This window comes from Euleptes europaea, chromosome 6, assembly GCF_029931775.1.
Source record: "Euleptes europaea isolate rEulEur1 chromosome 6, rEulEur1.hap1, whole genome shotgun sequence".
Classification (NCBI taxonomy): domain Eukaryota; kingdom Metazoa; phylum Chordata; class Lepidosauria; order Squamata; family Sphaerodactylidae; genus Euleptes; species Euleptes europaea.
This window is the reverse complement of record NC_079317.1, coordinates 98,705,394-98,777,482: the sequence shown is the minus strand read 5'-3', so window position 1 is coordinate 98,777,482 and position 72,089 is coordinate 98,705,394. Positions and strand designations below refer to the sequence as shown.

Here is a 72,089-nt window from a genome sequence, read left to right as displayed (position 1 = left end):
GTGGTAAGGGCTTCTGTCCCTCGCCTTCCTCACCCTTCTGTCCCTGACCCTTCTCTCTAAAGAGTCTGGATTATTAGACTTTCCAAAGTGCAACCCACAACGCTTCTTTTGCTTTTTGACTCTCCCACTGCAGTGCCTCTTGTTAAGCGTCTCTGGAATTGTTATGTTGTTCAGCCCATCTCTCATAAACTAATGGAGGAGATGGGAGAGGAAGAAGTGAGCCAAGGATCTACCTCTTGAACAGGCGGGAAAGAAGAAATGCAGTGGAAGAACACTGCTTAAACCTCCAGGTTGCCCCCTGACAACCCTACCAATCACACAACCATGTGAAAAGGGAAAGCTCTTGAGGTTGATGTTTCCTCTCTGCACCCAGAGAGGGAAAGCCTAGTTAAGGATCCTAGGTGTAGGGAACACATGTTGTCCACAAGATCCTTCTGCATAATTTCTAACATTTCTTGCTAGTAAATGACTGCACTGTCTGAAAAGCATTCAGAATAAATAAAAATACTTAGGGCTGCAGTCTTCACAGCCTAGCTCTAGACACAAGGTGATCAAAAGCCGAGGAGGTGATGAACCCTGTGGTTTTATATTAAAATGGGAAGGCTTTTTTTTTTAGCAGGTACAATATTTCTCCCTGACCTGGATAGCTCAAGGTAGCCCTGTGTCATCATATTTCAGAAGCTATGCCGGGTCAGCCCTAATTAGTCTTTGGGTGGGAGACCATCAAAGAATATCAGGAGGCAGGCAGTGGCAACCAATCTCTAAATGTCTCTTGCCTTGAAAACCATTGACATATGTCGTTTGCAACTTGACAGCAAATAAATAAATATCTCTCATTCTTTCCTGACAACTTCTGCTGGCTAAAAAAATTCTACTGTTATATATAAAACTTAAAATGGTTTCAGAGCACCTTTTGGAATCGCTTGATTTGATACATTGAAAAATGTAGTCAACTGAAACTTGGGGGATGGTCTGCTGTCATGTCTGTATCGGCATCTGTATATTCTTGGCTCACTGGCTTTCAAAGGCCCTTGCAATGGACCAGAATTGCCATCTTCTTTCTGCCCCCAAGCATCTTCTGACTGTCACTGGACTGCTTGGCCCATGATTCCCACTCCCCCCGACATTAAAAGATATTGGAAGTACTTTTTAGTCCTCCTCCAACAACCCTTGAGGGGAAAAGACAGCTCTTGTGCTATGTGAGAAACAGAAAAGATGTGGCTGACCATGCACTTGGTCTGGGTTTACTTCTGAGTAAACTTAGTAGTCAACATATTGTCGAAGGCTTTCACGGTCAGAGTTCATTGGTTCTTGTAGGTTATCCGGGTTGTGTAACCGTGGTCTTGGAATTTTCTTTCCTGACTTTTCGCCAGCAACTGTGGCAGGCATCTTCAGAGTAGTAACACTGAAGGACAGTGTCTCTCAGTGACAGTGTCACTGTCCTTCAGTGTTACTACTCTGAAGATGCCTGCCACAGTTGCTGGCGAAAAGTCAGGAAAGAAAATTCCAAGACCACGGTTACACAACCCGGATAACCTACAAGAACCAATTAGTAGTCAACATTGGTTAAACAACAGGAAGCAGAGTTGGAAATAATGGATGCTATGGTTCAGATGGCAAACCACCTCTGTTAGCCTCCTGCCATGAAAACCCCAAAAGGGGTCGCCATAAGTCAACTGCGACTTGACAGGCACTTTACACACACACACATAATTCAGAGATGCAAGGTGATTTGAAGTGCCTGGGGTGTCCCTGGGATCCTGACGGCCATTTCTTTTCCCAGGGAAGAGAGCCATAAAATTTACAAAAATGTCAAGAAGATGTATTTCTGCAGAGATATAACCATTTGCCTACATGCTAGAGAGGGCAAGATGGACAGCTGTTGTAAACATGATCTGCATAGTGAGATGTGCAGGGTGTGAGCCCATTCAGCTGGTTCATAAATGCTGTGAATTGGAGGAGAGCAGTGCAGTGGCCCAGGCTGTGTATGATACCACATTATTCAGAATGGTAAAAACCAAGGCAGATGGTGAAGACCTCATGAAGCATCTCTCAAAGTTGGGTGAGTTGGCAACAGCAAGGCAAATGAAGTTGAATGGAAGTAAATGTCAACTCAGTATGTGCCTTTCTTGCTGAGACTCAAGCTAAACTAAAAGCGATGCAGTGGAAATGCTATAATGCATACAACCCACAAAATTAGAGAACATTGCACTAAAAACACAGAATAATATAGTATAATACAGACAATAAACTAGAAATTACAAAATTGTAAACTGTGCAGTGAAACATTACATTACATAGAAACAATGCAATAAATAGTAAGTCACCTGGAGCAAGTTCTGGAAAGATGTCATAGATTTGTCTACATAAACAAACAAACAAACAAACAAACAACAGTTGCCAGAGCTGTGCTGTGCCTAGAGGAACATTGTCAATTGGGCCTTGTCCTATCATTGCACCATTCTGGTGAGCGGTAGAGAAAATGATTAAGTTTCTCCTGGACTGAACTTTTCACTTCTCAACTTTCCTCTTGTGTCATAGACAGACAGACATTAAGAAGCTTGTATAAGACAAGTTCCTTAAACCATTTCCTTTTTTTAAAGTTATGGCTCTATCATGTGGCTTTTAGAAGTAGTGCAGGAAGCCTTTGCAAAAGGGTATGTATAGCCTGAGGCCAAATTCACAAACTCTAGTGAAAGCACCTTTTAGCTTTCTTCCTCTAGCAACCCATGAAAATAGAAGAGAAGGCTTAAAATGTATTTGTACTGGGTTTCTAAATCAACTGATTGGTCACACAAGAAGGTTGTTTTCACAAGCGCATTTCAGACCTCCTGCGCTTTGCTAGTCTTACAAATTTCAATTATATCAATTAATCCATCAGCAAATTCGTCTGAGCCAGCATCACTACAAGGGAATATGTGACATTACCCCTAAAATTAATCCTTTCCATTTCATTGCACCCTAGCCTCTCATACATCAGCTCTGCTAAATCTTAAGGTTGCCAGCTTTCTTTACTGGTTTCGTTCCCATGCCTCTGAATTCAGACAACGGCCCCACGCCCAGCAAGGTGAAGGCAGACTGAAAGAGGGATCTCTACTTATGCTGTGTATAATCCTCCTTCTGTTGTCTCTGGTCAAACAGCAAAAAGTGTCTCTCCCAACATGATAGCTATATTCCTTTTCTTATATATATATTCATTTGTGAGACTAGCCTGTATTTTTTGTTTAAGAACATTTATGATTCTAATAATGTCAATTTTATAATATTGTAACGACCCTTCTCCACTCACAAACAGTGCCTACCACCCTCCTTTCTCTGTCAGGTTCCAGGTTACAAGTAGGTCAGGCACCACAAGTCACTACCCTTCTCGTCCCTTTTAAAATATACAAGCGGGGACCCACAAGAAACTTGTGGGAGCAACTATCCCATTCTCCCTCCTTTGCTTCCTTGCCTCTCCTACTTCTCGCAAACTCTCACTCATTCTCCCTCCAGCCACCCCTTTTCTTACTGTTTCCTCCAAGCCTATCACTTTGTCACTCTTTCTGCCCCCACATAGGGTTGCCAACCTCCAGGTACTTACAATAACAACAGCACAGAGGCTCACAGAAAAGAACTCTTTTACTGATGCACAATATCTGCATGCATGCTACCAAGGAATTTCTACAAAGACTTATCCCAAAAATAAATGCAAGCAAATAAATAATATACAAACAATAAACACTGCTTGGTTAGTCCCCACCGGGAGCTGTAATATAGTCCAAGGTAAGTGGAAACCGTATCGAGGAAGTCCAAATTCCTTTCAATTTCCTGTGTTCAAAATGTCGGGTTACATCACCCAGCAAAAATGTCCATAAAGAATGAAAATGAAGAATAGTAGAAAAATTCCAACGACAACAAGACGATACCTCTAGATTGGTAATCGTTTCGCATACAAATTGCTTCTTCAGTTGGTCTTCTTATTCTTTAGGGCAAAAAGCCCCTGAAAGAATATATACATACACTTAAAAATATCATACACCATCCTAAATTGAAAAATGGATAAATGAAAAGATTAATTCTTACCACAATGATATCAAGACCCAAAAAGGTTTTCTGACCCAAAGGTTCTCCTGTCCCTACGAGAGGTTGCGGCGTTACAATTCGCAAATGGGAGAGCTATGGAAATGTAGCCTGGTGGGAGTCAGCTGTGTTGAGTTACAAGGAACAGATTCCGTTTAAAGAAAACAAGCCAAGTCAAACTCGTTATTAAGACCAGCAGGAGCTAGGGTTTTAAAAAGAAAAATTAGTTTAATTTCTTGTCTGTGCAAGATTTTTGTCACATCCTGTTGGCGAAATGATCGCTGTTTATATTTCCAGAGAGCGAAAATTAGCATGTCCTTTCTGGAGTGTCCTTTTTGGAGATAATGTTCAGTGAGGGGGGCGTCCTTTATTTTTGCGCGTACTCGCGCCCTGTGTTCCCCAATCCTTAATTTTTATTGTCTAGATGTGGAGCCTATGTAAAGAAGAGAACATGGACACAAAATTGCGTACACAACATTGCGTGATAAACAATTGCTGAAATGTCTAATTTGAAACTTGAATTTGAACGTGGAAGAACTCACTTCCTTAATGGGTAAGCTGTATGTGCAAACAGAGCATGCGCCACATGGTCAGATTGAAGGTCAGATTGAGCAAGTTAAAACCTTTAGATATTGGGAGTAATGTACTCAGATAATGGCAAGAGTACAGCTCATACCCATTCGGTGACTACGTCAGCGCAGAGGAGTGCCAATGCTGTTTTAAGGTTCGCCAAGACAAGGGGTGGGGGATGTATCCCTGCGGCTATAAAGGTCTTTAATGCCAAATCCTTATCCCAACTCTGTTACGGTGCACAATTGGGATTTTATAATAATTTCACCACTTTGGAAAGAGTCCAATCTGTTTATTTTAGGGCTCTTTTTAATGCACCTAACTGTATACCGAATGCTGCACTTAGATTGGAGGCTGGCCTCCCCAAAGTAGAAACAAAGATATGCCGTATCGCTATCAATTACTGGCTGAAAGTGCATCTTAACCCAATTGGTGTATTAAAATATCTTCTGTCAGCTACACCGTATCCACAGTGGTCAGCTAGGATAATCCATAAACTTTCTTCAATTGGCATCGATCCTGTGCATTTAATGGATCTAGGGTTGGCCAGAGCAAAAGCTATAGTCCACCAACGCTTGAGTGATATGGAGTTCCAATCGGAGATGGCATAACTTTCTGGGGTGTATAGGGATTTATTATTGTGTGGTGGTAAAGCCATGGCCCCATATCTCTTTAACATTATATCACCTCAACTGAGATGGGTATTTTCCAGAGCACGATTCTCCTAGGTAGATTTCTAAATCAACCTAGAGAACTGAGAAAATGTTGATGTACAGCGGGAGAGGAAGAATCCCTGGCACACATTTTATTACACTGTGAATTTTACCTGGAATTTAGAAGAACTATAATCGACCCCTGGTTACAACAATCTGACCTTTTACATCAATCTATAACCAATGAGAGTTCAATCATTCAATTTCTGCTCGAGGATAAAAATCCCGCTATATCTTACGATGTAGCTAAATTTTGTTGGAAGGCCATTACTAAAAGAATGCTGAAAATAAAAAGGGTTATACTTTTTGTGATGCACCAGACGATGACTGATGGGTGAAGCATGGTATTACTCCCAATATCTAAAGGTTTTAACTTGCTCAATCTGGCCTTCATTGATTTGCCATGATGATTTCCTATATCGTGAATTAAAGTGCATTATCTTGGACTTCTCATAATTAATCTCTAATTGATCAAGCTGGCATCGTCATGTTAGTTTCTCCAGTGCACATTTTAACCCCTTCTTTGTTGTTGTTAATGATGATTTGTGATATATTTCCCTATTACTATTCCCTCTGACTCAGACTTCCATCCAACAATGAAAGAGCCAATGAATTTTACTTAGCAAGAAATTAAAATGTTAAGAGATTTCAAAGCAGCAATCAGCAGGAACTGAAGGACACAAAGTAAAAGTAAAAGGACACAAAGTAAAATCTCTCACACTTAATTTCTGAATCAAACCAATCTAGTTTCAGCACTATACACAATCAATTCTTACATCAGTCTTGGTAGGCAAGCAATGGCGACCAGATGTCAGAATTGTTGAGGAGAGATGGGCAGGAGTAGAGGATCTGACGCCAAAGCAAGGCTGGATTAAGTTCTAGAGATATAAATATGAATAGCTCTACGCAGGTCCAAGGTGTGCCAACTCCGCTCTCTGGGAGTAAAAGGATTAGGACAAAAGGAAGGGAGGTGAAGTTCCTGAGACTGATGAAACTGGGAACCCACTTTGAGGGTGAACGAGGGATCAGTACGTAGCACGACTTTATCTTTGTGAAAGATACATAAGTCTTTGCGAATAGAGAGGGCACCCAATTCTGAAACCCTCCTAGCAGAGGTTATGGCAACTAAAAATAAGGTCTTCATCCTTACTAATTCTAAGGAAACTTCTCTCATAGGTTCAAAGGGACTTTTGGTTAGAGCAGAAGGTACAGTGTTCAGTCTCCAGGAAGGGAAGCGGTGAGTCACCGGAGGGGTAGATTGAGCTACTCCTTTAATAAAAACCTTAACCTGAGGGTGCAATGACAGAGGAATCCCATCAATATCCGGACAGACTGAGGCAATAGCAGACACTTGCTTTCGTAAGGTTGCCACTCTAACGCCCTGCTGCGCACCGTTCTGTAAAAAGTCCAGTAACTAAGGTAGCTTAGGAGAGATAGGGTTGATCGTCTTCCGGTGACACCACCTGGAGAAGGCTTTCCAGGTGTATTGATATATCCTTGTAGTAGAAGGACGTCTGGTTTTAAGGATGGTCCCCACCACCTCCACGGAAAGACCAAGGGCTAAGAGCCTTGACCTATCAATAATGTGAACCGAGTGGGTTTGCGTGGAACAGGTGTATCATTTGAGCCAGGTAGAATAGGAAACTGTACTTTTGAGGAGGGCACAAAGACAAAGCAATGCTTGGTAGCAATAAGGGAAGCATTTAAGGTTACCTTTGGTATCCTCAATTTACCTTGTTAAATTTAATTTGGAACATTTGTCCATCAAATAAGGTGGACCTATGTACAAATGTAATTTCTGATGACACCTCGCCTGATTCCTAGATGTTGCCACCAACTTCCAAAGGAATCAAACAGCTAACTATGCCATACAAAACAGAGGATTACTTAAATAAGTATTCTGGTAAGGGGACCTTAATAGTCTAGGCCACACATTGTGGGAAATATTCCTTGGAACCTTTACATCTGGATTTAGGCTTAGATTCCTCAGGAGCTTCAGCTTCATCGGGTAGGTCTAAAGCACTGGTTCCCAACCAGGGGTCCGTGGACCTCCAGGGGTCCGCGAGAACTAAGTTAAGGTCCGCGAAAGAAAGTTATAAACCCATAATAAATTAATATTTTCAATTAAAAGTTCTCTATTATAAAAATATATATTCAAATATTATTCTAAGCTTAATGTTTAACTAACAGTTATGATTAAAGTTTATTTTCAAATTCTTGGAATTTTTATTTTGAACCTTGGGGTCCCTGCACCGAACAAAAAATGTCTTTCCATGGAGCCCTCTATCATATACCTGTTCAAACGTGGGGTTCTTGGGGGATCCCCCTTCCTCAGAAGGGTGGGTTACTTTACCCTCTGTAGGTATCCTGGGCTCCACATCCAAAGGCGCAGGAGAGGATCTGGCGGGGACCTTAGAGGTCGAAGCAGAACTCTGCTTAAGCTGGCGCTTGTGGCTGCCGCCTTTCCCCCCGCCGTTAGACTTGTTTTTCTTCAGCGATTTTCCAGCCGAAGTAGATGGCAGCGGCAACTTTCCGGTCTCCCTCTCCGATATCCGCCAGGGCGGCTAACGGCGGGAGCCGATTTTAAGGACAATTCTTGATCTGCGTCAATAGGAGCTCGATGTCCTCCGATGCAGCTTCTCCGGCATTAGCTGTTTCTCCCGCGGCTCAGCTGATGGTCAGCAGAGCTGGGAGCTTAAATTTAAAAAACCAACGTACCCAAACGAGAGGGAGGGTAGGGAGGGAAAACAATTGGATACAGCAAGGTAAGGGAAAGAATCTATTCTAACCTAATTTCACTAGACCTAGGCAGCAGCTATGGCTGCAACGCTCTCACCCCAGCGAAGGCAGAAGAAGAACTGGAAGGGGAGGTGTTCCTCGCCAGGAGTCAGGAAGTTGTTAGTTTAGTTCTGCCTACCCCTAGCAATGGGAAAGAAACACCCAAAGATCAAGATGCCCTTCCTTCAGAGCGGGAAACATCTATTGGGCTAGATCCCAATAGACATGCAGGCTTACATGGGCAGAAGCAGTCTTTCAGGTGAGTTGGTACCAGGCCTTCAAAGTTCCAGTGTGCTTCTGATGGTTTCATCCCCAGGTACAACTACAGAAAATTTCTGGTCCCGGCACACATTGCTTTCCCCCTCTACTCTTTCCTCTTGGATTTACCTTTTGAAGTAATGGTTTTTCAAGTACATAGGACACTTCTCTGAGAATCTGGACCTCTGCCTGGTACTTGAGTGGATAGATTGCCATAAGCCCCAGCTTCACTCTCTTGTGATGTGCATCTTTCAAGAAGGGAAAGGACAGAGGCTAATCCACACAAAACACTTGGAGAAGTAATTGGGAATAATTGACTCTTAATGCATATTCTGAAATTTATGAAGTTAGTGTAACTGCCTGGGTGTGCTAATCATTCCCTTCAATAAAACTCATTTCACCATGTGCTAGATCTCAGTACTTCTTCCAAACTTATGAAAGCAGTCTCGTGTTGTGTTGACCTGCCACTTTGCCCAGATGGGCAAGTTCCTTTAAACCAGGTACAGAACCTAAGCCAGCAGCTCTTCAAGAAGAAGAGGAGTTGGTTTTTATATGCCGACTTTCTCTGCCACTTAAGAGAGAATCAAACTGGCTTCAGACCAAAAGGAAGTAAGCTCAGGCTGCAGAGGTATGAAGTTGGGAGAAAACTGGGGAGTGGATTTATTCACAGAGACCCACATCTAAAGCACTCATGGGAACCATCTGAAAAACACAGAAATGCACACTGGACCCTATCACACAAAGATCTATATGCAAATAAAGTGATTGAGGGCAGAAACACATGCTGTGTGCAGTTCTGTGGATTCTTCTGGGATTTCTGTTTCAAATAATACAGTTGTCAATGCTACTGACTGAAGTGGAAGTCCTATGAGTGGTAAAAGCTTCTCAATCCTCTTCCCGCATATTTTCTTGTTGTTTGGTGAAAACCAGCCTTTCCCCATATAGGTTTCAGGCCTGAAATAAATTTTAATGGCTTAGCATCATCCAAAAATTATATTGTGAGAAAGCTGAATGGAATAGAGTAGGGAAATCATAAGGCATGAAAGAGCAAAAGCCTTACTACCATTTTAAAGTAGGGTTTAAGTACTGCCTGCCCTACTAGACTAAGGTGGCACTAACTGATGCTGCATTCAAAAGACATACCTGAGAAGAGCACCAGTTCTAACTTCAGACACCCAAAAATGTGTTCAGGAACCTTAAAGCTAACATTTAAGTTCCCATAATATCAGGTATCCAGAAATAAATTGTCTGCTATAGCCATGCTATCCCATTGTCACAATGTGAAGATATATTCATCTCTGTACTGGAGGACACAAACCTAAGGTCGTATCTGAGGTATGCCTGAAAACCACTTGGGAAAAATGTGTTGCAGGGTGTGTGTGTGTGTGTGTGTGTGTCTACGTGCACAAACGTAGCTCAGCGGCATGTGTCAATTCATCGGTGAGCAAGGGATATTCTGCACACGTTGAGACACATGCAGGGCAGCGACGCAAATGTAGGACTGATGAAGCTCACCATATTTTGCCAACTACTCTCACTTGTTGTTGATGCAACAAGGAGGAGAAAACAGGAATTAATGGGTTAAGTGGGAGAAAGTTCAGGAACAGAAGAGAATGAACACTTACAGCATTTGGGGCAGGAGCCAGACCCAGAACCTGCTTACAACTTCTGGTCTCCCATCCCTTGAGGGGCAGTTTGGAAGAATGCTGCTGCTGCATTTCCCCCTTGTATCTTTACGTGTGATTAGGCAAGAGGCTGGAATATTCATTCTTTACAAGAAGAGGGCTGGAAACACAGGGTGGCATATCCCTAAATAGTCAAGATCACACTGCAGTTACAGACATAACTCAAAGTTTTACACCAAGCCAAAAAGATATATTTATTTGCTCAAAACCCACCCCAGGCTTCACATTTCAGTACAAAAAAGCTCTGCGATATATCTTTAGTGATAAACTTGGCAGAATAACAAAGAGGAACAGCAGTGATTCCCATCAGCAACAAGAACTGGAAGGGCACAAAGCCAGATCCCAGGACAAAGGAATCTTCACTCTCATATAATATCGTTCTTTGGCATCAATATTCAGACAGATCAGCCCTATCCCTTCTGATCCTTGGTAGGCAAGCAATGGGCTAAGGACAGGTGCTCTTTAGGGACAAGCACAACCCTCTTGGTTTCGAGAAGCGCAAGCAATTCCAGCTGTATTGTGAAATGCCTCATTCTTTGCAAATGAAAGCGCAAGATAGGTACTATCAGAGTAGAAGGAAGGGCAGCCAACGACTACTGAAGATGTGGACGCTGGGGAAAATATCCTGATTAGGGGATTTATTTGCCATTCTTCTGGAAGTAGTCTTCATAAGTCATGCGGTTGTCCTTGTTCAGCTGGTACATATGTTGCAGAGCTAGTGTACCAGAGGCTACCAGGACTATGATGAGAATGAGGAACAGGATGCTCAGGACCAGTGCAGCAATATTCAGACTCTTGGCTGTAGTGCCATAGCTGGCCGCAGCTTCCGCATCTCCAACAACTTTACGATCCCTTGACTAAAGAGAATGGGAAGAAGAAATACTATTTTTAAAATGGTAAGAATTAACAGTCTTTCACCTAAAATTTAAATGGGCTTCCCCCGGCTGTTATATGATCATCTCTCAAGCTTAGCACCTCTTCATTAATTCTCGTTCTCCAAACTGTGGCCTTCTACTTTAATTCCAGAGGGGTATATGTAGCCTACAATAGCAAAATGAAATAGAAGTCCAGTGGCACCTTAAAGACTAACAGCACTTATTCCAGTATAAGCTTTTGTAAACTCAATTTCACAAAAGCTCATACTGGAATAAATGTTCATCTTTAAGGAGCACCTGGACATCTGTTTGGTTGTCCCCCTACTTTGGCCTCAGCTTCATCTCTTTTCAATCATTATAGGTCACCACCTTCATTCCAAAATCACCCACATTAGGATCATTGTGAACACTTACTGTCCCTTGTGTAGTTTCAGCTGTCAACTGTTGAATAGTAGGACTAAGAAAGAGAAACCTAGCTATATATCTCATTCCCACATGTGCCCCCTGCCTGCGGATAGCTAAATCCACAGACAGGGGCACACTCACACCCATCAGATGTTTCTGCAAACTTGGGGGACCCCCTAGGTCTGCAGAAAAATCTGAAAAGTAAAAAAGGGGGTTTAAATTGCCCCTCCCCAATAATCCCCTCTATTTTTCTCAGGTTGTGGCGGCGGCGGCAGCAGCAGCACAGCCCAGGACCCATGCTCCCACTGAGAAAGAGAGGCAGCCCCCAGCTGGGGCCTCAGCATTCCCACCCGGAGGAGAAGAAGAAGAGTTGGTTTTTATAAGCTGACTTTCTCTACCACTTAAGGAAGAGTCAAACCAGCTTACAATCACTTTCCCTTTCCCTCCCCACAACAGACACCCTGTGAGAGCTCTAAGAGAGCTGCGACTAGCCCAAGGTCACCCAGCTAGCTTCATGTGGAGGAGTGGGCAATCAAACCTGGTCCTCCAGATTAGAGTCCACCGCTCTTAACCACTACACCATGCTGGCTCTCTGGGTGAGAGCTGCAGAAGCAGGAACAGCGGGAACCAGCGAGTGGCTGACGGGGCGGGGGGGAAGAGAAGATAATGAGTGAGTGTATGAGACTGGAAGGACGTGAGAAAAATTACAGAGAGATAGACTGGAGGGACTGAGAATGAAAGAGGAGTTGAGGACAGTGTATGTGTGCGTGTCCATGTGCACGCATGGGGGAGGGAGAACCAAAAAGAGAGAGAGAGAAAGTGAGAAAAGAGGTAGGTGGAAAGGAAAGGAAGCAAAAGCCGAGTAAACAGGATGACTACTTTCGCAGTTTGCTTGCGGGTTCCCACTTGTCTCATGCAAATATCCTTTACCCCTACAATATCCTTAACACTTTCCAGCACAGGCTGTTGACCTTAGCTTCTCCGCTTTCAACTAGTCTGAATTTATTAGGTGATCTCATTGCATGCAGAAACCCATGCATCTCAAAGGCAGAGGAGAACATTGTTTATTGTATGCAGTATGGTTTAATCCATGGTTCTTCTAGCTTGTAATTCCTGCTTTATTGTTGTATTATGCTGGGTTTTACTACAATGTTCTCTACTTTTTTTGTGTTTTGTATATTCTGTTGTTCCACAGGCAGGGGGCCACCGCCGGCTTCAGTTTGAGCTATTCTCCAGCTTTTCTCCTGTTCTACCATAGCCTATCTCCATTAGTACCCTTGCTACAAGGAAATACTTGTATTTCAACAAACCCAAAACGACATTATACCAAGTGCAACATAGGATGGCAACTCAAGTGGCAATATTTAGCATTCAAAACACTACACATACATTATCTCCGTTATCATGACAACCTAGCAAGGAAGGTAAGTATTTTCCACCTACTGCAGATGGGGTACAGAGATCGCAAATATTTTCGTTAAAGTAAATAAAGGTCCGTTGACCATGGAGTATCTGTGTACTCTGATTTCCAGGGGTTTTGTTTTTAAACTGTGCCAATAATTCTATTTCATGCGATCTGTACTAAAACTCAAAGGCTTTTGTGAGAAGAAAGCAAGCCATTTAAGTTGGGTGTTGCGCTGCTCTATACTTACTGACCGAATGACTACAAGCACCCCAGCTCTAAGAAGAATCCCCTTGTCTATAAAAGCATGCCTTTACTATCGTTGGCATGTAACACCAGGTCACGGACGTGGCCAGAGTGGCATTTTTCCACCTTCGCCAGGGTAGGAATAAGAACAGAGTAGGAATCAATGGTCAGTTCTCACAATGGAGGGATGTGAGCTGTGGGGTTCCTCAGGGAACTGTGTTGGGACCGGTGCTTTTCAACCTGTTCATCAATGACCTGGAGTTGGGGGTGAACAGACAAGTTTGCAGATGACACCAAATTATTTAGGGTGGTTAAAACAAAATTGGACTGTGAAGAGCTCCAAAAAGATCTCTTCAAACTGGAGGAATGGACATTAAAATGGCAAATGAGATTCAATGTGAGCAACGGTAAAATATTGCATATTGGGGCAAAAAATCCCAACTTCACATATACACTGAAGGGATTTGTGATGGCAGCGACAGACCAAGAAAGAGATCGTGGGGTGGTAGTGGATAGCTCGATGAAGATGTCAACCCAGTGTGCGGCTGCTGTGAAAATGGCAAATTCCATGTTGGCCATAATTAGACAAGGAATAGAGAATAAAACTGCTGCTATCATACTGCCATTGTACAAATCTATGGTGATAGATTTGGAATACTGTGTACAGTTCTGGCCACCACACCTAAAAAAGGATACTGCAGAAAAAGGATATTGCAGAGCTTGAGAAAGGATATTGAAAAAAGATACAGAAAAGAGCAACCAAAAGGATCAGGGAGCTAGAGCAACTGCCCTATGAGAAGTGGTTAAAACCCTTAGGGCTGTTTAGCTTAGAAAGAAAGTGGTTAAGGGGAGACATTATAGAGGTCTATAGAATTATGCATGGTACAGAGAGAGGGGACAGGGAGAAGCTTTTCTCTCTCTCTCATAATACTAGAATGCAAAGTCATCTGCTGAAGCTGGAGGGTGAGAGATTCAAAACAGATAAAAGGAAGTATTTCTTCACACAACGCATAGTTAAATTGTGGAACTCCCTGCCCCAGGCTGCCAACTTGGAAGGCTTTAAGAGGGGTGTGGACATGTTCATGGAGGACAGGGCTATCCAAGGCTCCTAGTCAAAGTGAATACTAGTCATGATGCATACCTATTCTCTCCAGTATCAGAGCAGCATGCCTATTATATTAGGTGTTGTGGAACACAGGCAGAATGCTGCTCCGCTTGTCTTGTTTGTGGCTTTTCTTATGTTCTTATCTGTCTCGCCCTGATCTAGCCACGGTGATCCATGCAATAGTCACCTCCAGATTAGACTACTGTAACTCACTCTACGCAGGCCTACCCTGGAGGCTGCTCTGGAAACTTCTGCTGCTCCAGAATGCGGCAGTGATGGTCCTTACAGGGATCCCATGTAGGGCACACCGGTGCTCCGCCGGCTGCACTGGCTCCAAGCTGAGTTCAAGGAATTAACCTTTAAAGCCTAAACCACGGTACCTGAGGGACTGCCTCTCCTGATACACGCCCCCCAAAGAGTGCTACGCTCAGCTAGTAACAACCTACTGGTGGTCCCTGGCCCAAGGAGCATCCAGCTGTCCTCAACCAGGACTAAAGTATTGCATTTTTCAGCTCTGGCCCTGGCCTGGTGGAACTCCCTGTCAAGTGAAACCCGAGCCCTGTGGGACCTGGCTCAATTCTGCAGAGCCTGCAAGACGGAGATATTCCGCCAGGCACATGGTTGAGGCAGGGACGGTTACATCGCAGCTGGCCTCCCTAACCCTACGTTTATTTACTTTTTTCCCCCATTTCTTTAGCTGACTTTGGTTTTTGTTTTTCCTTACCTTCTTCTCTGTTCCTTCCTGTTGGCGATTCCCATCACTACATTGTATTTGTTTAGTTTTTAATTGATGGGGTGCCTAATGGATTTTAGATAAGGTTTATGAGGTTTTTAATTTTTTAGTATGTATTTTAAATTGATTCTTTATCCTGTTGATAGCCGCCCTGAGCCTGACTATATTCAGGAAAGGGCAGGGTACAAATCTAATAAAGTAAAATAAATTTAAAAAATGCAGGGCAGCAGATACTGCAACAGAAATCAGGCATAACCTGTTCAGTTGTGAAAGCATAAAAATCCTATTTGCCTTTTACATATTCCTTCAAAGAGAGTTCAAGGTTGTGGTCACAAAAGATCATAGCATGGTCGAGGGAAGCACTTCTATGATCAGAGGAACAGACAAATACTTGTAAATAAAAGCGTCTCTGTAGGCAGAGTATAAAGGTAAGTTAAAGGTCCCCTGTGCAAGCACGGGGTCATTCCTGACCCATGGGGTGACGTCACATCCCGACGTTTCCAAGGCAGACTTTGTTTACGGGGTGGTTTGCCAGTGCCTTCCCCAGTCATCTTCCCTTTACCCCCAGCAAGCTGGATACTCATGATATGCAGAGTACCTGGCTGTCTTCCAGGGCTGTGAGAGGAGCTAAAGACTGGGAAGCCAAGGCAGAAGTTGTGTTGCCTTCCCATGTGCATATGGGGTCTATTTCAACATAGCATCCCTCTTACCACTACCAAGAGTGAAAAGTATCATTTCAAAGGGGGAGAAGCTGGGGTTCAGTGGTACAACCTCTGCTGGGCATGCAAAAGGTCCTTGGTTCAATCCCCGGCATCTCCAGTTAAAGGATTTGGAAGTAGGTCATGTTAAATACCTCCATCTGAGACCCTGGAGAGCCACTGCCAGTGATCTTGATGGACCGGTGGTCTGATTCAGTTTAAGGCAGCTTCATCCCTGACTTCCATCACAAGTGTTTTGCGAGCCAGAATAACTAGACCAATGGTTTTGCCAGGCGTTAGAGTAGGAACAACAAAGCAAAGACCACACATCACTGGGAATACATAATGCGGTAACCCCCAAAGATAACAGGCATGCTCCTCTGATCCTGGAGAGAAAAAAATGGATACTAGTCATGAAGCAGACCTATTCTCTCCAGGATCATAGAGCATGCCTGTTATCTTTGGGGGTTACCGCATTATGTATTCCCAGCGATGTATTAGGAGTTTGAAACTGTTATAAAAAAGACTGTTTGCACTTTGTTTGGCCCCTTTAGCTTGCAAAGACGTCTTCCAACCATTTTTTCGCTGTGGCCTCCAAAAACCCTAAAGTGATTTTTTTTTATAACAGTATTCAAACTCTGAATACATCGCTGGGAACACATCATGCGGGGAACCCCCAAAGACAACAGACATGCTCCTCTGACCCTGGAGAGAATAGATCTGCATCATGACTAGTATCCATTTTAACCAGTAGCTATGAATAGCCCTCTCCTCCATGAACACGTCCACTCCCCTCCGAAAGCCTCCCAAGTCGGCAGCCATAAATGGCCTCCGAGTCCAAAGGGGCGCAGAGTGGCAAATACAAGACAAAACCTTCCGCTGCCATTGATTTCAGTTGATTGATTCAGTAACGTTTATGCTTAGAACTGCTGTCCTTACAGCATATTGACTCAAAAACAAATCCCTCAGTATTCAGTGAAACTTACTCCCAAGTAAGTGCGAACAGCATTTCAGCCTTAGTCCTCTTTTTTTAATAAACAGCATTGCTCGAATTAATTAGGCATCATCTCACTTAAGGCCTTACTAACTATTCACATAGCCTACCTTTGAGTAAAACAGAGTAGGTACCACCTAATGGAAGGTTTTGTCTTGGATTTGCCACTCTCTAGATGCACATTTTCCCCCTCCGAATTCTCAAAACTCTGCATTCATGGAAGGTTTTGTCTTGGATTTGCCACTCTCTAGATGCACATTTTCCCCCTCCGAATTCTCAAAACTCATGGAAGGTTTTGCATTGGATTTGCCAGTGGTTCCCAACCTTTTTTTGACCAGGGACCAATAGGACTTTTTTGTTCGGTGCAGGGACCCCAAGGTTCAAAATAAAAATTCCGAGAATTTGAAACTAGACTTTAATCATCACTGTTAGTTAAACATTAAGCTTAGAATAATATTTGAATATATATTTTTATAATAGAGAACTTTTAATTGAAAATGTTAATTTATTATGGGTTTATAACTTTGTTTCGCAGACCTTAATTTAGTTCTCACGGACCCCTGGGGGTCCACGGACCCCTGGTTGGGAACCAGTGCTCTAGATGCACATTTTCCCCCTCCGAATTCTCAAAACTCTGCATTCATGGAAGGTTTTGCATTGGATTTGCCACTCTCTAGATGCACATTTCCCCCATCTGAATTCTCAAAACTGCATTCATGGAAGGTTTTGCATTGGATTTGCCACTCTCTAGATGCACATTTCCCCCATCTGAATTCTCAAAACTGCATTCATGGAAGGTTTGGCATTGGATTTGCCACTCTCTAGATGCACATTTCCCCCATCTGAATTCTCAAAACTGCATTCATGGAAGGTTTTGCATTGGATTTGCCACTCTCTAGATGCACATTTCCCCCATCCGAATTCTCAAAACTCTGCATTCATGGAAGGTTTGGCATTGGATTTGCCACTCTCTAGATCACTGGTTCCCAACCGGGGGTCCATGGACCCCCAGGGGTCCGCGAGAACTAAATTAAGGTCCGCGAAACAAAGTTATAAACCCATAATAAATAAATATTTTCAATTAAAAGTTCTCTATTATAAAATATGTACATTCAAATATTATTCTAAGTTTAATGTTTAACTAACAGTGATGATCAAAGTTTATTTTCAAATTCTCTGAATTTTTATTTTGAACCTTGGGGTCCCTGCACCGAGCAAAAAAGTCCTAGTGGTGCCTGGTCAAAAAAAGGTTGGGAACCAGTGCTCTAGATGCACATTTCCCGCATCCGAATCCTCAAAACTCTGCATTCATGGAAGGTTTTGCATTGGATTTGCCCCTCTCTAGATGCACATTTTCCCCCTCTGAATTCTCAAAACTCTGCATTCATGGAAGGTTTGGCATTGGATTTGCCTCTCTCTAGATGCACATTTCCCCCGCCCGAATCCTCAAAACTCTGCATGGGGGCTGATTGTTAAGTTTGGAGAATGTGAATGGGGGGGGGGGGAGTGCATCGAAGGCGTCTCCTCTCCCTGCGCGCTTACCTTGAAGGAGAAGACGAGGGCCACGAAGCCCAGGCAGCAGACGTTCAGGAAGATGAAGTTGAACAAGGACCAGACCACGAAGTCCCGGGGCTGCCGGCTGGGGGAAGGGGCGGCGGCGGCGCCGCGGGGGTAGGGGTAGGGGTAGGGGGGCGCGGGTCCGCCCTGCTCCTTCATGTCGTAGGGCTGCAGGCTCAGCGGCTGCGGGGCGGGCTGCATGACCGCCACCGACGGGGAGAGGGAGAGAAGTGGGGCCGGGAGCAGGGGCGGCCAGGGGGAGGCGGAGGTGGGGCCGGCCGGGAGGGACGGAGGGAGGGAGGGTCAGGCGGGCGGTCTCTCCACGGGCGAAAACTGCACGGTGGCTGGAGCCTCCTTTCTTCCCTGTTCCAGCCAGGGTGCAGCCAGGATCGAACGCGCGGACGTTCTTCGAACGTTCCAGCCAGGATCGAACGCACGGACGTTCTTCGAACGTTCCAGCCAGGATCGAACGCGCGGAAAGAACGTTCGAAGAACGTCCGTGCGTTCGATCCTGGCTGCACCCTGGCTGGAACAGGGAAGAAAGGAGGCTCCAGCGACCCTGCGGGCCACTCTGTTAGGATCTGAAACTCCCTTACTTAATCTGCTACCATTCAGAGTGATGGATCTTGATTTTGGCTTGTTGAAAATAAAGGCTGGCCGCACGCAAAAACCCCACCGAGTCGTTTTCTTAATCAAACCAATTCTTTACTAACTAATCTCAAGGGCAGGGGACATGGATTAAACAGTAAACATCCTGCATATCCACGTTTCCTAGACTCCTCTAGCAGTTACTCTGCTTGCTCATGAGTGTGTGTGTGTGTTAAGTGCCGTCAAGTCGCTTCCGACTCATGGCGACCCTATGAATGAAAGTCCTCCAAAATGTCCTGTCTTTGACAGCTCATGAGTAGCCATTCTCATAGGGAGAATGTGCTCCTCCACGCTTGCAGGTGGGTAACTTACAAGTAACTGAGATACAGTTTCTCTTTCAAACAAAGGATGTACCAAAGCAGTAAAATGTAGATTACTTGGCTTATGTGACCGTATGACATGAATGCAATGGCGATCTGCTCTTCCTGACCATTTGGCTAATTAACCCTTGACTGTCTGACATGTAACGAATCTCGCTATCTAAGACCCAACACACTCTCCCCACGGCGAGGGGGCGCGTTCATCGCGGAGGGTTTTGGGGGCGGGAAACGCAGGCGCTTTCTGGATGCACGTCCCCCCCCCCCCGCCACCTTCTCGAAACTCAACTTGGTTTAAAACTGTTTTTTTTTTTTTTTTGGCCAACACATCGATGATGCTTGATGACTTTTAAAAGCTTGGTGTGGCTAAATCTTCACGTGCAAAACAATGGTTGGTTTTTGGGCTCTGTGAATTGCAGAAAAGAGTCGGTGGGCCCGACCCTTTTGCCAGTCTTAAAAGACTTTCTGGGAGGGGGTGGTTACCAAAGAACAACCACATGGAGCTTGAAGATGTTTGGTTGGTTTAAAGCAACATGCGATCAATATCATGGGATTCTCTGGCATGAACTAATTTCAGGACTTGGGTTGCCAGGTCCCCCCTGCCGTTGACACACGGGAGGGTTGGCCTTGGATCCGCCGGGGTCCAGAGGCGCATTTTTTTTCCCATCCGAATGGCCAGAACTCTGCATGGTTCTGGGAAAAGAAAATGCGGCAGATCCAAGCCAAAAACCCCCTGTGCGCTTTCGTCCTTTTGCAAGTAGTTCGGTCCAAGTTGAGTGAAAACCAAACGCCAGAGAACAAAGGGGGGAAAAAGTAGGGGATGAAGTGCGCGCAGGAGCCGCTTCTTCAAAAGGGCTTTTGGTGCTCGCCTTTCTCTGAAGTAGGGAATTGTACCAATTCGTACAAACCTATGGTGAGGCCACACTTGGAATACTGTGTACAGTTCTGGTCACCGCACCTAAAAAAGGATATTGCAGAGCTTGAGAAGGTGCAGGAAAGAGCAACCAAAATGATTAGGGGACCAGAGCAACTGTCCTATGGGGAGCGGTTAGGACGCTTAGGGCTGTTTAGCTTGGAAAGAAGGCGGCTGAGGGGAGACATGATATAGGTCTATAAAATTATGCATGGTTTAGAGAGAGTGGACAGGGAGAGGTTTTTTTCCCTCTCCCATAATACCAGAACATGGGGTCATCTTCTAAAGCTGGACAGCGAGAGATTCAAAACAGATAAAAGGAAATATTTTTTCACACAACGCATAGTTAAATTGTGGAACTCCCTGCCCCAGGATGTGGTGATGGCTGCCAGCTTGGAGGGCTTTAAGAGGGGAGTGGATATATTCATGGAGGAGAGGGGTATTCATGGCTACTAGTTAAAATGGATACTAGTCATGATGCATACCTATTATCTCTAGTATCAGAGAAGCATGCCTGTTATCTTAGGTGCAGTGGAACACAGGCAGGATGGTGCTGCTGCAGTCGTCTTGTTTGGGGGCTTCCTGGAGGCACCTGGTTGGCCACTGTGTGAACAGACTGCTGGACTTGATGGGCCTTGGTCTCATGCAGCAGGGCCTTTCTTATGTTCTTATGTTCTTAAGCCTGTGTGTGTAAAGTGCCATCAAGCCGCAGCCGACTTATGGCAACCCCTTTTGGGGTTTTCATGGCAAGAGACTTACAGAGGTGGTTTGCCAGTGCCTTCCTCTGTATAGCAACCCTGGACTTCCTTGGTGGTCACCCATCCAAATACTAACCAGGGCTGACCCTGCTTAACTTCTGAGATCTGACTAGATCAGGCTAGCTTGGGCCATCCAGGTCAGGACTGAAGTAGCCTCTGTGTGTGTGTGTGTGTGTGTGTGTGTGTGTAACACGCGGCTCAAAAACACAGTGGAAAGACATCTCCCAAGGATGTTTCAAAGACTCAAGTGCTGGCTGTCAGGATTTTCCTCAAGAGTGGATGCTACTCTTGTCAGATCCTAGATTATGGTTGGAGGGCATTATCTAGCGAGCTAAGCAAGTCTGGATCAATGCTTGGATAGGAGGCCTCTTTACTTTGCTGCCGCGAGGTCCATAATGGAATATGTGCGGTTAAAATGCTGCAGATAAATACATCTGCTATTGGAACAAATGCAGAGAGGCTGCAAACACTCTGAAGGGCATTTCAAACTCGCAGCATAATGTTTCAGCAACACTCGGTAGTCTAGCTAGGGCAAATCGATGTTGCCAGACAAAAGAAGCAGTATGGAAGGTGTTTCTCAGAAAGATACCTGGCCCTGTCTTGGTTCAGGACGGAACTGCTTGTCACTAGGTAAAAAGAATTCCAAGCTCTGTGCTTACTTCAAGAATTTAATGCTGCCAGATTATCAATGTGGAATCTTTATTCCAATTTTTCAGGCTTTCTCCTGAACTATTTTAGGGGGACAGAGGGAAAACTCATTTTGTAAACACTGTTTCTTTTCCAGAAGCACTATTAAGCCTCCTCGTCTCAAGATGTTGCCTCTAGCAGTAATTTGAGACTCATCTACATGGCCTTACATATAACCTAATTCACAAGTATGTGGGGGTTCTCCTTCTCACTTATTTTGCAAAATCTAGGATCCAACTGGTTTCCACAATGGTCTGAAGGATTGCAGGAGTTTAAACAAGAACTCTGCTTGTTTATTAAAGTATTTATATCTCACCTTTCCCGTAGCTCAAGGCTGCTTTAAAAATTCAAAATTAAATATATATAAATATAATGCTCGCTTACCTAGGGGCAGAATTGGTTTAGAAAGATCCCCACGCCAGCCTCTTGCAAAGCTCTATTTAGTCTCCAGCTAATTTTCCCAAATAAAAGGAGACCCCCTCTGTGCTTGGCATAACAGATTAGCTGTTTTAAAACTGGCAAAATTGGCTAGCCCCTGACACTATTCAGGCTGCCTCCTTCTGAGCCATCTGCAGTTTCTGGATTGTCTTCAAGGGCAGTGCAACATAGAACGTATTACAGCAATCCAGCCTCCAGGTTACAAAAGCATGGATCAGCATTACCGGATCACCTGAGTCTTCATACCAAATGAAGCTGACAGAAGGCATTCTTGGCCACCACACCAGCTTGCTTTTGAGACACCAAGGTTAGGTCCATGAGCAACCCCAGTCCCTTAACCTGTTCTGCTAATGCCTACTTTCCTTCATCTACCACACGTGGATCCAGTCCATTCAAAGCACGAGCCTTCCTGTACAGCTATTGCCTTGGTTCAGCTTTTACTTGTTCTATCTTAACCACTGGACCACACCCTTTAGAGCTGAGGCAGCTGCATCTGGATGCTTAGATAATGAGATATCCTAGTCTGGGTGTGAAGCAGTTGCTGAATATTTGGCAAATATCTTAACTAAAGGTCTTCGTACCGATAAGTAATAGCCCATTTTATTGCCTATTTTGTTCATGGCGTTTGTTGCGGAATTTTACTACCGAATTTGTACTGATTTTACTGTGATCTTTTGTGTTATTATATTATATTATATTATATATTATAGTGCTTTCCTTTTTGCTTTTATGCCATTAAAGGTTTTGAAATTGAAAAGCCTGGGTAAGCAGAATTGGTTTAGTCTGGCACCTAAGAGAGAGAGACCTAGGTGCCAGGCAAATATCAACGGGAAGGGCTTTCCACAATCAAGGTGCTGCTACTAGAAAAGCCTTGTCTGGTTGCCACTCAACTAGCCTCTGGAGGTGGGGGTACAGAGAGCAGGGCTGGTGAGCAGATCTTAACTGGTGGGCTGAACAATATGGAAGGAGGAGGTCTTTTAGGTTCCCTAACCCCAACCCATTTAGGGCTTTAAATGTACTTTGAATTGTGCCCCGAAACAAATGGGCAGCCAATGCAGATATTTCAGCACTGGGGAGATACTATCCCTGTATCCTACCCATGACAATAGCCTAGCTGCTGCATTTTGGATGAGCTGACGTTTCCTTCAATACAAAACTGCTAGACTTAACAAGTGTGTGCGTGTGTGGCATTTCTTTTGTGTAAACCATTTCGTAACATACAGGAGGTAGCCTGTCACAATTTCTTCAGGGCCAGGAAATGTTTTCTGTCTTGTCCCAGATGACGGGCAGCTCAGGGCAACTTGTCTCACAGCTTTCCCGATGGTTATGGAAGAGGAAGTGAAAGCTCATTTGTGCCAGTCTGGGGATCCACCTGGGCCCAAGGTACTGAAAGTGTGTATGTGAAAGTGCCCCTCCCAGAATGTGCTTTTCTCCACATGCTTCACATTCCAAAATGATATCCCTGTGGTCTAGCAACCAACTTATGCAGGGATATGGAAGGCTGAATGAGGCAAAGGCTGCAAAATACATTAGCTGTGGGGGTTCTCCATGTGCAGAACAGATGTTTCTCTGCTGAAATCAGCCTGGCTGCTGCGTGGAAGCAATACGTTAAAAATAATCCATACAAAGTCACACAATGTTTTTATTTGCTCAGGTTCACATACATACACACACCCTGACTTAGAAAAGCTTCTGAAAAACCAACAGCTGCACAACGATCTCTGCCATCAGCAGTGTGCATGAGTAAGATCACAGTGCCAAGCCCTGGGATCGGGAGAAGAACTGAAATCAGCTTAGTTCTGCATCACCTTCCCCATCCAATGTGTCAAACTTATGGCTAAACCACCCATGACACAGTAGTCATGTCCTTTATCACCTCAGTGGAATTATCCCCATAGATAATGCTTAGCTAGTAAGTAGGCACAGACTCAAGACTGTAGCTGAAAACAATTGTGCGTGGTTAAAGTGCAGTCCCGTGGTGCAGACTGGTAAGCTACAGCGCTGCAGTCCAAGCTCTGCTCACAACCTGAGTTCTATCCCAATGGAAGTTGGTTTCAGGTAGCCGGCTCAAGGTTGATTCAGCCTTCCATCCTTCCAAGGTCAGTAAAATGAGTACCCAGCTCACTGGGGGTAAAGGGAAGATGACTTGGGAAGGCACTGGCAAATCACCCTGTAAAAACAAAGTCTGCCTAGGAAACGTCGGGATGTGACATCACCCCATGGGTCAGGAATGACCCAGTGCTTGCACAGGGGACGTTTATCTTTTACCTTAAAGTGTAGTCAAGTTGCAACTGACTTGTGGCAACCCAGTAGGGTTTTCAAGGCAAGAGACTAACAGAGGTGGTTTGCCGTTGCCTTCCTCTTCATAATAACCCTAGTATTCCTTGGTGGTATCCCATCCAAGTACTAACCAGTGCAGCCTGCCGGGCATCTCTTGCTGAACGCCTGTCATTTTGCTCTAAAGTTGGCAATGAGAAAACCTCTGCTCCACAGAGATGGGCAAAACTCACTCAAGGGACTCTGGGAGGCATCTCCGTGCGTTTTCCTAACTTAAAGCAAGTTAGATAGCTGACATTCTTACAGCTCAAGGTGTCAAATGGCTGGAGAAGAATGGAACCTGCCCTTGGCCTCAACAAAAGGTGATTTAAATAAGCAGTTCCTGGCAAAACATCTCTCCCATCTTTACTGCACCCATCTGGGGCAATCGAGTTGTTCAAGAGGAAAACACACAAATACATTCTCTTGGATTTTTGATTTCCCATCAGGACATCTATCAGACATGCAGGACAGATCACACACATCATGACTCTTACACCTAGCCCCCTTCTAGGGAAGTCACACAGTTATTCTTTGCACTCTGATATCTATGCAATTAAACAATCAAGAGGTCACCAACTGACTGAACACCAAAACATCTCTGTTTACACTTCAAACACTGCATGCTTTGTTTCCTTTCCTCTCTTTTAATCAAACCCAGATAAGCTTAATAGCGGTTGTTAATTCCAGACCACTTTTACAACGCCCCAGAGATCATTTTTTTAGGTATAAAAGAGAAGTCCTTTTGGGACCTTTAGACCCCAAATGCAACCTCCCCATAATCTTGCTAGGTGGACAAGCTTTGTTTCCTCTCTCTCTTTCTACTTTTCCTGAGAGTGTCATCACTCCAAGACTGGTAAATACACCCACCCCTGCAACGCTATCCAAACTTCTATCCTTTTCCTCCATAGCTCTTGTAAGTACTGTGTGTGTATGTTAACCTGTGCGCTTGCAATTATTCTTTTTATAACAAAAGCATCAATTTGATTAATAATAGACTCTTTCTTGAGAGTTTCTCCCAAGATGATCCTAGTATAAATAGACCTACAAGATCCTTCTGTTACCAACCTCTCGCTGCCTCTGTCTCCAAGCTAATTTCCCCATCAAAAATGGAGACAGCTAGTTTGACTAATTAGGGTAATACCAGGGCTGACACTGCTTAGCTTCTGAGATCTGATGAGAACAGTCCAGTATGGGCCATCCAGATCAGGGCCAGAAAAAAACATTATATGAGTTTATTAAGGCACAATGAATATAATAAAGGAAATGACAAAAATAATGATTAAAATAAAACACTTATTCATGGGCAGTAGGGCAACCATAAAGACAAATAGCAACTGGTTGCATAGTGTACCCCTGGAGAATCCTGACCTAATTATCTCCAGCCCAGCTAATTTAAGGATAAGGGCTTAACTACATAGTAATTTACCCAAGGTACATTCTCAGGTTGGGTTGGCAGATATGTTCTGGGAGTCTGTACTTCCTAGGCACATTTGGGTTTTATTCGGATCGGGACCACAGTGCATGTAGAAAGGGGACCCATGTCCTGGGGCCTCCACATGTGTGGAGAAATGTATTTTTTTCTTTGGAGACTTGGACTGAGCAAAACCTTCACTTTTAGTTTTAAAAAGTTTTTTCTCTCTCTCTTGGCAGACAATAGGCTGGGGGGCGTCAAGTCAATTGCTCTCCAGCCATGCCCAACCAGGCATTAGAAATGTAAACAGCCTGAACTGACCCTAGAAGCTAAAATGACTAAACTGAGGCTGTCGTACTTTGGACATATTATGAGAAGAGTCACTAGAAAAGACAGCCATGCTAGGAAAAGTTGAGGGCAGCAGGAAAAGAGGAAGACCCAACAAGAGATGGATTGACTCTATAAAGGAAGCTACGGCCCTCAGTTTGCAAGATCTGAGCAAGGCTGTTAAGGTTAGGACACTTTGGAGGACACTGATTCATAGGGTCGCCATGAGTCGGAAACGACTTGACAGCACTTAACACACACACATATGTAGGTTTCCCCAATTGGACAAATAACACCCCCTGGGGCTGTATCTGAAAAACATGGCACAGGGGGAGGTTGCAATCTGAATTGGGCCCATTCATAGCTGGGAAGTACAGAAGTCAAGGGCACATCTGCTGACCTCACCTGGGGAAGTGTTTGGGATAAATGTGTCATGTAGTTAGGTCCTAACCCCAACAAGTTGGGTGTTACAGTATTATAGCTAAGGATTTCTTGTCATGAAGGCATCAGTGGTTATTGTTGATTGAAAGAAAGCTAGTCAACTTGGTTCTGCTCTAGACTTTTATACCCTTTTCTGGATGGACATTTTCTGCATGGCCATCTGTCAGCAATGATGATTCTATTACCTTAGGCAGTTCATGAGAGGGAGGGCATCTTGGCCATCTTCTGGGCATGGAGTAGGGGTCACTGGGTGTCGGGGGGTAGTTGTGAATTTTCTGCATTGGACTAGATGACCCTGGTGGTCCCTTCCAACTCTATGATTCTATGATTAGGGGTGTTGTGCCAGTTGTAACATTATCTTTGCAGATACGTTCCCAATTTCACCCAATCATTTTCACTGGAAACAACACAGCCAGAGTCTTTCTCTAAGCAAAACCCTAATTGTTCACATTCTTCATAAACAAAAAAAGTTAACGTGGGTTTCTTTAGCTTCTGATGGTGTCCAGCCAGTATTTTCCTTTGTCTTGGCACATGAACTTTGCCCACTTCTGTTATGAGTAGGAAATGGACATCTTTTATCTCTTCCTCCTCATTGCTGGGCTGAATTCCACAGTACACACAACTCTGAGCCATCAAGGTCATATAGTTAAGCGTGTTGTTTATACTGCTGTTGAACAATAGCAAGCAGCCAGGCCTGGGTGTCCTTTCTTCCAGCAGTATATCTTCTTTTGTTTTGGGTTGTCTCATTATAGGAGTTTCCAGATATTCAGTCATTTCTTCCTTCAAGGAAGTCTACATAGCACACTGGTGGTCAACCAGGTGCTTCTAGGAAGCCACAAACAAGACAACTGCAGCAGCATTATCCTGCCTGTGTTCCAATGCACACACAAACCCTCTCACCACATTATAGTGTGAGTCCAAGAGGGGGCATTGGGTGTTAAAACCCACCAAAATAATACAAGCAGAGCTTTAAGAAATGAATGCTCTCCATGGCTGTTGCTAGGCAAACACACAGCCTTGAAGCCTTGGTTTGTCAGTAAAATGCTCGGGGAGGGGGCCATGCCCTTGCTAGGACTGTTTTGTCTGATCAGCTCAACTGTTCCTCCCTCACGTTCTCCAGGGTTCTCCTCCACAATCTCCCTGCTATAAAATGGTGTGGTCATACTGATGTGATGGAGTCTTGATGGAACTTAACACACATACAGCCCCCAATGTGTGTGTGTGTGTGTGTGTGTGTGTGTGTGTGTGTTTTAACATTTCAGATTTTTCTGCAAACCTGGGACATTTTTCAGGTCTGTGGAAAGATCTGTCTTGTCTGTTCATGGCTCCCTGGCTTGTAAGTATTCGGCCATGCTGAGAATTAGATATACTAATTAAATAAAATATACCATCTTAAATAATGTTAATAATCCGAACAGATATTACAAGACATACAAACATACAGCAGAAGATTACCCAGATGTAACTAAATGGACAAATAAAGTAGAAGAATATGTGGGGAAGGGCTGTGACTCAGTGGTAGAGCCTCTGCTTGGTATGCAGAAGATCCCAAGTTCAATCCCTGGCATCTCCAGTTAAAGGGACTAGGCAAGTGGGTGATGTGAAAGACCTCTGCCTGAGACCCTGGAGAGCTGCTGCTGGTCTGTGTAGACCAGTGGTTCCCAACCTTTTTTTGACCAGGGACCACTAGGACTTTTTTGTTCGGTGCAGGGACCCCAAGGTTCAAAATAAAAATTCCGAGAATTTGAAAATAAACTTTAATCATAACTGTTAGTTAAACATTAAACTTAGAATAATATTTGAATATATATATTTTATAATAGAGAACTTTTAATTGAAAATATTAATTTATTATGGGTTTATAACTTTGTTTCGCGGACCTTAATTTAGTTCTCGCGGACCCCTGGGGGTCCACGGACCCCTGGTTGGGAACCAGTGGTGTAGACAATACTGACTTTGATGGACAAAGGCAGCCTCATGTATTCATGCGTTCAACTATGCCTAAATTAGCGTCTTTAGTAAATAATAGATCAACCTCTGGTTTTTATGAAAAATTGAAAGTATTTCTTGAGTATATAGTTGTCAATTAATAAAAATAATAGAATATTAAAATGTAAGTAAGAAATACATCGTTGAATATGCAATTTTAGCATTCAAAGAAGGTATAATACAATAGAAGTTATAGAGTAAGTCCCATTATAATGTAAGAATTTGATGTGTATGTTTATATGTCTGATAAGTGAATGTTAGTGGCTTTGCTGTGGTAAAAGGTAAAGGTCCTCTGTGCAAGCACCAGGTCATTCTTGACCTATGGGGTGATGTCACACCCTGACGTTTACTAGGCAGGCATTGTTTACGGGGTGGTTTGCCAGTGCCTTCCCCAGTCATCTTCCCTTCACCCCCAGCAAGCTGGGTCCTCATTTTACCGACCTCGGAAGGATAGCAGGCTGAGTCAACCTTGAGCCAGCTACCTGAAACCGACTTCCGTCGGGATCGAACTCAGATCGTGAGCAGAGCTTGGACTGCAGTACTGCAGCTTACCACTCTGTGCCATGGGGCTCCTTTACCTTTTGCTGTGGGCTTCAGTGCAATCTCAAGGCTCTTTGTGTCTTGCCAAGGGGTGTCTTTGTCAAATTTCCTCACTGTGGAGTAAGCATCGGATACTGACAAACAGTACCACACTAGCGTCAGGAACACATCTTGGCCCATGGGGCTGTTAGTTTCTTAAAAATCTCAGTCCAGAAAAGAGCTAGATCAATTGAACATTGGCAACAAAACGCAATGTACATGCATTGCATTCAGTGACGTAGGCAGAGTTCCTTCTATCAATGATCACACTTGTTCTGTACGCTGTGGGGAAAACCTGAGAAACCCAAAGACTTTGTCTTTCTGAGAAAGCCATTGATTGTCCTAAATCTGAACTGATGACTACACTCTGTGGTATGTTTCTGGTTTGTTCTGTCAGTTTTACGGGACCGGAGAATGGATTTGTTTGTTCATCTCTTAAACTGGGTTCTGCTTTAGCAGCAGCTGTGCAAGCTTCCTCCAGACTTGCTGTCGCTGTTCCCTGACTTGGTTGGGTGGCAAGTTGCAACCCTCTAGCAAAGGGCAATTATTGTCATTTATTATGAGAACTGAAACCAACAATACAGCTTCCAATATTTATGCCAGCTTTATGGCAAATTCCTCCCCTGCAGGAAATAGGATGAGAATATCAGGCAGGGTTCAAGAGGTTTTTTTTTTTTTTTTTACTTTTATAATGATGTGGAAGGGGAGAAATTTAGAACTTCTGGATCAATGCTGTCTTTTTGATTGCGTTATCTGGATATCCAGAGATTTTAGCTAGGATATCGCCAATATGTGGATGACCCTCAGCTCTATCTCGCGCTTCCAGCTAATCCCAGAAAAGCTGTAGAATCCCTGAACTAGTGCCTGGATGCAGTTTTGGAGGGGAAGCAGGCTAATAAATTGAAGTTCAATCCCAACAAGACAGGAGTGCTACTGGTAGGTAGAAGGTCAGACCTGGGGTTTAAGGTGTCCTCCATTCTGAATGGGGTTGCACTCCCCCCTGAAGGAACAGGTCCACATTATGGGGGTACTCTTGGATCCAGGCCTACTGCTGTATAAGCATGGGGCAGCTGTGGCCTGGAGTGCCTTTGACTGGTTAGCCAGCTGCAGCCTTTCCAGGGCAGAAAAGATCTTGCCACTGTGGTGCATGCCCTGCTTACATCTAGATTACATTACTGCAACGTGCTTCCGCATGGTGCAGAATTCTGCAGCCAGGATGTTGAGTGGAGTGGGACGTAGGGACCATATCATTCCAGCCTCAGCCCATCTACAATGGCTTCCAATCAGTTTCCAGGCACAATTCAAGGTGTTGGTTTTGACCTTAAAAGCCCTATATGGTTTGGAGGGTCAATATACCTGAAGGACCACCTACTCCATTATGAACCTACCCGACCACCACTCCATCTTTGGCGGTCCCTGCCTTCAGGTGCCCCTGCCTTCTGAGATTAGGTGGGTGGCAACCCAGGAGAGTACTTTCTCGTTTGTGGCACCAAAACTCTGGAACTCTGTTTAAAAATATGATTTTATTATGTATATTTTAATTTGGTAGGCACTTTGATGGCCCTGATGAGCGCAGAAAGGTGGGTTATGTATTTTGAAACATAACAATAAAATAGAAGAACACAGGATGGATGGGTCACATGGGAAGTTCCTATGCCAGTCCCACCTCGTTGTTGCAACCAACCTCATTTATGTTCCTCATGTGCATTCCAATAAATGACATGGCTCGGTGATAGAGCATCTACTTGGCATGTAGAAGGTCCCAGGTTCGATCTCTGACCCCTCCAGTTTAAAGGATCGAGTAGTAAAAGATAAAGGTCCCCTGTGCAAGCACCGGGTCATTCCTGACCCTTGGGGTGACGTCACACGTTTACTAGACAGACTTTGTTCAGACTTTGGGATGGTTTGACAGTGCCTTCCCCAGTCATCTTCCCTTTACCCCCAGCAAGCTGGGTCCTCATTTTACCGACCTCGGAAGGATGGAAGGCTGAGTCAACCTTGAGCCAGCTGCCTGAAACCAACTTCTGTTGGGATCGAACTCAGGCCGTGAGCAGAGCTTGGACTGCAGTACTGCATCTCACCCCTCTGTGCCACGGGGCTCTTTGACATGTTAAATTTCTCCTTTGGTTGTTCCTAGTCAAGCATTTACACTCTCCACTCTTCTCCAATAATATTTTATGTATTTATTTCACTGTTTATTTACTTCAGGGATGGGGAACGTCCGGCCTGGGGGCCGTATGCGGCCCCCGAGGACATTTTCAGTGGCCCTCGGGAGCTCCAGGGGCCAGCCGGGGAGGCGCAGCACAGCGCGGCCCTCCCCAAGGGTGTTCCTGGGGCCGCGGCACCCTTTAGACCTCCTCTCGTCAACTGTTGGTCAGTGAGAGGAGGGGGGAAGGGGAGGGACGCTTCCCCCAAGGCTGCCCCCTACAGTTGCGGCATGCAGGAATGCCGTGGCACACTGTAAGCCCCTCTCGCCGCCTGTCAAGCGGCAAGTGGGGGGGAGAGGCCGGTGGCTCCCAGCGGTGGAACATGCGAGCGGGAGCCGATTGGGCTTTGTGGACTCGGGGTGGGAAGACATGGAGTCTGGTTGCACGGGGCTGCGTGTGCTGCCGTGTGTGTGTGTGTTGGGGGAGGCGGGGAGCCTGGGGCCCTGTTGCGTGGGTCAGGCATGTGCGTGTGTGTGTGTGTCTGTGGGGGGGAAGGCTTTTCTCTCTTCCTCTTTTTCTGTCACTCTTTCTCCTTTCTCCCCCTCGTCTCTTTCTTTGTCTGTCTCCTTCTGTCCTTTTCTCCCCCTCCATTTCTCTGTTTTCCTTCCTTCCTCCCTTCCTTCCCTGAGGATCGGCTGCGGGCTGGGCCCCCCTGGCTCCTTGTTTGCTCAGGGCCCACCTCTGAGGCGTGCCCTCCCGCCTGGGAGGGGGAGGGAGGGGGGAGCGGGGGTGCCCTCCAGGCCTTCTCTGCGTGGCCTCCCCTGTGGTTGCCAACCTCCAGGTGGTGGCTGGAGACTGGGAGTTTGAGTGGTAAACACTCCCTTGCGATGCAGCGCTTCCGGGTGTAAACCGGAAGTGATGTGTCGCCCCGGGTAGGCGCGAGTGCACGCATTGCCCGCCGACCCTCAGCTGGTCAATGGGCGGCCAGGTGGATTGGTGGGGGGGGTTTGCCCGCCTCCACCTGGCACTTGGCAGCCCTACTTGCATCACATGGCACTAGGAGTGGGGGTGTTAGCCACAAAAGTGGAAACCCCTCCCCGCCCCAAGTACTCAGGCAAGGAGGAGACGGTCTTCTAGCAAACGAAGTTTAAGGATTTATTATTCAGCTGAATAACAGGCTCCAGTCCAAACCAGAAGTGGTTATTTTCAGTGCAGCACAAGATTCTATACTTGCCAAGATGTAAATGATTACAAACCTCAAGTTCTCCTCCTCTTTACATCATCCTCTCCCCACCTTAGACATACAAAGTCATGTTAAGCCCACATCACAGGCTTTAATGGGACGCGTGATCACAAAATGGAGGCGGTTTTGCCTTGGGGGGGGGTCAATTTACTGTTAATCATAGAATCATAGAGCTGGAAGGGACCACCAGAGCCACCAAGTCCAACCCCCCGCACACGCAGGAAACCCACAACCTCCTCCCCCCCACACACCCCCAGCGACCAGAAGATGGCCAAGATGCCCTCCCTCCCATGAACTGCCCAAGTTCATAGAATCAGCATTGCTGACAGATGGCCATCTAGCCTCTGCTTAAAAGACCTCCAGGGAAGGACAGCTTACCACCTCCCGAGGAAGCCTGTTCCACTGAGGAACCGCTCTAACTGTTAGAAAATTCTTCCTAATGTCTAGACGGAAACTCTTTTGATTTAATTTCAACCCGTTGGTTCTGGTCCGACCTTCTTGGGCAATAGAAAACAACTCGGCACCATCCTCTATATGACAGCCCCTCAAGTACTTGAACATGGTTATCATATCCCCTCTCAGTCTTCTCCTCTTCAGGCTAAACATACCCAGCTCCTTCAACCTTTCCTCATAGGACTTGGTCTCCAGACCCCTCACCATCTTTGTTGCCCTCCTCTGGACACGTTCCAGCTTGTCTAAATCTTTCTTAAATTGCGGTGCCCAAAACTGAACACAGTACTCTAGGTGAGGTCTAACCAGAGTGGAGTAAAGCGATACCATCACTTCATGTGATCTGGACACTATACTTCTGTTGATGCAGCCCAAGACTGCATTTGCCTTTTTAGCTACCGCATCACACTGCTGACTCATGTTCAGTGTTTGGTCTACTAAGACCCCAAGATCCTTTTCACGCACACTACTGCTCAGACAAGTCTCCCCCATCCTATAATTATGCATTTGATTTTTCCTACCTAAATGCAGAACTTTACATTTGTCTTTGTTGAAGTGCATTTTATTAGTTCTAGCCCACTTCTCCAGCCTGAAGCAATGCCTCTATACTCTGGCCTTGGCCAAAGCAACTACCTCATCAACAGGCTAATAGAACAATCTGCTTAGAGCAGGGCACGGGGGAGACAGGATACACTTCTTATCTCTTGTCTCCCACAACCCCATCAGAAGTCCTTGAATCCACAGCTCTTTTCATCTACTTCAGAAAGCTGCTCCCGTTATTTTCATTAACCCTTAGCTTAGGCCCACAGGGGAATATCTGGAAAGCTGCCTTTTGACCCGGCTCTTTGCAACTCTTTACAAGAGTAGTTCTCCTCCTCTATGTTGGAAGTGAAGGACTTTGTGCTGTCTCTGAACCCCAGACTTGGGGGGCGGGAGGGGCTACAAAAGAGTCAGAGAGATAGATAGGTTAGTTAGACTAGTTAGTTAGTTAGACTAGATTAGAACCCTATCTCTACTCTGTCCTATCCAGAATGGAGTTCCTCACAATAAAGGAAGCATATTAGTTTTGCAAAGATAAAGAGGTTCCGTGTGTAACTTGGTTTAATAGCAGCATACAAACCAGATGATGCTTTGCTGTTTCAAAGGGGCGAAAATCCCAACGCTCTAAGCCCTGATGGGTGCTTGAATAGACCCATTTCCTAACAAAGCTCTTTGAGGAGATATCTGTAGGCACTAGTGTTGCCTCCTGGCAAACAGTGGGAGGTTTAGAAAGGCACGTTCGGGGGCGGCAATTGGCATCACCAACGCGAGGATGTCACTTCCAGTTTATGCAGAAGTGCTGGCATTGCACGGGGGGGGGGCACTCTAGCACTCACCAAAAAAACCCTATTTTTTTTTTTTGCAAGAGTGCTAGAGCATCCCCCCTGTGCGACGCCGGCACTTCCACATAAACCAGAACTAACGTCATCACATGGGGACGCCGATCGCTCCCCCTCCCTTCCCCTGGCTTGCTTCCACCTTCTGACCAACTGAATGTTGGCAGGCAGCAGAACCACTCGGCAGGCGATTGCCCGCCATTACTGGGCAATTGGGAATCCTAAGAGGCACTATAGTCAGATTCATATCTGGCGAAGGGAGCTTTGACTCTCTAAATAAAATCTTGTTGGTGACTTAAGTGTTACTGGACTCGAATCTAGCTGTTCTACTTCATATCAGCATGACAGATAGGAGCCAAGATGGCGACCGGATAGTAGCTGCAGTCTTATGCTCCGCAAGTACAACCATATTTTCTTTCTCCTTATCCCTTATTCATGCCACCTGGACTATTTCTGCATAACACTGCTGGGAGAGTTAGACAGCTTCTGCATTCGTGTTTTGGTTGGACGGACTTAAACTCTTATCGAGTTTAATATGGGAGGTGGGAAACACCCAAGGGAACAGGAGGAAATATCCTCTCCTCCTGCCAGCAAACAGACAACAATAGCTGACTACTTTCCCTCAAGGAACGTTACAGTTTTTAATGTGCCTACTGCGGATCGGTTTACTCCTCTGGAAGTCAACATAAATGAGGAGGACAGTGTTGGTGTAGATCAGTGGTTCCCAACCCTTTTTTGACCAGGGACCACTAGAACTTTTTTGTTCGGTGCAGGGACCCCAAGGTTCAAAATAAAAATTCCGAGTGCCAATGCGGCAATTTAACCTGAATACTGAGGTTTTAGTTTAGAAAAAACAACTCATATGTTAACATCTTTTGCCTTAAAAGAAAAACACAATAGCAGAGCTTTCAATGAGACAAACAACTTTTTATTGAAAGGCAAATCCAAGGCAAAACCTTCCATTCACAGATGGCCAATAACCCCCTATGCAGTTTTTTGAGAATCTGGATGGGGAAAACGTGCATCTGAGTGGCAAATCCAAGGCAAAACCTCCCATTCACAAATGGCCAATAACCCCCCATGCACAGTTTTGAGAATCTGGATGGGGAAAACGTGCATCTGAGTGGCAAATCCAAGGCAAAACCTCCCATTCACAAATGGCCAATAACCCCCCATGCACAGTTTTGAGAATCTGGATGGGGAAAACGTGCATCTGAGTGGCAAATCCAAGGCAAAACCTCCCATTCACAAATGGCCAATAACCCCCCATGCACAGTTTTGAGAATCTGGATGGGGAAAACGTGCATCTGAGTGGCAAATCCAAGGCAAAACCTCCCATTCACAAATGGCCAATAACCCCCCATGCACAGTTTTGAGAATCTGGATGGGGAAAACGTGCATCTGAGTGGCAAATCCAAGGCAAAACCTCCCATTCACAAATGGCCAATAACCCCCCATGCACAGTTTTGAGAATCTGGATGGGGAAAACGTGCATCTGAGTGGCAAATCCAAGGCAAACAAACGGCTGGGAGATAGGAGGACGAGCGAGGGGGAGAAGACATGGCCCTATGAAGAGGGAATGGGGTGGAGGCCGAGGAGGATCGCCACGGGAAGGCAAATCCAAGACCTCCTCCTCCTCGCTGCCGCCGCCTGGGCTCCTTCCTACCTTCCCTCCCCGGGGAGCCTGCCGTCCGCCCGTCCTCAGCGCCTCGGCCTCCTCCGCCAGCCAAAACCAGCGGGAAAATCCTGCCCGCTGATTGGCTGCTGCCGCCGCCCGCCTTGGTGCCACCGGCCCTCGAGCGCCGTGTGCAAAACCCGGCCGCGCTGTGAGGAGAGGGAAAGGGCGGCGGAGGAGGAGGAGGGCACTTTACCTCACACACGGCCCCTGAGCCGCGGCCGCAGCTCAACTGAGAGAGAGGGAGAGAGCTGCGTGCCGGACCCCTGGTGGTAAACTTTGTTTTGCGGACCCCTGGTTTAGTTCTCGCGGACCCCTGGGGGTCCGCGGACCACCGGTTGGGAACCACTGGTGTAGATGAAGATGTCAATAACTCAGCTGTTCCCTTTAAGGATTCAGATAAGAACGAAGAGCAGATGGAACAGGCCGAAGTTATTCTGAAACTTTCTGAATTAACGGCTAAAACAGTTGATATTATTTTTGCCCATCTTGGTAACATCACAGCTGATTTAAAAAAGCTTATGCAAATGGTACAATCTCTAACAGATAAGATGCAGTCTCGATTGAAACATAAGGAACACTCTAATTATCCTTGGCTTTCACCCCTTACCTCAGCAACTGTAAGTAGGGCTCCTGAAGAGTCAGCAAAGAGGGAAATTGAGAGGAAACAGCAATGCAAAAATTGCCAACAACTACTGATTCTTCAACCTCATAAGATTTGCTTAACAGTTTACAAATACAGAGGGTACTTGCCCCCATGGAATTCTAAATATCTGGCCACCAAACATCTGAGTGAGTTGCTCAGTATGAGTGGCCCCAATATAGACATTACTCGGGCTGAAACTGTAAGCAACTGGAATCAGGCCCAGAGAATTATGCTGACCTTCAAGAGTTCAAGAATTCCCTCAACGTTGCTGAGACAAAAGGATATGCTGAATAGTAAAGGAATTTTTCCAGTAAGAGCCTTTTCTAACTTACTGATTACTCCCCTCCTCCCAAACCAGCAGACTGTTTGTGGGAGAAAGAAATGGGATTTTGAGACGGGAATACTTGAGCAGGATTTGGCCTTGGTGCTTATTCCAGCTGAGAGAAACCACACTACCCAGGCAGAGATGGATAAAAACCCTATTGAAGAGAAATCACCAGTAACTCATACCAGTCTGGATTGTAAGGAGCTTAACAACATGATGGAAGAGGAAATACTCAATATCTTTCCCTCTCTCTCAAGAGTTGATCAAGAGGATATCATTAACGGGCTGGATGAGTTTAGGAGTAATTTATTGAAAATGGGGGATGTGCCTGTGAACCAGACTGATCTCCAATCAACTGAGGACATCCTGCAGTGCTCCTACCAACCAGTGCTCCCAATCATCTCCCCGCATTTTAATAAGGGAAAGGCATGTATTGAGCCTCAGCAGAGGGATGAAACTGAATTACCTTCGATACATCCCATAAATGCTGTTATGAACTGGTGTGTTGGTAAAAACGGTTCAATATACATAGACTCATCTGGACAACTGGATATGATATCTGCGGACTGACTGGATGGGACATTGCTACTGAACTCTGGAACTGCACCACAGACACTTTCATTGGTCTCCTGGAATGTTATGGGTTGGGAGGCAAGGATTAGGGATCAGGATACATATAATTTTTTAACTAAACTTGATTTTATACTTGTACAAGAGACCCTGTGTTTACATACTCCAATACTTAATGGTTTTAAAGCATACGATTTAGCGGCTGATCCCTCCCCTCATGGTAGAGCAAAAGGGGGTCTGGGGATTTTAGTTTCCACAGCCCTGAATATTAGAGTTGAAGTTTTAGCTCCTTACTTGAAGCTTGCTATGGCTGTGGTCATATTTTATAAGCAGATATCTTATTTAATTATTAATATATACTGTCCCCCTTTTAAAACTAAATCTCAAATTGAGACTGTATGGGCGGGGCTTGAGGCTTACATAGGACATCTTATAAAGGTCAATTCGACAACTTATGTGATCATTGGCAGGGACTTTAATGCCAGGGTGGGAAGGGATGACAATAGCTTACACATGAAATACAAGGTTTGCTTTCCCGAAATTAGGAATCCAGTTCTTCCATTTCCTAGATCCTCCAAAGATTTAAAATCAAATTATGCTGGATACAGGATGACACAGATGGCAAACAGCTGCAAATTTTTAATTTTAAATGGCTCATACCCTAACGACCATCCGGCAGAATTTACTTATTGTTCAGGAACTAGGAAGAGTGTTATAGATTATATTATGGTATCTGACAACTTTGTCCAAGCTGTTGAATCCTTTGAGGTGTCCTATTTTTATGATAGTGATCACTTACCACTTATCATGATGTTTGAATCCCCAGATATTAACCTGCGCATTATAAAAACACACAGAGACCCTTACTTACGAGAGAAAACACTGTAGAGTCAGGTGGAATGATAGAACTGATAAAAGTATTAAAGAACTCCTTCAATCAGGTCCTCTAAATGCCTTAGCTCAGAGATTACTAGATGATGAAAACATTGACACACAGCTAGAATGCTATGAACAGATAACGGATGAAATATACAAAGTGATTACTAAGCCTAACTATATACTTAAAAAGAGGATAAATGTACACTCCAAAACCTGGTTTGACAGTGAATGCAGGGAAGCCAAGAGGGCCCTTAGTGCCACCTATATTAAATATCGATGTAGTGAGAATGAGGCCTTGATGGGGGTAATGAAGAGCTTAAAGTCTCATTATAAAGCCCTCATCTGTAAGAAAAAAAAGGAGTCAATGGAGTTAGCTTGGCAACAGCTAACACAAGCAATAAGGGATAAAAACTCATCGTTATTTTGGTCCTTGACCTCGAGCCGTTTAACCAATTCCACTATGGCGTTCAATAATACTATTCTACCTGAAGCATGGGAAAAACATTTTAGATCCCTCTACTCTAGCTTGGAGAGCCCAGCCCCCTCCACTGAGAACTTGAATAGTGTCCCATGCTGGCCCCCTGTGCAATATGCAGAGGTGAGGAATCTTATAGGTACACTAAAGAATGGTAAAGCTCCGGGAAGTGACTTAATCTCTGCAGACCTAATTAAAAGGAATGTGGAATGGTGGACACCCCTCCTGGCCGCACTATTCACTGCAGTTGAACAGGTAGGATCCCTCCTGATTGGGGCCTAGCAATAATTGTCCCTATCTATAAGAAAGGTTGCAAAGAAAACCCAGCCAATTATAGACCTATCAGTCTATTAAACATAATTAGTAAGTTGTACGCAAGACATCTGCAATGGAAATTTAGAGATTGGTTAGAACAGGAAAATTGCCTTTCAGAAGAACAAGCCGGATTTAGAAAGGGTCGCTCATGCTTGGACCATTGTATGATTATGGAGCATTTAATAGCTAAATACTCCTCTAAATCAACAGTCTCCCTATATACAGCATTTATTGATCTTAAGTCAGCTTTCGATTCTGTGTCTAGAATCATCCTATGGGAAAAACTGGAAGCAACCAATATAGATAGGCGACTGTTATTTCTGATTAGAGCTCTACATGAAAACACCTCTATTAAAATAAGATGTAATCCCCAGGGTCAGCTGACCAAGGAAATAAGAACACTAAAGGGAGTGAAACAAGGCTGTATATTGGCTCCCTTACTGTTTAACTTCTACATTAATGATCTTGTGGATTATTTGAGAAGTCCAGCGTTTCATCCCCCTAAGTTAGCTGACAAACACCTACATCTTCTTCTTTATGCTGATGATACAGTAATATTATCTAGAACTCCCATTGGTCTCAGAAGGGCCCTCCATGCATTTAACCAGTACTGTAAGGAGAACTGCTTGGAGATCAATTATTCAAAAACAAATATAATGGCCTTTGCTAAGAGGCCAAAAAACCACTCATGGCGTATAGACACTACCCCGATAGAACAGGTACATACCTATAAATATCTAGGTGTAACTTTACAAGAGTCTGGTATGAAGAATGCCCACTTAGCCCATGTCTCACTGAATGCTCAGATGAGTGCGGGGGCTATTCAAAGATTTTATTGGTCTAAGGGGGGTAGGAATGTGGCGGCCGCTATTAAGCTTTTTAATATGAAATCCTTGGCTCAATTATTATATGGAGCCCCACTCTGTATAATGGCAAATAAGATGTTACTTGAAAAAACTCAATCTAAATTTTTAAGAAATATCCTCCAAGTATCTACTGGAGTGTCAAATGCTGCCATTCGACTGGAGGTTGGAATGGTTACGGTCGAGGCTAGAGTTTGGATCGCTGCCATTTTTTACTGGCTTAAGCTGATTTACTTCCCTGGGCGACTTGTTTCACTCACCCTGGCAGATACCTTTGTCTCCCCTTGGAGTAAGATGATTGAGCAAAAACTGAGCTACTATGGCCTGTCGAAACAACTTTACAAAACAAATGACTATGCTCAGGCAAGAGAAATTGTTAAACTCCGTATATTGGATGTCGAAAGACAGCACGATATGAATAGGCTAAGGAGCCCTCTTTATGATATAAGTGGGTTGAATAGGGTGGTTATGATGCCATATATTAAGTTATTGGATAACCAGGAATATAGGAGGATTTTTACCTTGTTAAGATATAACATGCTACCCACAGCTGTTCTAGAGGGAAGATATAGAGGTGTGCCATATGGAAGTTGTCTATGTGAGTGCGGTGATGGCTCTGTAGAGACTTCAGAACATATTCTTTTTGAGTGTAGAATATATAGGCAGATTAGAGAATCCCTGATTGTGCCTATAATTGCATGTTACCCTCATGAAAATAGAAGGTCTCTTCTTTCAATCCTGCTATCGGATAAGCAGCAGGAGATTACCTGTAAAGTTGCCAAATTTGGTTGGCTGGTTCTTAAAATTAAGAAAAGGCGGAGTGGCGTATAAAGATGCCTTATGTAAGTTCGTAATTTAATAAGATGTATATTGGTAGTATGTAAGCTATTTTATTTATGGATTAATTGTGTTCTTATTTATATTCTGGTCTATGACTGTTTTAAATAAACTTGACTATGCACATATCAGCATGGCTACTCAGAAACACTACCGTTCTTTTGTCATAAAAGCCGAAGCATGCTATTTTAGACCAAGCTCATAGCATAGGCCCATTCACAGTAACTAGACTTAAAACTCACATTAGTTTTTTCATCTGCAAGCTAAGATAAAGTAGATCTGAATCTCCATTTCAGAACATAAGAAGAGCCCTGCTCGATCAGACCAGCATCCTGTCTCAAACACTGGCCAACCAGTTCCTCTGGAGGTCCAACAACAGGACATAAAGGCTGAGGCCCTCCCCTGATGTTGCCTCCTGGCACTGGGAATCAGAGGGTGACTGCCTCTGAAAGGGGAGGTTCTCTTTAGTCACCATGGCTAGTAGCCACTGAATGACCTATCCACCATTAATTTACCCAGTCTCTTTTTAAAGCTGTCTATGCCTATGGCCGTCACTACATCCTCTGACAGTAAATTCAGAAATTTGATCCAGAAATATAATTGTTGCACAAGATATCAGAAGGAAGATGCATCTGCCAAAATAGTTGGAACATGTTTTGGCCTGTTTTCATCCAGTAGTTTGGGAAGAGGGCAGGGGACAGGCAATTTGAATAAACAGTGAATCCCAGAATTGCTCAATAAGTAATATACAGTATTACTCCACTGAAGTCAGTGGGTTTAGAACAGTGTAACTCTGTTTAGCATTGGTTAGTCAGAGCCCCTGCTTCCTTTTTCAGAATGCTAAAGGCAAAACCATACCAAGGTACAAGACAGGGAAGGGGGGAGTGGAGTGATTAATATGAGCTCAGGAGTAAATCTCACATTTTTGGTTTGAAATGTGTGGCACACTTGCCTAGAACAAGGTCCAGGCTTTAAAAATTCTATGCCACCTTGAGCAGAACTCTAAAGGGGTAGCACAGAAATATTCCAAACAAATATTTAAAACCATTATTTGTTAAAAAAAAAAAAAAGTGGAAAATGACCAGGCCAGGTGTGTCCTTCACTGGGCCAGCTGTGGTAAGTCTGCCCTTTGCTTGAGGCCAGGGTGGTCTCAGCAGTGCTCTCTCCTCAGGCCATCAGCCCACTGGTCGCCTTTTCCTGGTGGCCTCAATAGCCAATCCCACCCGAAAGCCCCTGCAGTGCCACCACCCGAAGGACCCACATTAGACACAGTTGGTGGCTGTGCAGGTCCAGGAGGAAATGAGGGGCATTTGGTATCCTTGTCAGTTTTCCCCGTGTGGTTGGGACCCAGTGGTGCTGCCCACCCCTCGGGGGCTTATCTTGCTAGACTGGGTGGAGAACCAACCCGACAAGCTTAGCAAAATAGCCTGGTGACCCTCCATTTAGCACCTCTGTCAGAGGATGCCTACTCCTAGTCGAAACAGATTATATAAATTTAACTTTATTGCTTCCACTGACTCCACTGACTCCAATATAGCCTAGGCAAAGTAAGGAAACTTTGATAAAGTGCCATAATCCTGGGTTGTGCCTTGTGGTCTTCCCAGGGGCATCTGGTGGGGTACAGAGGGAAACAGGACGTTGGACCTTTGGTCTGATCCATCAAGACTGTTCTTACGCATCTGTTGGGAATCCATGGATCATGGCAGATTGGGAACCACAGCACAGTCCCACCACTTACAAAAGAACCTGCCCTCAGCAACAGCTATAAAGGGGATTGCAGGCTCAGGCACCCCAGTGCCCTCAGGAACTCAGCCTAAGTTCAGATGATCAGGGGCATCTTCTCACTCAGCGTACTTGCATGTAATGCACATGTGCTGATGGCATATCCTGGAAGCAGGGCTGGTGCCAGTCATGTTTTGCGCCCTAGGCAAGACTAACTCCTTGCCCCCCCCCATTACTAACCAGTTTTCAAAAACAGATGTCTTGTAGAAAAATAAAAGCACAAAACGTTTTATAAGACATTATAATTCATTATATCCCATAGCACTGTTGTGGTACTGACCTTAAAATGAAAAATATAAATTGTCAGTTGCATTTTTCTCAAGGAACTAATCGGATGAATGGGAACAACTATACTGTAAGAATCTCAAATTTACGTTATGTCAAGGGATTCATGAAAACTGGCTGAAAATGCTGCATAGGTGGTACCTGACGCCAAGTGACATTCAAAATATGAACACTCGGTCTTCAGGTTTGTGTTGGAAATGTAGTAAAACTAGGGGCACGTTTTATCATTGTTGGTGGACATGCGAATTAGTTCAGAAATTTTGGAAGGGAATACATAAGAACTTAGAAGGCATTATCGGTCAAGGTATATTATATGACCCCAAATTATTTCTACTAAGTACAACTCCGGAGAATATTAACAAAGACCAACAGAATATGCTGAAATACCTAATCACAGCGGCAAAAGTAGTATTGGCATCTTTATGGAAAACAAACAAAATTCCTACCATAGAGACCTGGATGGATAAATCTTACGAATATATAACGATGGCACATCTGACTGAATCCTTGCAAATGAATAATCAAAAGCAAACTAGAGACAAATGGAAACCTTTCTATGACTATATGGCAAAAAAAAAAAAAACAATAATAAGACTCCAAGAATTACAATGGACTCAAGGTGGAGTTTCTATCCACTTTATTAGAAAATAACTGTATTAATAAAAACTCTAGAGGGTAGCGCAAAGCGCTATACGGTTAAATATTAACTGAATAATTTACTGCTTGTTTTTTTTTTTTGCTCTTTTCCCCCCCCTATTCCTTTTTTTCTTTTTGTACCCTTACTTATTGTTAAAAGTCAATAAAAATATTTATATATATAAAAAAGAAACTAATCGGTTTAAAACGGTGCCCCTCAGGCCAGTTCTGCGCCCCTCTGAGGTCTGCGCCCTCGGCGACCGCCTAGTTCGCCGAACGGTAGCACCGGCCCTGCCTGGAATGCACACGTGCACCGGTTTTCCTAGAAGTATGCACACAAATGGAGGCTCATTAAATTTGTAAACTGAGCTACCAACTTTTGTGAATTTCGGTTCTTGTAGGTTATCCGGGCTGTGTGACCGTGGTCTTGGTGTTTTCTTTCCTGACGTTTCGCCCACAGCTGTGGCAGGCATCTTCAGAGGAGTAACACGAAAGTTAGGCTAGGAGCAAGATACAGTAAAGCTTTTCTGGCTAGGAGCAAGATATAGTAAAGTTTTTCTTTGCAACTGAAAGACTAAAAAGCATCTTTTTGTGGAACCGGATTCAAAAAGAAAATACTTGAAGCGGAAATTGTGTCTCTTCTCTTCATTACTTCACTGCAAGGTATTTATTGGGGGGAAAGTTCTTTTTAACAGGTTTTGGAAATGTTAAAATGAAACCCGTAATGTTATGTCATATGTAACTAAAATGTTATACAATGCCTGTGTAAATGAAACTCCTTCCTGCGAGGGAACTGAGTTGGAAAAATTTCTTTACAGAGGAACTTAACACGAAGTGTTACTCCTCTGAAGATGCCGGCCACAGCTGCGGGCGAAACGTCAGGAAAGAAAATACCAAGACCACGGCCACGCAGCCCGGATAACCTACAAGAACCGATGGCTAAACTTACAGCTTTTATTAATGAAAGTGATAATGAACAATTTTTGGGGGGAGTGGGAGGCGTGGAGAATATACTGTGAAAGTTATTTTTCAATAGGTCAATTTAAAGGTTATTCCTTCATATAATCCCTAATTTGAACTTCTTATTATAGATATTTTAGAATATTATACGAACTGGATTTGATAATATAAGATAAATAAGATAAATATAATGTAAATCTACAAATGAGGGTTACAGGTTGGCAAAAGTATATACAAATTAAATGCTAGACAGAATAGAGTGAAGGGGAAGTCCCCTTTTTTTGCAATAGATAATTGTCTTTGTGTTCTACTCTGTTTAAATTTATAAGAATTGTATGATGAAAACTGATTTTGTTTGTAATAAATGCGAAAATAATAAAAAATTAATAATTAAAAAAAAAAAACCGATGAACTCTGACCGTGAAAGCCTTTGACAATATTTTGTGAATTTATTTGCCAGGCTGGTGTAAACCTGGGAAGAGGGGCAGGCCGAAGAAACTTTTTCTGACTCGGGGGGCCTCTGCAGGGAGGTCTCATTGCCCAGCGCTCCTTGGCTTCAATGCAGCTTTGTGCAAGCCGATGGTCCTTCCCTCCCACTCCCCTGCATTCCAGGACGGTCCTGCCCCTGCAACCGCGGCCCCCATTACTACGGCAATTAATCTAGCGGACTGCGCCGCAGCCGCTCCTCCAGTCATAAAGAAGGATGCTGACACCAACGATGGATGAAAAGAAATGTAAGCAAGGTGTCACAGCCACAGTGTTCCTTCCTGGTATAAAGGCAATTGGCCGCCTGTGAGGAGGGTTTTGTCTATTGCGTTATTTGCAGCTGAAATCCCCAAAGTACAGTCATTCAGACGTGAGTTCGTACTGGTCCGAGTCGACAGGGTAGAAGGTTTGTTTATCTGTGTTTTTTATAATTTGCCTTTCTCACTGAGACTCAAGGTGGATTACTTTTTGTTTTGCCGTCAAGGCACGGCTGACTTATGGCGACCTCATAGTTTTCTTTTTTAAAAAAAAGATATTAACATTTTCAGAAAGAAAACACACAAATTACACATACACACGTTCACACAGTTTGTACTCCTTCGGGGAGTCTGTCTCTTAATTTCAAATATCCTATACATTATTCTTATAGTCTACGTTGTTGTTTTTTTAATAAATTCCTTCTATCCTATATAGTAAGTTTTATAAACTAATCTTTATACCTAACAATCTATCTTTTCTGTTTAACGTATTCGAAATAGCATTCCCATTTTTTTGGGAAGTCTTCAGTCGTCTTCTCTTTTATCAAACTGGTCAGTCTGGCCATCACCAGCAAATTCATCCATTTTTGGATGCCATTTTTCCAAGTCCGGGATGTCATCCTGTTTCCAGGATGCTGCCAGTATTAATCTGGCCGCCGTTGTCAAATAGCCGAATAATTGTTCAGGATTTCTATCTCACAAAGTTTTCAAGGCAAGAAACGTTCAGAGGTGGTTTGCCATTGCCTGCCTCCACATTGCCACCCTGGTCTTGCTTGGTGGTCTCCCTTCCAAATATCAACCAGGGCTGACCTTGCTAAGTCTCCAAGATCTGATGAGACCAGGCTAGCCTAGGAAGATTACAAATATAACCAACAGGATGGGGCATTCAGTGATCAGTGTGTTAAGCCCCATGTGGAGCAGTAGGTCATTGTGTGTGCCCTCCAGGGGAGTCATTTTGCATCTGGCCCTGCTCCCTGAAGAAGCTATGTTCTGAATTAGCTCCAGCTATGGATGGACCGCAGGGAAAAAAAAGATCCCCAAGCCTGAAGGCCACCTACCAGTAGACCAGCGTGGTGTGGTGGTTAAGAGTGGTGGTTTGGAGTGGTGTAGTCTGATCTGGAGAACCGGGTTTGATTCCCCACTCCTCCACATGAGTGGTGGGCACTAACTGGATTTGTTGCCCCACTCCTGCACACAGAGCCAGCTGGGGTGACCTTGGGCAAGTTGAAGGGAAGGTGATTGTAAGCCGGTTTGAGTCTCCCTTAAGTGGTAGGGAAAGCCGGCATATAAAAACCAACTCTTCTTCTTCTAGACAGTGTACTGGCTAAAAGCCAAAACAGACAAGAAGTACAGGGAGAGAGGGTCAGAACGTACCAGCAACTAAACAGAGGTTTAATTTGGATCAGGGCCACACAGGAGGGGATTGACCCTTTCCAAACCACTCCCCATGCTATCAGAAATTAAAACCTGTCTCCCTGCAATGTTACAACCCTTTCAAGAAACCTTTTAAGTGGCTCAGCACAGTGTGAAGGGGCTGGTTTACATGAGCAAAACCATGCAGAAACGGAAAGGTCATATGACCTTTCAATAGGGTTGCCAGTGGGAGGTTTTTGGGGTGGAGCCAAAGGAGGGCGGGGTTTGGGGAGGGGAGGGACTTCAATGCCATAGAATCCAATTGGCTAAGCGGCCATTTTCTCCAGGGGAACTGATCTCTATCAGCTGGAGATCAGTTGTAATAGATGGAGATCTCCAGCTAGTACCTGGAGGTTGGCAACCCTACCTTTCAAACCAAATCGAGCCCCTAAAGGATTGTAAATTTCCTTTAAGAGATTGATAGAAAGCCATGATCTTCCTGTTTTCTAGTTTGACCCTAAGAAAATGGATAATCAATCCGGAAGTCCCTGATTAAAATTTGACCTCAGCCATGAATTTACTGTGGCCATAGGCCAGCCTTATCCCTATCAAGTGGAACAAGGGGATGAAATATTGACCTACCATACAAGTTTGTTGAAAGATTTAACACAGGCAGGATAATGCTTCTGCAGTTGGCTTGTTTGGGGGCTTCCTAGAGGCACCTGGTTGGCCACTGTGTGAACAAACTGCTGGACTTGATGGACCTTGGTCTGATCCAGCAGGGCCTTTCTTATGTTCCTAGTTAGCAACTTTGAGAATTGTATTCAGCTATCATAAACCAGCTCTGGTACCTGTTGAAGTAGCTTCTTGTTAAAAGCTTTGTCTGCCACCATCTTCCTCTGATTCCTGACCAATGTTTTAATTGTTGTTTTATGAGCCAGTGTGGCATAGCAGTTAAAACCGGTGGACTCTAATCTGGAGAACCAGATTAGAACCCATCCCTCCACATGAAGCCTGCTGGGTGACCTTGGGCTAGTCACAGTTCTCTCCAAACTCTCTCAGCCCCGCCTACCTCACAAGGTGCCTGTTGTGGGAAGGGGAAGGGGAAGTAATTCTAAGCAGCTTTGAGACTCTTTATGGTAGAGAAAAGTGGGGTATAAAAACCAACTCTTCTTCTATGACGTTATGGCCATTTATGAATGGTCAGTTTTGATGCTCGTTCAAACCTCTTTTTTAAAATGCGACTTTAAAAATGCCTATTCGCGGTCCCGATGCAAAAGGAGAAATTCCACCCACCCCCCACTCGCCTGCTCCTTCGTTCGTTTGCATAGCCATTTGCATGTGCATAGCTAACATGCCGCTGTTGTTTTGCATGGTTCGCTCTGGTTATTCTTCGCAGCAGCCTGTATGTATTTTAGCTCTGTTTTTAATTGTTTTAATGATCTGTGTTTTAGGAGGAGTTGGTTTTAATGGTTTTAAAATATGATTTTGTCATGTATGTTTTAATTTGTTAGCTGCCTTGGTAGAAAGGCAGAATATACATTCTGTAAAATTTTGTAAAAAAATCAACACACATAAATCCCAGGAAATGACCACAGACTCTGTAACAGGTGAAATGCTTTTATCCTTCACAGTTAGCCTTCACACTGAGTGGTTATTGGCTGGGAAAGCAAAGTATTCACATTAGAACTGGAATGAATAAATAAACTTTTGATTTTCCATTGAAGTCGGGATCCTGCACCCTAGGGATGCCTGCCTCCAGGTGGTACCTGGGGATCCCCTGGAATTAGAGCTCATCTCCAAACTACAGAGATCAGTTCTCCTGGATAAAATGGATGCTCTGTGGCATTGTACCCCGCTGAGGTCCCTGTCTTCCCCAGGCTCCATCCCCAAATCTCCAGGAGTTTCCCACACTGGATCTGGCAATCCTACCAGCCCCATCGTCTGCCAACATCCAGGGGGGACTTGGCAACCCAAGTCCTGAAATTAGTTCATGCCAGAGGGAGCATTCTTTGAGTCCCATGATATTGATTGTATGTTGCTTTAAATCAACCAAACAAACATCTTCAAATTCCATGTGGTTGTTCTTTGGTAACACCCCCTCCCAGAAAGTCTTTAAGACTGGCAAAAGGGTTAGGCCAACCAACTGTTTCTGCAATCCACAAAGCACAAAAATCAACCATTGTTTTGCACATGAAGATTTAGCCAAACCAAGCTTTTAAAAGTCATAAAGCATCATCAGTGTGTTGGCCGAAAACAGTTTTAAACCAACAGGTTTGTCCCTTGGTGTCCCAACCCAATAAGCACATCAAGCAGGAGAAGGTTTAAGGTTTATTATTCAGCTAAATAACAGGCTCTGGTCCAAAAGCAGAGGGAACTATTTTTAGTTAAGCATAAGGTTATGTACTCTTCTGGCTGTCAATCACTGCATACAGCATCCTTTCCCCACCTTATACATATGTTGTCCCATTACACCCACAACATACCTCTACACACAATGCATGTACACACAATGAAGGAGAGTCCTTTGTTAGGGTGGGCAATTTACTATGCTAAAAAGGTTTCGTCTCTGTCTCTGTCCTTGGCTAATCTACAAGTTGCTGAAACAGTCTGTGCTTAGAGCAAGATATGTGGGAGACTACTGACACATTCACTTCCTTATCGCTTGTCTTCGGCAGTTGCATCTGAAGTTCAGACATCTGAAGTTTCTTTCATCTACTTCGGAAAGTTTTTCTCATTAACCCACAGCTCAGGCCCACAGCTCTACACCCAGGTTTGGCCACCACCCAAGCAGTTGCTTGGGGCACCCAATTGACAGAAAGCAGGCCTCGCTTGAAAGAAGGCAACAGGCCTGGCTTGTCCTTATCGCTGCCTCCAACACAAGATGCAGAGATTGTCTGCAGACTGCCTTTGAGGAGGAGATGTGTGTTCCCTCCCCCTGTGCCTCTACCATGCAGCTAAGGGCCAGTGGGGAACACTGGAGGAGTTGCTTCCCCTACTCATGCCGCTGCAACCTGTCTCCATGATGGCTCATCTTGGGCTTGGGGCCAAGAAGCAGCGGGAGGTGGAGGGAGACCAACTTCCTCTGGTGTGGGGCTCCTACAACTTGAGCCAGCAAGCAAAAAGAACTCAGGGGGTCCTTTACTGAATACAAGGTAACACATCCCTTGCCCCTCCAAAATGATAATGCTGTGCTCATCTGGAAACAACTTACTTGTGGTCCCTGGCCCAAGAAGCATCCAGCTGTCCTTGAACAGAGACAGGGCCTTTTTGGCCCTGGCCCCGGTCTGGTGGAACTCACTGTCAAATGAGAGTTGAGTCCTGTGGGATTTGGCTCAGTTCCACAGGGCCAATAAGACGGAGATGTTCCACCAGGCCAATGGGTTAGGGCAGCAGTATTTTTATATCTATATTATATATTATAAAACTATATTATATAGTTTTATATCAACTGGCTGGACCCTACTGGAGTGTTTTTCCTGATGTTGGCACCTTCTTCACCCACAGGAGGTGGTTCCCTTAAGAGAGCTGGCAAAAATGTAAGGGGGGTTCTTTTTCTTAGGGTGTCATTTTTAAGTAGTAACGTAACAGGTTTTAATTATCTATATAGATATGTGTTGGTTTTAGGTATGTGGAATGTATTGTTGTTCGCCGCTCTCAGCCTAACGCCGCTGGAAAAGGGCAGAATATAAATCAAATCAAATAAAACTTTTTTTAAAATGAGTTTGCAATCTAATATTTTAGGCAAAATAGAATGGAGGGAGCAGAGTCCAGGATAACCAGGCTTCTCTCAGAAAAAAAAAATCACTTTGCTTTCTAATTGGTCCTGATCTAAATCCTCCCCTCTGAATTCTTCTGAATTCAATGCAAGCCTGCACAGGCCATATACAGCTCCTCAACTATGCATTGCAATCTGCCTATTTAACAAATTCTCCAGTGTTAAAGCAAGCAGCAACAGTGGTTGTACGGAGCTCCTGAAGGGCTATCATACATGGGCTTAGTTTGGTTTAAGAGCTATAGGCCGTTTAAAACCAAAATCTTGCATTGGCCCCGGACATCGGCTGGTTCTCAGAACTCCACTTTCCCCCTTTTCTCCCCTCTGCTGCTTGCTGTTCTTGGATAGCCTCATAAAATGTTCCTTTTAGGCTCCCTCTCTGCCTGAAATCGGGTTTGCCGGGTCAAGCACTAAACAGAAGGGTTGCTATGGAGTTACAACATCTGTTCCAAGAAATTCGACAGGACTGGAATGTTTGGAAAGGAAAGGACACCCTCCCGCCCACAAACCCTTTCTGGGAAGTTCCTCTGAAATAAGAGCTGCCCCTGAAAACAAAGAGATACTGTAAATCGTTCCTTACCCCCATCCCAGTTTCAGCTGGTGATTTGAAAGCTAAAACTCAGGCCTGTGCACCACTGAGGTTGTTACACTGGCTTAAAATGATAATGTTACCAATGGTCCTTTTCACACAATATTATATATATATATAAAATGTGGTTTTCATCAATTGATTGTGCAGTGCTCAACCCAGAGCCAAATGTGTAAACCAACCACAGTGAAAAAGAATGTGTGAGAGAGGTCAAGGGAAGTGAAACTCCAGTGCGAAAAGGGTGCCTGTGTGCAATTGAGCAAATGGGGGGTATGGTCTGGTGCATGACGGGCTGCATCTTATGGCAGCTGGTAGGACTATATTTGGTGCAAGTCTTTTGGGTCTGGTCAAGAAGGCTTTAAACTGAGTTGGATGAGGGGGAGGTGGTGACCAAGAAATGTGTGAGACAGAATGTCTTGAGGTGGAGATGGATGTGGGGAGTAGGGTTGGTAAAGTGGGTATAGGTTGCACGAGCAAATGGGGGGTATGGTCTGGTGCATGACGGGCTGCATCTTATGGCAGCTGGTAGGACTATATTTGGGGCAAGTCTTTTGGGTCTGGTCAAGAAGGCTTTAAACTGAGTTGGATGAGGGGGAGGTGGTGACCAAGAAATGTGTGAGACAGAATGTCTTGAGGTGGAGATGGATGTGGGGAGTAGGGTTGGTAAAGTGGGTATAGGTTGCACGAGCAAATGGGGGGTATGGTCTGGTGCATGACGGGCTGCATCTTATGGCAGCTGGTAGGACTATATTTGGTGCAAGTCTTTTGGGTCTGGTCAAGAACTTTAACTGAGTTGGATGAGGGGGAGGTGGTGACCCAGAAATCTGTGAGACAGAATGTCTTGAGGAGGGAGATGGATGTGGGGAGTAGGGTTGGTAAAGTGGGTATAGGTTGCACGAGCAAATGGGGGGGTATGGTCTGGTGCATGACGGGCTGCATCTTATGGCAGCTGGTAGGACTATATTTGGGGCAAGTCTTTTGGGTCTGGTCAAGAAGGCTTTAAACTGAGTTGGATGAGGGGGAGGTGGTGACCCAGAAATCTGTGAGACAGAATGTCTTGAGGTGGGAGATGGATGTGGGGAGTAGGGTTGGTAAAGTGGGTATAGGTTGCACGAGCAAATGGGGGGTATGGTCTGGTGCATGACGGGCTGCATCTTATGGCAGCTGGTAGGACTATATTTGGGGCAAGTCTTTTGGGTCTGGTCAAGAAGGCTTTAAACTGAGTTGGATGAGGGGGAGGTGGTGACCCAGAAATCTGTGAGACAGAATGTCTTGAGGTGGGAGATGGATGTGGGGAGTAGGGTTGGTAAAGTGGGTATAGGTTGCACGAGCAAATGGGGGGTATGGTCTGGTGCATGACGGGCTGCATCTTATGGCAGCTGGTAGGACTATATTTGGTGCAAGCCTTTTGGGTCTGGTCAAGAAGGCTTTAAACTGAGTTGGATGAGGGGGAGGTGGTGACCCAGAAATGTGTGAGACAGAATGTCTTGAGGTGGGAGATGGATGTGGGGAGTAGGGTTGGTAAAGTGGGTATAGGTTGCACGGCCTGTGATTTTTGCTGGTTTTTGTACTAATGCACAGAGTGCGGAAAACAAACAAGAGGAGCTGGAAATCTTAAAAAGAGAGGGATATTATGACCTCATCGGCATAACTGAAACTTGGTGGGATGAGACACATGACTGGAATATAAGCATTGAAAGATATAGTAGTCCCTTTTAAAAGAACAGGATTGGTAGGAAAGGAGGGGGAGTTGAATTGTATGTTATGGAAATTCATGCCTGTGAGGAAATTCATGGTTTGGAGGGAGAGTGGTTGGTTGAAAGTGTTTGGGTGAAAATAAAAGGATAGAGTGATGTTGTTGTGGATGTTTATTTTAGACAACTAAGTCAGATGCAGGAACGGAGAGGGGAGATAATCAAGCAGAGGGATTTTGATTTACAGTAAGTGGGGATATGGGGTGGGAACACCTGGTTTCTTTAAATCCATACAGATCCTCAAGACCTGATGAATTGTATCCTAGGGCGTTGAAGGAGTTGGCAGATGTAATCTTGGAACCTCACTCTTCAATGTTTGAAAAGTCCAGGAGGAGGTCCCAGGGGATTGGGGAAAGGCTAATGTTGTACCTATTTTTCAGAAAGGGAAAAAAGATCCAGGAGATTATTGGCCAGTTAGTTTTATACTGATTCCAGGAAAGATTTTGGAGCAGCCTATTAATGGGTCTGCTTGTGAAAATTTGGAGACAGGGTGTGATTGTTAAATCTCAGCAGGTCTTTCTTACAGATAAATCATGTGGGAACAATCTGATCTCTTTTTTCAATAAAGTTACTAGTTGGGTGGATCAGGGAATGCAGTGCATGTGGTCTATTTGGATATTAGTAAAGCCTTTGACATGGTACTCAATGATGTTCTTGTTGAGAAGTTAGTGAGATACGGATTAGACCTCGTTACTGTTGGGTGGATTACGGCTGGTTGGTCGATCATACCCAAAGGATGATAGTTCATGGTCCCCCATCAACCTGAAGGGCTGCCTCAGGGTTCTTCTTTGGGCCCAGTGTTGTTTAACATCTTTATACATGACTTAGATGAGGGAGTTCAGAATGTGCTCATCAGGTTTGCAGATGATACTAAACTGGGTGGTGTAGTTAATACCTTGGATGACAGAAATAGGATGCAGCTAAACTTGAATAGGAAGGAGGAATGGGGCCAGGCAAATAAAATGAAGTTTAATAGGGACAAATGTAAAGTGTTGCTCTTGGATAGCAAAAATCAGTTATATAAATATCAGATAGGTGAAATCTGGCTAGGTAGTATCACCAGTGAAAAGGATTTGAGGTTCTAGTGGACCATAAGCTTAATATGAGCCAGCATTGTGATGTGGGGATAAAAAGGCTAATGTGGTTTTAGGCTGCATTAGCAGAAGTATACTGTTAAGGTCATATGAGATATTGGTGCCACTGTACAATGCTTTGGTTAGGCCTCACCTGGAGTACTGTGTTCAGTTTTGGGCACCAGTTTAGGTAGGATGTCAATAAACTGCAAGTTCAGCATAGGGCAACAAAGCTGGTGAGGGGTTTGGAGACCAAGTCCTGCGAGGAGAGGCTACAGGAGCTAGGAAGCTCTGTGTTGGAGAAGAAATGCTTATTATATGATTGCCACCTTCTGATACTTAAGGGGATGCCATGAGGAAGATGGGGAGGATATATTTTCAGTCATGATGGATGACAGGATTCAGACTACTGGATATTAACCAAAGCAAAGCAGGTTTCACCTGAATTTGAGGCAGAACTTTGTGAAGTGTGTTTGATGCTGGAACTATACAATAATCCAAATTTTAAAAATCAGTTATTAATTCACATGAGTAGCTGTGCAGGTCAAACTAAAAGCAAAGCTAAAATTATCATTTAGACATCTCCTCTCACATGGTAGGACACTGCCAATCCGATATGGACCTAACAGGTAATGCCACAAGGACTGACAATGAAAGTTCAGTGTCCCAGTGCCCTCCAGGGATGAGTTAAACTCTGTGGAAGTAGATAAATGGACATGCACACCTGGGGCCTGCCATGCAGTTGTTTGGGCACTTTTGGCATTTTGAAAAATGAGTAGCCATCACAAAATGGCTGCTTGGAAAAGGATCAACCAGAAGATGCTGGAAGGTTCTGAGCCTTACATCCTTCTATGATGGAAGCAGCTGTTGCTCCATGTAAAGGTGTTCCCACCTGAACTCTTTTGAAATCCTTCCTACTCCAATCAGATGGAAGAAAACCAGGTGCGACACTTTGCTTTGGGGAAGAAGAGGGCACCAGCATACACTTCAGTGGTCACCGTGTTGGGGCTCACCAATTCAGGGCATAAAAAGTTTATGGAAACATTTCCAATTCACATTTTTCCATAAAACACACATCACTGGGCAAGACAGATAAGATGCTGGCTTGGAAAGCTGAGGTCTCGGAGGAACTGTGTTTCCCATATTTGAGGGGGTTTGGCTGTCTGTTGCTGACCCAATTAAGAGCCATGGGGTTATACTGGACTAGCACTTTAACACAGCAGCAAAAATTGCTTTGTTCCATCGTTATTATCCTGGAAGATTGCTCCCTATCTTGACTTGGCAGATCTGGACACATCGATCCATGTCACTGGATCAAACTTGCCATAACTTCAAGGCTAGACTATTGTACTGCACTCTACATGTGTGTTCTTCAAGTCAGCTTGGAAACTTCACTTGATACAGAATATTGCAGCTTCTTTGTTGTTGGGAGCTAGGCAGAATACGTATTTCATGTCCATTCTGCAATCACTCCTTTGGTTATCAATCAGTTACTAGGTTTGATTCAAGGCGCTGGTCATTACCCTTCATGGCCTTGGACCCACATACCAGCAGGACCACTTCTGTTAATACACTCTGCTGTGTGACCTTTCTTATTTGAAGGTGAGCCTGCCACTCTGCAAATAGGTAAGATCAGCCCATGCATGTGCATTCTCTGTTGTGGCTCCAACCTTTTAGAATAGCCTGGAAGAGATCAGAAAGGCCTCCCTAATACCATGGAATGTGCAAAACATTCGGGGGGGGGGGCTTTATTATAAACAGATTATAATAGAAGTCAGGAGGATGCTCTCCTAGGGGAATAGAATTGTAGTCTACTGCAATGTTTATGGTATGCACCGCCTTGCTTTTACTGTGTTTTTATACCTTTTGAAGTCTACTTTCTACACTGAAGTATGTCATGCCTTGCAGTTTTTTGTTTGCATCATCAATATATCAAATTCTCAACATGAACCATCTAAGGATACTTAAATCTGCCTGTCAGGGCCAGTGATAGAGAAGGGAGATTTTTCAACAAGCTCGGGGGGCCTCCTAGATTTGCAGAAAAATCTGAAAATGTAAAAATGGAGGGGTTAAATCCTCCCAAGGAGGAATGCAAATTTACCATCCCCACTACCACAGCTGTCACCTTTCCTCTGGCGGGCAGGGAGGAGCAGAAGGGACAGACACCACTAAAGTGCCAGCTCTTCAGGCAGGTGGGAGGGAGCACAAGCCCCTTCCCCCCACTACTTCAGCCAGCCAGCAAAGCCACCCCCTCTCCTCCACCACCACGGCAGCACTGCAGCAGTCAGGGAGGGGAAAGAGGCCATGGTCTGCCACTGCCCCCCTCACCACCAAGAAGCAAGACAGTCATGCAAGCAGACGGTTGGGAGGAACTGAAGCTGCCCCCACCACTGCATCAGCCTGCAGGCAGGACAAGACCCCCACCCTCACTTAGAGATGGTGAGCGGGTGGGTGGACCAAATGGGCAGGCAATTACGGGAGGAGTGGGGGAGTGCTTGTGCAATGGCTACCTGACAAGCAGCAGGCTTGGTGGGTAAGCAAGGGGAGGATGGGATCCTCCCACCCATGAATGACAGCCGTCTTCACTTTTTGTAAATGCTGTATTGTCCTTGGAGCTGAAATCAATCTTGTAGTTTCCACGTTAAAGTTAAAGAACAAGAAGGAGCACTACGCATATTTTTCTGATATGTTTGTAAAGCAATTTATTAGCATAGCCATACCCAAACCTCCTTATTCAGGAGAGCTCAAGAGGTATTATTTTTACTACAGAGAAATAGAAAAATATTAAGAAGAAAATCTGCTTTTCGTACAACAGGAGCAGGATCTTGAAAACTAGATCGCCAGCTCTTTTAAGAGGAATTTTATGATCACCACTCCCCCACAGAGAAACCTTTTGAATTGGTTAAAATCAGTAGAAAAGAAAATTGGCTAGTTACATTCAATAGAAAAATACTATCTCAGGAGTGAAAGGGACCACCAGGCCACAGCAAGTATTAAAAAAATCCAACTTTGTAATGGTACAATTCTCAGTGTGAAGCCAGCTCTTCAAATGAGCACCTTCAAATGAGTAAAGACAAAGCTTTTCTAAGGACAATGCACAGTCCTTAGAATCACCATCCTAGACTCTAGGCAAGGTCCTCAAAAGGAAGCAAGAGTTGGCCGAGTAGAAACCATGCAGAAGAGAGACAAGTATTTGAAAGTGAAGTCATGTTGGAACGTGGTTCAATTGCCATCGTAGACTCTCCCAGGTGTATTTCAAAAAGCAATAACCTTCGTAGTAATCAGGATGAACAGGAAGATGAGTAGGAGGCTGAGCATCAAGGCCGTGATATTCAGGCACTTGGCAGTGGAGCTATAGCTGTGAGCACCGTTATGGTCACCAATCACTTTGCGGTCCCGTGCCTGATAGGAAAGGAAAGAGAAAGATTAGCTATTGGAGGAAAGCTGGGAAATACCCCAAAGGTGCATTTGTGGAAGAGCTATTCCCCCGTGCTTTAGTAAAACCCAGATCACTTGCCATGAAATTTACTGGGTAACCTCGGGCTAATCATTCTCTCAGTCTAACCTAACTCTCAAGTTAGCACATCACCTTCGATTAGCACATTACCTTTGATACTTTTTGCAGGAAAATGATTCAGCTCAACCCAACCCCCTTCTGACTATATATTACTCTTCCTACACACTTGACACTGAGAGACACCGTCCTTCAGTGTTGCTCCTCTGAAGATGCCGGCTGCCACAGCTGCGGGCGAAACGCCAGGAAAGAAAATACCAAGACCACGGTCACACAGCCCGGATAACCTACAAGAACCGATGAACTCTGACCGTGAAAGCCTTCGACAATATTTCTAACTCTCAAGACTTCTGCGACGATAACATGGCGGAGGAGAGAATCACAAATGCTGCCCCGCGTCCCTTGGAGGAAAGTCAGGATAAATGTGCACTAAATAGAAACGTAGAGCTGCGTGTTGTCAATACACGCCATCACAAATCAACCACGACACTTCGATGGAGTCTGCGCACCACATGCAGCTGTCTGGTTGTGCAAAGGTGTGTAAGCCAGCCCTAAGGGGGGGGGGTCCCACCTCCTCTTCTATCAAGAAAAAAAATGGTACTGCTGGGCCTGTCTATCCTACAGTCCACAAATCCCTATATTGTGTTCCAAACACACCATTTTCTCAACTGCTACCAGTTTATGACCTATGAACTGCAGTTTTACTCAACAATGGTATACCCAGTGCAGGATTTAGATGAAGAGAGGCCCCAGGCTATTTGACTTGAGAGGCCCCTGCCAATACCCCACCAGCACAGCTAGAGGAAGATGGAAGACTCTTTTAAACAAAATTCAGTGACCATGAGGACAATGACGGGTATTTAAAATTCTGCAATTCACAATTTCTCCTCTAAAGGACATAAGATGTTATTGTTAAATACCGTAGTGATTGGGGGGGGAGCATTAATGTTAAAATTAACACTGTGGAAAACTTTTGCAATAACCAAACTTTGTAAACATTTTGTGGAATAAGCAGGAATTTTTAGGAGAATGAAATTGTAAGTTTGCTGTTATATTTTTTAAAAATACATATATTCTTTTAAAAGACATATAAAGAAATAAAGAGACCACAATACTCAAATACACTATGACTAAAAAAGTTTTTTTTCTAGCCTTTCCCATAGCAAATAAATCCAAAAGTTCATCAAAATTTGTCTAAGCTTGTCATTTCAATGCACAGAATGCTCAGTGCGGACAACCCCTCTTGAGACATTGTGGCCCTTAATTCATTTTAAGTCTTTTGAGGCTTGAAAAAGACCTCTCTCTCCAGAGCAGTTAGTGACCATTAAGCTGAGAAACAGCCACAAGATTGCTTCCACATTAGGGAAGGCCGTCTGAATTTTTTCCTTGTCTATAATTTGATAAAGGTTTGTATGAGACAGTGCGCTCTTCTGTAGGACGATGGTTTTGTCTCCCATATAAGCGAAAGTGCAAAAGTTCATCAGTAAGTTTCAGTTCAACATCTTCTGAATATTTTTACACGTGCCTCCCACCTAAAGTCTGAAAACTATTTAGGCACCTTTGACTGAGGTTGCAAAAATGATTGTAGAAACCCCCATCTCTTTGTGGAGGATGAAAAGAAGGTATAAATTTCTTTGATAGTGCCAAAACAGTTCACTGCATCAAGGCAGCACTCAACAGGCAAACGGCCCACCAAATTTAGAGTGACCAGTGCCTGGAATAAATCTTGCAAATTTGGTTTTTCTCAATGGTTTTTGCTGCACTGTTGTAGCTACCAGCCGCTGTCGTAAGACTGCCCTCGGCATTTCCTAAAGTCAGTTTCAAGTTAAGTAGTTCGTCTCCTCTGAACGATAAGCCTCATTGTGCAAGAGCGCATATTATGATGGCATGAAAGGCCGACGGCAGGGCCAAAAATATACACCTTGGCTGGAGGCCCCCTAGATTTTGAGACCCTAGGCTTCAGCCTGCCAAGCCTATAGGTCAGTGGTTCCCAAACATTTCACGCCACCACCCTCTTGGTTCCACAACGCAATCCCAGCGCCCCCTACCCTATCCTATAGAAAGCATTATTCAAAACAGGGGTTTGCATGACTCACTAAAAAGGTAAAGGTCCCCTGTGCAAGCACCGGGTCATTCCTGACCCATGGGGCGACGTCACATCCCGACGTTTTCTAGGCAGACTTTGTTTGCGGGGTGGTTTGCCAGTGCCTTCCCCATTTGCATGACTCACTAAAGAAGGTAATAACAATAAAAAGAAGACAATAACAATAAAACAGTAACAACTAATTGCACATCTATTCAAAATCAAATTAAAACTTTTTAGTTGAAATTTATTGGACAAAACTGATGAACCTGACCCCGTGATACCAGCTCTTGAAAGTCTGGGAAAAAATTCTGCTAGTTTCTACCAAATGGCCAGCATGGTGTCATAGCTTGATCTATTGTAAATTAGTGAACAAAACAGTTGAAGGGACCCACCTCTAGCGCCCCCCTGTTGCCCCCTTGCCTCTTAGTCACCCCCTAGGTAATCCCACCGCCCCCCCCCCCGGGGTGGTACTGCCCACTTTGGGAACCACTGCTATAGGTAAATCTGGCACTGGGTACACCCAATGCCAAAAAGGCCATTGCAAGAACCAGCAGTGCGCAGTGATTAGGGTGCCAGACCAAGATTGGGGAGACCCGGGCTCAAATCCCCACTCTTCCATGCAAGTTCACTGTGCGACCCTGGGCCACTCAGGCACTTTAAGCATTGCCGTGAGGATAAAATGGAAGTGGGAAAATGATGTCTGCCACCCTATCATTGGAGATAGATTGGGATATAAAAACAACCAGACCTGCATTATTTCTCCCCCACTTAAGTGATGTTTGCAATACTCGCTGGCCATTTTTGCATGGTAATTAGCAGCATGTTCCAGGCTGAATTGCCCCACTTTTTTCTTTTTTAAATTTTGCATGCTGAACTGTCATTCGGGAAGTGACTGTGAAGCCGGGGCAAGTAGCTTTGCATTACTAAAGAGCCCAGATAACGCGACCTTTTGTGTTTGCTGAAGAATCACCCTCAAGGAACAATGCAAAACAGAGGTGTTGGCTATGCACATGCTAATAGCCTATGCAAACAGGAACAAAGGAGCAGGGGAGTGGAACTTCTCTTTTTGCTTGGGACCGTGAAAAGGTATTTTTAAAGTCGCATTTTTAAAAAGAGCTTTGAGTGAGCAAAAAGAGCTTTGAGCGAGCAAGCATCAAAATTGACCATGCAAAAATGGCTGCTGCCATCATTTTTTTTTAAATGCAGAGAAGTTAACAGCCTGTGCAAAATATTGTCGAAGGCTTTCACGGTCAGAGTTCATTGGTTCTTGTAGGTTATCTGGGCTGTGTAACCGTGGTCTTGGAATTTTCTTTGCATGTGCAAAGTTCAGAGAAGCTTCAAAGGGAAGTGTGCAATCTCACAAAGCAGTTTAAAAGTTTCAGCGATCTGGATAGAAATCAGGCTTGCATTTTGCTGTTCTCCTTGTGTGCCCAAGTGTACAGAAACCGCAACGGAAAATGCTGGCCTTGGGGGCCTCTTTTCTCTCACTTACAGTTTATTACTTTAGAGCTTTCTTGTTGCTCAGGAGCGGCCATGTGTGCTCAAGGAACATGCACGTTTTAGAATCATAGAGTTGGAATGCACATTTTAGAATCATAAGTTGGAAGGGACCACCAGGGTCATCTAGTCCAACCCCCTGCACAATGCAGGAAACTCACAACTATCTGCCCCCCACACACACTCCCAGTGACCCCCACTCCATGTCTAGAAGATGGCCAAGATGCACCAGCCCTGCTCGTGAGTAAACATCAGTGCCTCCAATTGTTGGAACGGCTGGCGGACTTGAACCCCCCTGCCTCCCTCCCTCCCGACCCTTAAGATTCAAGCACCCTTCGGGTTCTCAGCAGAGGGAGGAGGGGGAACAAGCCGAGTTACCAACGAAAAAAGGAAGTCCCAGGCCGGGAGGTTTTGCCTTGGATGTGCCGCTCTCCAGATGCACATTTTCCCCATCCAAATCCTCAGAACTCAACAATAAGCCCCCCCCCCATGCAGAGTTCTGAGAATTCAAATAGGGGAAAACGTGCATCTAAGGAGTGGCAAATCCAGGGCAAAACCTCCTATGCCACAGGCAACTCATTACAAAGGCAAAAAGGCACGGATTGTGGTGGTTTGCCTTGGATTTGCTGCTCTCTAGATGCACATTTCCCCCATCCAAATCCCCCCATCTCTAGATGCACATTTCCCCCATCCACATTCCCCCATCCCTAGATGCACATTTCCCCCATCCACATTCCCCCATCTCTAGATGCACATTTCCCCATCCACATTTCCATCTCCAGATGAACATTTCCCCCATCCAAATTCCCCCATCTCTAGATGCACATTTCCCCATCCACATTCCCCCATCTCTAGATGCACATTTCCCCCATCCAAATTCCCCCATCTCTAGATGCACATTTTCCCCATCCGAATTCCCCCATCTCCAGATGAACATTTCCCCCATCCAAATTCCCCCATCTCTAGATGCACATTTGCCCCATCCACATCCCCCCATCTCTAGATGTACATTTTCCCCATCTCTAGATGCACATTTCCCCCATCCACATTCCCCCATTTCTAGATGCACATTTGCCCCATCCAAATCCCCCCATCTCCAGATGCACATTTCCCCCATCCAAATTCCCCCATCTCCAGATGCACATTTCCCCCATCCAAATTCCCCCATCTCCAGATGCACATTTCCCCCATCCAAATCCCCCCATTTCTAGATGCAATTTCCCCCATCCCCAGATGCACATTTGCCCCATCCAAATCCCCCCATTTCTAGATGCACATTTGCCCCATCCAAATCCCCCCATCTCTAGATGCAATTTCCCCCATCCAAATCCCCCCATCTCTAGGTGCACATTTGCCCCATCCACATTCCCCCATTTCTAGATGCACATTTGCCCCATCCCAATCCCCCCATTTCTAGATGCAATTTCCCCCATCCAAATTCCCCCATCCCTAGGTGCACATTTGCCCCATCCACATTCCCCCATCTCTAGATGCACATTTGCCCCATCCAAATCCCCCCATCCCAATAAGCCCTCCTGTAGGGTTTTGAGAATTCGAATGGGGGGGGGGGAGAGAAACGTGCATCTAAAGAGCTGCAAAACCTCCCGTGCACGAAGGGCCCCGTCGCTCTCACCTTGACGGAGAAGGCCAGGGCCATGACCCCCAGGCAGCAGAAGTTCAAGTACATGGTGGTGAAGATGGACCAGGCGATGTGGTCCCGGGCCGGCGCGGCGGAGACCTGCGGGCCCACGTGCACCACGGTGCAGCCCTCGAGGGGCGGCGGCGGCGGCAGCAGCTCGTGCTCTTCCTTCAGCGGCTCGTAGCGCGGCGGCGGGGGCGCGCGGCCCGGCGGCAGCAGGCACTGGGACGCTGCGCTCGCCATGGCCCCGGCGGCGAGTGGGCGCGCGGCTCCAGTCCGCCGGCCGCGCGCTCCCGCCGCCCCGCCTCCGAAGCCAGTGGGCGGGGCGGCCGGGCGGCAGGACGGGACGCGCTTGGGGGAGATGGACAGTCCGTGCAGGGAGGCTGGGGCGCTGCAGGGGCGTCCACGTGGGGTTGCTTTGACGCGGGAGCACACGCAGGCTGCAAGGGCTGGGGTCGCTTTGCTCTGCTTACATGGCTGTTAATGCACTTTGTGTTCCTTTAAAAAAAAAATTTTTTTTTCAAACTTATTCACATTCCATTATATCCTTCCAATTGTAGTATATAATATAAACAATTTCTATCTTATCACTAAAAAAACAGTATATGATTAACTTCCCCTCTCCCCTCCTCTATCCATTTAATATCTTTATTTCTCTCTTTGTAATGAAAGTCTAATTCATTTGAATAACCCACATTTGTCATTATCTTAAAATCTAATCTTTAACTTTGGTATTTTAATTACTTCAAACAATTTTGAATTAGTTCTTGTAGGTTATCCGGGCTGTGTAACCGTGGTCTTGGAATTTTCTTTCCTGACGTTTCGCCAGCAACTGTGGCAGGCATCTTCAGAGGAGTAACACTGAAGGACAGTGTCTCTCAGTGTCAAGGGTGTAGGAAGAGTAATATATAGTCAGAAAGGGGTTGGGTTTGAGCTGAGTATTGTCCTGCAAAAGTATTGTCCTGTAAGTATCAAGATAATGTGCTAATGAGGGTATGGTATGTTAATATTCAATAATTTTGAATTAGATCAAAACGTTTCTCTTAATATTTCCCAAGTTAAGTTCATTTACACAGTCCGGGGAGGCTGGGGCGCTGCACTTGCTTCCACGTGGAGTTGCTTTGACGCGGGAGCACACGCAGGCTGCAAGGGCTGGGGTCGCTTTTCTCTGCTCTGGTTGGACCTCACATGGCTGTTCATGCACTTTGTGTTCCTTTAAAAAAAAAATTTTTTTTTCAAACTTATTCACATTCAATTATATCATTCCAATCGTAGTATAGAATATCAACAATTTCTATCTTATCACTAAGATTTCTATCTTATCACTGCAAGTGCTGGTGTGCTCTGGTCAGACCTCACGTGGCTGTTCCTGCACTTTGTATTCCTTTAAAAAAATGCTTTTTTTTATTTTTCAAACTTATTCACATTTAATTATATTATTCCAATCGTAGTATAGAATATAAGCAATTTCTATCTTATCACTAAGATTTCTATCTTATCACTGCCAGTGCTGGTGTGCTCTGGTCAGACCTCACGTGGCTGTTCCTGCACTTTGTGTTCCTTTAAAAAAATACTTTTTTTTATTTTTCAAACTTATTCACATTTAATTATATCCTTCCAATCGTAGTATAGAATATAAGCAATTTCTATCTTATCACTAAGATTTCTATCTTATCACTGCAAGTGCTGGTGTGCTCTGGTCAGACCTCACGTGGCTGTTCATGCACTTTGTGTTCCTTTAAAAAAATTCTTTTTTTTAATTTTTCAAACTTATTTTTCACATTTAATTATATCGTTCCAATCGTAGTATAGAATATCAACAATTTCTATCTTATCACTAAGATTTCTATCTTCTCACTGCAAGTGCTGGTGTGCTCTGGTCAGACCTCACATGGCTGTTCCTGCACTTTGTATTCCTTTAAAAAAAAATTTTTTTTCATTTTTCAAACTTATTCACATTCAATTATATCATTCCAATCGTAGTATAGAATATCAACAATTTCTATCTTATCACTAAAAAAACAGTATATGATTAACTTCCCCTTTCCCCTCCCTCTATCCATTTAATATCTTTATTTCTCTCTTTGTAATTAAAATCTAATTCATTAGAATAACCCACATTTGTCATTATCTTAAAATCTAATCTTTAACTTTGGCATCTTAATTACTTCAAACAATTTGAATTAGATCAAAACGTCTCTTAATATTTCCCAAGTTCAGTCCAGGGAGGCTGGGGCGCTGCAGTTGCTTCCACGTGGAGTTGCTTTGACATGGAAGCACAGGCTGCAAGTGCTGGTGTTGCTTTGCTCTCCTCTGGTTAGACCTCACATGGCTGTTCCTGCACTTTGTATTCCTTTAAAAAAGAATTTTTTTTTATTTTTCAAACTTATTCACATTCAATTATGTCATTCCAATCGTAGTATATAATATAAACAATTTCTATCTTATCACTAAAAAAACAGTATATGATTAACTTCCCCTCTCCCCTCCTCTATCCATTTAATATCTTCATTTCTCTCTTTGTAATTAAAGTCTAGTTCATTAGAATAACCCACATTTGTCATTATCTTAAAATCTAATCTTTAACTTTGGCATCTTAATTACTTCAAACCATTTGAATTAGATCAAAACGTTTCTCTTAATATTTCCCAAGTTAAGTTCATTTACACAGTCCAGGGAGGCTGGGGCACTGCAATTGCTTCCACGTGGAGTTGCTTTGACGTGGAAGCACACACAGGCTGCAAGTGCTGGTGTCGCTTTGCTCTGCTGTGGTTAGACCTCACATGGCTGTTCCTGCGCTTTGTATTCCTGGCGATGTATTAAGAGTTTGAAAATGTAAAATGATGGAACTGGCCAAAATGGCAAAATTAACTGCATTAATAAATCAAAAAGAAAACACTGAATTTTTGGGAGAATGGGAGGCAAGGACAACTTATTGTGTAACTGAACTTAAATTGGGAAATATTAAGGGATATGAATTGATCTAATTCAAAACGTTAGTAGTAATTACAACTTTAAAAATTTATTGTAGGATTGACAGATTTGGTTTATTATAATGAATTAGAACAACACAAAGAGAGAAACATGGATATTAAATGGACTGAGGAGGGGAGAGGGGAAGTTAAATATATATACTTGCTTAAAGATAAGACAGAAATCTTTTCTACTATGTACTTTGTGAATTGAAAAACAATTAAGATTGTAAATCAATTTAAATTAATAAAAAATTCTTTAAAAAGTTTGAAAATGTTATAAAAAACATCGCTTTAAAAGGGTTTTTGGATACTACGGCTTATAAATGGTTGGAAGACGTCTTCACAGCTAAAGGGGCCAAACAAAGTGTGAACAGTATTTTTTATAACGTTTTCAAACTCTTAATACATCGCTGGGAATACATAGAAAGTGCGAACAGTATTTTTTATAACATTTTCAAACTCTTAATACATCGCGGTTAAAAAATGGTTGGAAGACGTCTTCACAGCTAAAGGGGCCAAACAAAGTGCGAACAGTATTTTTTTATAACAGTTTCAAACTCTTAATACATCGCTGGGAATACTTAGAAAGTGTGAACAGTATTTTTTATAACGTTTTCAAGCTCTTCATACATTGCTGGGAATACATAGAAAGTGCGAACAGTATTTTTTATAACAGTTTCAAACTCTTAATACATCGCTGGGAATACATAGAAAGTGCGAACAGTATTTTTTATAACATTTTCAAACTCTTAATACATCGCGGTTAAAAAATGGTTGGAAGACGTCTTCACAGCTAAAGGGGCCAAAGTGCGAACAGTATTTTTTATAAGTTTCAAACTCTTAATACATCGCTGGGAATACTTAGTGCGAACAGTATTTTTTATAACGTTTTCAAACTCTTAATACATCGCTGTTAAAAATGGTTGGAAGACGTCTTCACAGCTAAAGGGGCCAAACAAAGTGCGAACAGTAGTTTTTATAACAGTTTCAAACTCTTGATACATTGGTGGGAATACATAGAAAGTGCGAACAGTATTTTTTATAACGTTTTCAAACTCTTCATACATTGGTGGGAATGCCTAGTGCGGTAACAGCTGTGTTCAGTTTTGGGCACTGCAGTTCAATCCATCCATCTATCAGTCTGTCTGTCTGTCTGTCTGTCTGTCTGTCTGTCTGTCTGTCTGTCTGTCTGTTACGGCCAATGGCCAGCATAAAATTACAAAACAGTATGGGCTAGCCTGATCATCTCAGATCTCAGAACCTGGTTAGTATTTGGATGGGAAACCACCAAGGAATACCAGGGGTTGCTGTGCAGAGGAAGGCACTGGCAAACCACCTCTGATAGTCTCTAGCCATGAAAACCCCAAAAGGGGCCGCCATAAGTCGGCTGCGACGTGAAGGCACTTTACACACACACACAGGTATATTCACACACCCATAACTGAAGTGATAGAAAGTTGAATAAAATATCCTAAAATGGACACGTTAAAATACATTTGTCAGCATATTAAAATACAAGAGAGAGAAAATACATTATACCATGCTTCACCCATCACTCATCATCTGGTGCATTGCAAAAAGTGTAACCTGTTTTATTTTGAGCACTCCTTTTAGTAATGGCCTTCCAACAAAATTTAGCTACATCGTAAGATATAGCGGGATTTTTATCCTCGAGCAGAAATTGGTTTATTGAACTCTCACTGGCTATAGATTGATGTAAAAGGCCAAATTGTTGTAACCAGGGGTCGATTATAGTTCTTCTAAAGTCCAGGTAAAATTCACAGTGTAATAAAATGTGTGCCAGGGATTCTTCCTCTCCTGCTGTACATCAACATTTTCTCAGCTCTCTAGGTTGATTTTATCAGTCTGTCAATCTTTATTAAAAACAGTCAGACCAGCACAACTCTTCACAATTTACCATTAAAACCCTTAGGGTTACACTCTACCCACAGGTTAATACAAATAGTAAAACAGTTGTTTGCACTCTTTGCAAACTATCAAAACGATATAAACTACCCATTAAAATTATTGACACGGCGGTGTTCTCAGCAGCGTCTGGCGGATTCTATGGGAAATCCATTCCACGTTTTCTTTGCAACTCTTTTTGTGCTGTAATGTATTTCAATGGAGCCAATGCAAGTCAAGGGACACTCCAGGCTCCCATTATCTTCAATGGGCTGGGCATCCTATCCCATTGAGTCCAATGGGCTGGCTTGTCATGCGTTTTAGTACATCCCCTTCAGAGGCCGTGCATCTCAGAGTTCGCCGCCCTGGGCCTGTCAGGCAGAGATGAAGCTCCTCTGCCAGGCTGCTGCTGTGGACCCAGGTGGTACAAGTATGGAAAATATACATGCATTTCCCCCCCCCCCCACACACACACACACTCATTTACCCCTGCTATAGCTGCCAGGGTCCACAGGTTTACAAAGGTCATTTGGGTGGTGAACCTGAAATATGTGACCCAATTCCACTTAAAATGTCATTTGTCCATCTGTGGTGTTTGATACACCACAAGGTGTTTTTTTTTTTAAAGGCTTAATTATATTTGCAAAATATTGCACTATCCACACCCTCAAGTCATCATTTGACCTTGCAGTCTTAAAGGGAAAGTCGTGGACCCCGCCCTAACTTTCTAATGGCAAATGTAATTAAATTTCAGCCCTGCATGGGAGTGGAAGTTATTTCTATAGATCATGGTGATAATGCTTAGAGTGAAGAAAGGGGAAGGAATCTCAGCCCAGCCTACCTCACAGGGCTGTTGTGAGGATAAAATGGAGGAGAGGAGACTGCTGTAAGCTGGTTTGGGTCCCCATTGGGAATGAAGACAAGGTATAAATAAATTCCCATGGCATGAGTGGGAATTTGAACCTCAGTCTCCCAGACACTATTCCAATACGCATTAGATGTAGCCATGTAAGTAACTTGCCTTTTGCAGCTGAATCCCCCAACACACACTAGTTCCAGATTTTGGGAGGTGCTCAGCAAAAAACACCCAGAGCCCCCCTTCTACCCATCAACAGGCCCCCCTCATGCCTCTCTTTCTACTCACCCACCTGTGAATCTTCCCCCCACAGCACCAGTGGGGTGCATGCAGCTGGTAGAGCTTCTGCTGTGGTTGCCAGAGGTTCTGCCACTGGCTACCTTCACACACTCCCCATCAATACTGGGAGCATGGGTGGGGAAGGGAGTATGGACAGGTGGTAGGGGAGGCAAACATGTACAGGGCCAGTGACAGTGGTCCCTGTACCGGAAGCCCTTGTCCCCTGCCTCCAGGTATGTTGACGCGCCCTAGGACTTCGTAACATCATGTAAATTGGCCTGTAATGAAAAAACTGACCCAGAGTATTCATGTGCAATAGGGTTGCCAACCTCCAGGCGGTGGCAGAAGATCTGCTATTACGACTGATCGCCAGCAGATAGAGATCAGTCAGTTCACCTAGAGGAAATGGCTGCTTTGGCCATTGGACTCTATGGCATCGAAGGCCCTCCTCTCCCCAAACCCCGCCCTCCTCAGGCTCTGCCCCAAAAACCTCCTGCCGGTGGCGAAGAGGGACCTGGCAACCCTAATGTGCAAAGAGGAACAATGTGGTGCAGAAAGTAACAAAATCCCCATTCCAGGAAGTAAGAATCTGGACACAGTGAGTTAATCAGTGATCTAATGTGCAAATCAGCCAGCAACGCTGATCCGTTCTGTATTTGTTCAATGTGTGCTTGGCATACACAGACCTATGATTTTACGCTAGTGCAGACCCAGCCTGGCCCGCCATCTGACCTTGGACGTATGAGTTGTGCAAATGCCAGGTTTTCTTCCAAGCCTGTGTAGCTGTCATCTGCCTAGATTAGGAGTATATGTGGGGAAGTAGATAGACAACAGCTGTACATTCAGCCCAGGAATTAAGTTTTCTGGTTCTTGAGGTAGAGGGCAGGGTTGCCAACTGAAAAGAAAATAACTACCTGGCCTACTCTTATGGCTCTTACAGCAGGTCAATATGCAGAAGCAAGCAAATACAGTTTTTTTTCTTGGCATGGAATTAAGCATCTGCTCAAGCTATTGTGAAAAGCATAGGAGCATGGGACAGTGACAAAAACAAAAACCCACCTCAAAATGCCCACCCTAGTAAGGACAAGGGATTCAGAGCAGATGTGTGTGTAAAGTGCCGTCAAGTCGCAGCCGACTTATGGCGAGCCCTTTTGGGGTTTTCATGGCAGAAAACTAACAGAGGTGGTTTGCCAGTGCCTTCCTCTGCACAGCAAGCCTGGTATTCCTTGGTGGTCTCCCATCCAAATACTAACCAGGGCCGACCCTGCTTAGCTTCTGAGATCTGATGAGATCAGGCCAGTCTGGGTTATCCAGGTCAGGCTCAGAGCAGATAAAGGTAAAGGTCCCCTGTGCAAGCACCGGGTCATTCCTGACCCTTGGGGTGACGTCAAATCACGACATTTACTAGGCAGACTTAGTTTACGGGGTGGTTTGCCAGTGCCTTCCCCAGCCATCTCCCCTTTACCCCCATCAAGCTGGGTACTCATTCTACCGACCTCGGAAGGATGGGAGGCTGAGTCAACCTTGAGCCGGCTACCTGAAACCGACTTCTGCCGGGATCGAACTCAGGTCGTGAGCAGAGCTTGGACTGCGGTACTGCAGCTTACCACTCTGCGCCATGGGGCTCCTATCTATCAGAGCAGATAGAAGGTAAAAAATCCCAGCATGGCTCGGGACCGGTGCTTCAGTATATTCAAGATTCCCTTTTAAAAGAACAATGTCATTCAAGAGCATTTGTTGTGGTTACTTTCCGTAGCCTTCTCTACAAGTCTTCCTCCGTATTTTTGTTGTTGTTAATCTAAGCAGTTGTTTGAGGCTGCAACCAGGAGTAGAGAAAGAGGAACAGACATTTAATCCTTCTCCAGCAAGTAGCCCTTTTAGGTTATAAAATCAGTCTCCTCAAGCAGCTTTTCTCCTCATGGGGTTAACTAGAACCTGATTATGGGATGGAGGAAAATTCCACCCCCTGGACCGTTCCCTTTTTTCTTGTGTTCAGTTCTTTGTTTGTCAGATTTGTGTTGCAATAAAGGAAGTTGTTTTACATTCTGCAGTTCATGTAAGTGCACAGATTTACTTCATTATCACAGTGAGATCACCAAATTGGCGAAGAGATACAAAGCATGGCCTCAGATGGAAAAATTGAGGAATTTGATCTGGATAAGGAGGACTGGCCGCAATATATTGAAAGACTGGGCCACTAGTTCCTGGCGAATGAGATCACAGATGAAGCTATATTTCTCAGTGTCTATGGCTGCAAAACCTATTCACTCTTGCGATTCCTATTGCACCCTGAGTAGCCTGGAGACCAACGTTTAACAGATTTGCAAAAGATTTCGACTGAACATTACAGTCCTAAACCTAATATCATTGTGGAATGTTTTAAATTCCATAGCAGAATGAGGAAAGATGGAGAATCTATATTAGACTATATAGCTGAGCTCAAAACACTGACAGAACGCTGCTCCTTTAGAAATGTTTTGGAGTATATGTTAAGAGATAGATTTGTGCGTGGAGTGCAGGATGAGAAAATTCAAAGGCAGTTATTGTCAGAAGGGAACCTGGCTTGGGCCAAAACTGCAGAACTGGCAACAGCCATGGAGGCAGCAATGAAAAATGTTAAGGATTTTGTCAGCTAAGGCTTCCTGGCTTTCGGCCTCTGCCCATCCCCATCCCCCCCCCCCAGCATTTACACCTCAATGGAGACCTTCCCGGCTAATTGTTACCAGGTCCCGTGGAACAATGCCTGGGAGGTCTGGCAACCACCTAGCTATTTCACACATTAGTTTCATGTATAGTTTTTCCTGTGAGTAGTTACCGGCTGTTACCTTCTGTTTTGTTTCCTTACACCTACGCCATCAAGACAACTCTGCCTCAACTCGCCCCTTTTGTATTATGCCCTGAAGTCAAGAAGAATGGCCTCTAGCATATGCTTCAAGGTCACTCAATAAAGCAGAGCGAGGTTATTCACAAGTGGGGGAAAAGGGCCAAAAGGGACCTAGCCATTATCTTTGGTGTAAAAAAAAGCCACCAGTATCTGTATGGGAAACAGTTCACAATTGTCACAGACCATAAACCATTGATTGGACTCATTAATGAAAATAAAGCTGTGCCCACCATGGCAGCAGCCCGGTTACAATGTTGGGCCCTGACACTAGCAGCATATCAATACAAAATAATCTACAAAGCTGATAACTAACATGGAAATGCAGACGCCCTGAGCAGACTACCAATACCAGATGTACCCAGGACTGAAGATGTCCCTGAGGAAGTTGTATTGTTGATGGAGCATCTTGATCAAACCCCAGTAAAAGCTTCTCAGATCACAGTATGGACCAGGCAGGATCCAATTCTGTCTCAAGTAGCACAGTTCATTCTGCAAGGCTGGCCCACACAGAATCCTGGAGAAGCAATTCATCCTTGGAGCAGGAGAGCTGAATTAAGTGTGGAAAATGGGTGCATATTGTGGGGTACCAGGGTTGTCATTCCTCCACAAGGAAGACAGAAGGTTCTAAAGGAACTGCATGAAGCCCATACTGGAACCTCTCGCATGAAGGCTTTAGCTCACAGCTACATTTGGTGGGCACGTTTGGATGAAGATTTAGAACAGGAGTGCAAACAGTGTGTCCAATGTCAACAAAACCAACAGACACCAGCATTGGCACCTTTATATCCATGGGAGTGG

The 72,089-nt window shown here is 44.4% G+C and overlaps 2 protein-coding genes across 2 annotated transcripts; both read right to left on the bottom strand.

Moving 5' to 3' along the window:
* Positions 1-10,701: 10,701 nt before the first annotated feature.
* LOC130479583 (dispanin subfamily A member 2b-like) lies at positions 10,702-18,279 on the bottom strand. The gene is made up of 2 exons (XM_056851979.1): positions 18,064-18,279; positions 10,702-10,920 (listed from the first exon to the last, which is right to left on the bottom strand). Exons 1-2 carry the CDS (start codon positions 18,277-18,279, stop codon positions 10,702-10,704), a joined length of 435 nt encoding a protein of 144 aa, XP_056707957.1.
* A 38,632-nt stretch (positions 18,280-56,911) lies between these two features.
* Positions 56,912-62,635, bottom strand: LOC130479582 (interferon-induced transmembrane protein 3-like). Its single transcript, XM_056851978.1, has 2 exons — positions 62,387-62,635; positions 56,912-57,058 (listed from the first exon to the last, which is right to left on the bottom strand). Exons 1-2 carry the CDS (start codon positions 62,633-62,635, stop codon positions 56,912-56,914), a joined length of 396 nt encoding a protein of 131 aa, XP_056707956.1.
* Between the last annotated feature and the right edge of the window lie 9,454 nt (positions 62,636-72,089).

Excerpts from the sequence above, each read along its gene's own strand:
- LOC130479582 (XM_056851978.1), bottom strand. The coding sequence starts at position 62,635 with ATGGCGAGCGCAGCGTCCCAGTGCCTGCTGCCGCCGGGCCGCGCGCCC. Across the intron at positions 57,059-62,386 it reads CCCTGGCCTTCTCCGTCAAG|GCACGGGACCGCAAAGTGAT; the intron begins GTGAGAGCGACG and ends CTTTCCTATCAG.
- LOC130479583 (XM_056851979.1), bottom strand. The coding sequence starts at position 18,279 with ATGCAGCCCGCCCCGCAGCCGCTGAGCCTGCAGCCCTACGACATGAAG. Across the intron at positions 10,921-18,063 it reads CCCTCGTCTTCTCCTTCAAG|TCAAGGGATCGTAAAGTTGT; the intron begins GTAAGCGCGCAG and ends CATTCTCTTTAG.